This window comes from Martes martes (genome assembly GCF_963455335.1).
Source record: "Martes martes genome assembly, chromosome: 9".
In the NCBI taxonomy this organism is placed as follows: domain Eukaryota; kingdom Metazoa; phylum Chordata; class Mammalia; order Carnivora; family Mustelidae; genus Martes; species Martes martes.
Genome location: NC_137896.1, coordinates 26,686,515 through 26,757,166, shown reverse-complemented (window position 1 = coordinate 26,757,166; position 70,652 = coordinate 26,686,515). Strand labels below are relative to the sequence as shown.

Genomic DNA, 70,652 nt, shown 5'->3' with positions numbered 1-70,652 from the left:
CCATTTTACAGAGGAGACAACTGAGGCACAGAGAGATTCCATCCCTTGCCTGAGGTCACACAGCTCCGGGAGCTTGAGTTTTAACCTGCGCTGTTTAGCAGTCTCTTGTGCTGTCCATTCCGCACTAGGAAGGCCCCTTGCCCCAACTATCTCCCTATCTACCCTGTCACCCTATATCTCTGCCCTTTGCCAGTGGGGTTTCCCATCTTCAAACAGAAGAGCCACTCATCCTGAATCCTGTGGCCACTTGCAAAGACTCTTCATCTCGAATACCTCCTTCATCTCGAATACCTCCTTGTCTTTCCTTCTTAAAGGCCATAAGGGAATTTGGTGGGGGGTGATGAGAATGTCCTATAACTCGTTCCATTTGGTGGTGCCATTGGAGGATTTATTTATCTAGGCTCATCCAACTGTACAGTTAAACTCTTTGTATTTCACTGTATATAAATTACACTTCTGTTAAAAAATTAATGAATTCTAGGATACCTTCTACACTCTCTCTCCATCTGCTCCTGACACTAGAGTGACAGATATTGGGCGCAGCCTACCAAATACCATCCCCCACTTCTGCCTTGCTAACTGAACACAATTTTCTTCTTGGCTTTCCCAGATACTCACTTTCCCAGCCCCCAGTGTAGCCACAAGTGGCCATCTGATACAATTCTGGCCAATGAGGCCTCAGTGGAGGTCTGCTGAAGAGGAAGTAGATGGAACTATTTTTTCCTGCCTCACTTAACTCCTGCCTTAAGTGTAGACGTAATGTCTGGCGCTGCAGCAGCCATCGTATATCCATGAGGTGACAAGTTTGGGGGAAAGACCAAGAGAGTAAAGCTGTCAGCCCTGGCTTTGTTGAACCACTGAAACTTTACCAGTTGCCACTGACCTTCCATCTTCCATTACATGGGGAAAATAAGCCCCTAATTGTTTAAGACTCTGTTAAGTGGGGAATGATTTGACTGTAAGCACTGAAAAACCCAAACTCATAAACGCATCAACAAATAAGCAAGATGAATATGCACGCAGCACACACATGTATGGTCACGCCAATTGTCCAGTGTTTACAAATTATTCCCCTGCAAATAACGGTTTGCTTTTCACACATAATATTAAAGTCTGGAGGTAGGTGGCAGCTAGTGTTGGTTCAGTGATCCAGTTATGTCAGGAATGTGATTCTCTTGAACTTCTCCTCATGGTTGCAAGATGGCTGCCCCTGCGCACACATTCAAGGCAGGAAGAAAGAGGCAACAGCAGAAAGAGGCTACATATGTGCCAAGAAAGCTCTCCCAGAAGACTCCCTGCTCCCTCCCATCTCTCTTGCCCCCCACCCCCACCTCACTCACATAGCAGACTTCTGCTGACATTTCATTATCCAGAACTAATTACCACTCCAGCTGGGAGGTAGCAAGTGGGAATGGGAGTTGGGCTGACCTCCAGGGACAAACACTTTATCCCCTGGTCAGAGACCCAGCTTAAAATGCATGGGCGACTGGGTGGCTCGGTCAGTTAAGTGTCTGACTCTTGATCTCAGCTCAGATCTTTTTTTTTTTTTTTTAGATTTTTTATTTATTTATTTATCAGAGAGAGAGAGAGAGTGAGCACTGGCAGACAGAGGCAGAGGAAGGCAGAGGGAGAAGCAGGCTCCCTGCCGAGCAAGGAGCCCGATGTGGGACTCGATCCCAGGACGCTGGGATCATGACCTGAGCCAAAGGCAGGTGCTCAGCCAACTGAGCCACCCAGGCATCCCTCAGCTCAGATCTTGATCTCAGGGTCATGAGTTCTGGCCCTGTGCTGGGCTCCATGCTGGGATGTGGAGCCTACTTAAAAAAAAAAAAAATGCAGATCCCAACTAGAAGAAATACTGGTAGGAGGAGGGGTGTAAAAATTCACACTAGGGAGTCAATAAAGGACTGATAATAGACCTTTGTTTCTTTTGAGGCAATATCCCTGAACTTGAGAGCATGAGGACTTCCTTTTTGGGTCTGAGCCAGTTTCAAGGGGGCTGCCACCAGACTTTCCCGATAGCCCCTCCTCCTGACCCCCAAATATTCTTCTCCCTCTTCCTCCCCTCATTGTTGCAGATGTCACTGTGCATTGGCTACTTGATACACATCATCTTGAATCATCTCAACCACTTGGGGAGGTTGAGGTTATGGCCCCATTCTTCTAATGAGGAAATTGGCTGCATGTAAGAAGCCCATAGTTGCAGAGTGCGTAAACCATCCCCCAGGGCTCCCCGACCCTGACCATACTCCTCACCTCCTTCACACGGCTGTGCTCCCCACCTGAAGCCCCCTTCTTCTCCTCTTCACCTGGTGAACCCAACCACCTTAGAGGTTTCTGCTCTGACTCTGCCTCCTCCTGGAAGACTTCCTTGACAGCCCCCCAGGCAGGCCAGGTGCCTCTTCCAAGAGCTCTGTGCCAACATGACTGTTGGCCCTGACTCTGTGTGTGTCTCGCCCAGATCAGGGCCCTGTGAGGCCCAGGCCTGGATCTGACTCATCTCTGGGTCTCCAGTGCCCAGTCACACTCTGACACAGGGTGGGACCTAGCCACTGCTGAAGGGATGAATGAATGACCCCAAGGCGAGTCTGGGTGGGAGTGAGATCCGGTGTTACCCGGCAAGCAGCAGCCACTGCCCTCAAGGCCCCAGTAGACAGCCCCCAGTCTGGTCACTGAGCCCCATCCCCCAAACCCTCCTGGTCCTTCAAAGCCTGGCCCTCACTCTCACACTATGAGGGCGGACAAAGGAACCCACACAGCCTCTACCTCTGTGGGGCATTCGGAATAGTCATCATATTTACACACAGATATATGGTTTTCTTAAATATAAGGCTTATTTAAATATAATTTACTACAGTAGAAAAACCCATCCCTCTGAGATGTAAAGCTGATTGTGTTTGACAAATGTATACAGTTGACCTGGAACAACTTGGGGTTTAGGGCACCGAGGCTGGTGCAGTAAAAAAAATCTCCTTAGTTACTAATAGCCTACAGTTGCCTTACAGACAACATAGACAGTGAACACCTACTTTGTATACTATATACAGTATATGGAATATACTGTATTCTTACAATAAAGCTAGAGAAAATAAAATGTAATAACAAAATCATAAGGGAGAGGAAATACATTTATAGGGTTGTACCGTATTTACCCCAAATCCCACATATGTGAGCAGCCTGGGGGAAGCTCCAGCCTGTGTTGTTCAAGGTCAGCTGGAATGTCTGTTGTGTACCCACCCCCACAATCATGCTCTAGATCAATCCATCACACCCTTCTACACTTGGTCTCCCCCATACTCCCACGTGCTCCCAGCGAATACCAACTGGCTTGCTCTCTCTCCAAATGGTTTTGCCTTTTCCAGAAAGTCCTATACATGGAATCCTACAGTATGATGCCTTTTGAGTCTGGCTGCTTTCCTCGCACACCTTTGAGATGTATCTCTGTTTCTGTGTGTATCAATACTTCCTCCCTTTTTATTGTCCTGTTAGTATTCCGCACGTATCCTGTTCGACAACTGTTTATACAGCATTTGGTGATTATGAGAACAGCTATGCTAAGCATCTGCATATGATTTTTGTGTGTGGACACAGTTTTCCTTTCGACTGGGTAAATGCAAGGGTGTGGGATGGCTGGGTCGTGTGGTAAGTACATGTTTAGCTTTCTACGACATCGCCAAAATGTTTCCTAAATTCCCGTTGCTGGGCCTCCTCAGCCAGCGCTGGGTATAATCCCCTGTTTTTCCATTTTGGCCATTCCTGAAGGTGTGCCGCGGCACCTCACTCTGGCTTTTGCTGGTGTTTCTGATACTGTCAAATATCTCTTCCTGTGCTCATGAGCCATATCTGTTTTTTGAGGAAGTGTCTTCTCAAATCTTTCCCTCACTTCTTTTTTTTTTTTTTAAGATTTTATTTATTTATTTGATAGGCAGAGAGAGAAGAAGGGAAGCAGGCTCCCTGCTGAGCAGAGGGGCAGAGAGAGAGAGAGAGAGAGAGAGAGAGAGGAAGGGAAGCAGGCTCCCTGCTGAGCAGAGAGCCTGATGCAGGGCTCCATCCCAGGAGCCTGGGATCATGACCTGAGCCGAAGGCAGAGGCTTTAACGCACTGAGCCACCCAGGTGCCCCTTTCCCTCACTTCTTATTGGACTACTTGTCTTCTAATTGAGTAGTGAAAGCTCTTAAATGTATTCCAGACACGAGTCTTCTATCAGATATGACTTTTGCAAATATCTTCTCCTGATCCGTGGCTTGTCTTGTCATTTTCTTAACGGTGTCATGAGAAAAGAAGAAGTTTTACATTTTGAACAAGTCAAATGTATCATTTGGTTTTTTTCTTTCATGGTCCAGACTTTTTGTGTCTTTCATGGTTCAGGCTTTTTGTGTCTTGTCTAAAATATCTTTGCCTGACCTAAGGTTTTTGTCTGGATGTTATGGATTTCGGTTTGACATTTAGCTGTACGGTCCATTTCGAGTTAATTCTTATGTATGGTGTGCGATAGGAGCTAAAATAATTTTTTTAACATATGGATGTGGAATGCCATTTCACTTCCAGAAAATCATCCTACCTTCTACCCTCCTACAAATGTGCAAAATGGGTATTCCTTGCAACCCTGATCGAAAAAGTAAAATATTGGAAGCGGTCCACATGCCATCACTTGAAGTCTACTGAATTACGCGTGGGCACATCCGCGCAATGCAAGCACTGCGCAGGCGCGGGGCTGGCTCGCGCCACCAGCCCCGGCCACACTTACGCCTGCACCGCCGCTGGGCTCCAACCTGATTGGTCAGTGCCCATGCGGAGCAATTGTCTCATGTTTGGCTCTCCTCGCCTTTGGACGTCAGAAGGTAGGCGGCACTCTTTATAGAATGAAGTAGAAAGATCTCTGAAGTGTATTATCAAATAACAAAAAGAGTACAGAAGAGGGTGTGAAGTTTGCCATCATTGGGTAAAAAATTCCTATGTGTATTTCCAGCATGCACATAAAATATCTCTGGACAGATTCACAAGGAATTAGTGACAGGGTGGGGCGGGTCTGGGTGTCTGGCGGACAGGGGTGGGAGAGAGACTCACTTTTCACTCTGTCCCCTTTTGTACCTTTGAGATTTTGTGCTTTGGCTATGTATTGCAGAGTGTGAAAATAAATAGAAACAGAAAAGTAAAACCAGCTTAAAAAGCCCCACTTTTCCGGGGGTGCCTGGTCTGGGAGATTTGGTCCCATGGGCACAGCCCTCCACAGTTTGGGAAATCTCCTGTTCCTTCTCAGCTTTCCCAGTACACAGCAGCTCTCCGGGCCAGCTTCATGGAGAATGCTGGTTTCTCAGATGGGGAAACTGATGCTCTGAGCAAAGCAGACCTTCCCCAGGTCGCCTGGCCCAAAGCAAGGTACTTTGTCAGGTATCTGCCAGGACCAGAGGGGCTGAGAGCAAGGGAGGAGGGAAACCTGAAGCTCTGCTCTATGGGGAACCAGATGGGATCACTTGAGGGGCCGCTCAGAGCCAGGCCCATCTGGAAGCTATCGCCACCCCTCATCCTGGGCTGCAGAGGAGGGGTGGGCGGGGCCCCGATCTGTGTGCATCTGTTCCTCATCAAGACTGGTGCTATGGCCCCGGCTCCAGCCCTGGAAATCCCATTTCCCAGGCGGGCCAGGCCACCCTCACGCCAGCCACCCTCCCCACTGGGACCTGAACAAGGTCCCAGGAGCAGCAGGCGGTGGGTTTTCAGTTTCAGGCCTCCATGTCCCTTTACCTCTCTGCGCTTCAGGCTTCCCAGCTGGAAGGATTAAATAAGCCAGTTCATGCAAATCACTTGGCACAGTCCGCCCTCCATAAACAATCACTGCGATTATCTTCTCATGCCCCTCTGGGTTTCATTATGATACTACAGGGGCCCAAACAATATCAACAGCTAATGTGCCCAGTGCTGCTCGAAGCACCGAGTGTGTACTAACTCATCCAAACTTCACAACCACCATCTGAGCTAGATCCTTCTATTGGTTGGGTTTCTTTGATAATGCAGCTGAGGCTCAGAGATGTTGAGTAACTTGCCCAAAGTCACACAGCCAGCAAAGGGCATACCAGGATTTGAACCCCTGGGCTATCTGTCTCCAGAACCCCCACTCCAAAACTCTCCCTCTACTGCCTCTGTGGATCCAAAGCTCTTCCCCACTGATCCCCGATTCCTGTGGGTGCCTATGATACAGTCCCCTTGGGTAGAGATGAATGCTGATCTCAACCAGGATTGGCTGACCAAGAGACAAGCAGCAAGAGGATGGCCAGGAGAGGGTGCCCAGTCCTCTGGTTGCCTCCAACGGAACAAGAAAATGAAGGGGGCAAGCAGGCTGGGGACTGCCAGGATGGGGGAGTGGGGCAGTGAATGTGCAGGTGGAGAAGAGCCTCCGGGGACGTGGAATGTGGCGGCACCCCACACATAAAGAGCACATGCCATCTGTCAGCTCACATCCAGGAGTCTGTCTTAGAGACAGTCCCCATGTGGATAAAGAGCTGCAGATTAGGGCTTTCCCTGCAGCCCTGTTAGAAACAGAAGGACCCAGGCCGCAGCCCCGCGATCCATCAGGAGCACTGGCCCCACTGCCGGTGGCCCCACCACACTGAGGCCAACTATGCAGTGATGAAAAAGCCTGACGCAGGGCTGCTCTGCTGACGGGCTCCGCTGGGGTCCCATTGTGCAGCAGACAAAGGGCGCTGGAGGGCAGCATGCGTGGAGGGCGCCTGGGCTGTCTGTGCGCAGTCAGGGAGGGGCGGGAAGGGGCCAGGAGCCACTGGCTGGACAGTTTTAACTCGTGGCTGGACACCCTTTTAGAACCTCTTTCACTGAATCGGTCATTGTTTTATTGGAACAAACAAACAGAGAACACCAGGCATCTCAGAGCCCAGTGCATGGAGGGGGCTTAGCCAACACTGGCAAAGGCATTTTGAGCCCCTGGGTCTGCTGAGTGTTGGGGTAGAGCTGAGAAGAGGACAATCAGAGCTTCCTCCCCTCAGCTGTGGCCTCAAGTGCCCAATTAACAGTGGTCTCCAAGGACGTGGTAGGACAGTGGGGGAAAGCCATGTGAGGGGATAATGGGAGTCTGAAGGCCAACGTCTTACCGAGGATTTATCAAGTGCTTACAGTGGACCAGGCACTGTTCTCAGCATGAACTCTTCCCTTATTGGCCCCATTTTGCAGATGGAGGGATGGAGGCCCAGGGAGGGACCAATGAGCTGCCCACTGCACCCTCCCTTCACACCGCTTCTGGACCTGCACTGGACCAGGAGACTGAAGTCTGGCTTGTGGTCCACTCTGGCTTCTGCTTCCTTGTCTCTAAGTTCTGTTCAGTCTTGGATGAGGGCAGCCAGCAGCCAGAGGCTGCGCAGCCAAGAAGGCTGGGAGCGATTAGGGCCTAGCCACATTTTTTGGACCAAGGCACCTTCTGCATTTTAATCAAGTGGGGCATCAAGAGACTAGGCGGCTGCTCCCCAGTGGCTGAGGCAGGATGGAAGGACAGAAGGACCATCCTCTGGGAGAGGAGAGGGAAGCGGTGGGAGGATGGGACAGGAGCCAGGGTGGGGCGGGGAAGCACCAAGAATGTAGGGGAGGCTGGTTCCTTGGACCCTGATGAAGACCCGGAGTGGCAGCTGGCTCTCGGATCCATCTGTGTCCTCCCTAGCTCCTTCCTGCCCCCTTCCTGCTCTCACTAGGCTCTCAAAAAAATTCTACCTGAGGAGTCATTCAGGTCTCAGGAATGATTTCTGGTCCTGTTTTCTCCTCTTGTGGGAAACCATCCTTTTCAAGGGAGTAAAGGTTGGGTCCCTGCTGAAGGGTGCTGGGCCAGGAGAGCTGCAAGGGAGATAGGGGCTGGGTCCATCCACAAGAGGGACATCAATCCCTGTCCCCACCCCTGCTCCAGGCAGAGCACTGGTGAGGTCGGTGAATGCTGTCCCTTATGCTGGCGGAGGGGGAGAGGTTGAGGCAACAAGCAGGCCACGCTGAAAGCCAGAAAGGGCCTCAGAACAGATCTATCTGTGTTAATGCCAACACAAAAATAACAAAAGCAATAGCATGGCAAAAGAGTAGTAATAATAGGAATTCCTAGCAGTTAGTAGCACCCTGGCCATTGTGCCCTGACTTCTCACCGTAGCCCCAGGGACTGGGCCATCTTCACTGTGCAGATGTGGAAACTGAGGCACAAGGAAGTTAAAGAGCTTGCCCAAGGACAAGGAGCTGGGAAACAGTGGAACCAGACCAGCCCCGTCCTCAAATGGAAGAAGGGAGGCCCAGAGAAGGTCAGTGACCAGCCCTGGGTCACAGGTCACAGCAAATGAGAGGCAGGGGAGGGCCTGTGAGGGTCCTTTCTCTCAACGCTGCCTGTCCCTTCCCTCTGTTCCACATCAGGCTCTCCAGGAGGGCAGGAGTGTGCCCCCATCATTCCAAGGGCCTGTGGATCCAAGCCTGGGCCTCGTTTTCCCAAGGGATGTAGCTTCCACTGTGCCAAGGAAAACACAAAGACAAGTCAAGTCAAGTGGGGCAGGGGAGGTAAATTTGGGCTGAGACCCCTCTCTTCTCTCCTGCTTTCGATCCTCCCTACTGGCACCCTCAGAGCTGACAACCAAACAAATCCCTGTAACGAAGTCCTCTGCCCCTCCCAACACTGCCCACCCAGACTTGTCCTTTGTCTTATCTGGGTCTCCTCTGCAGCCTCATCATGTCCCTCCCCCTATATTCACTCCACTCCAGCCACCCTGCCCACCTCTGTGCCCTGAGGACAAGCTCATTTCAGCCTCGGGTGCCTTTGTACTCATACTTTGCACGTGCTGTTCCCTCTGCCAGGAACACCTTTCCTCATATCTTCATGTGGCTCTCTCCTTTCCCTCTCAACTCTGTGTCAGGGGCGGGGGTGGGGGTTTCCTCTGACATCCAAGTTCACAGCACCCTGTCTTCCCCTGGCCCATTCGCAGCTTCCTGACTTACTGTCTTCGTGTTACTGGTCCTCATCTGAACTCCTCTTGTTTATTTGCCTGTGTGTTTATTGCCTGTTTTCCCCATGAGAATAACAGCATCACGAGGTCGGGGATTTCCATCTGTTTCTTCTGCTGCTGTGTCCTCAGCCCCACGAATAATGCCCGGCACATAGAGGAAGGAGGGCCCAGCCCCAGAAAGGGCAAAGGAGGCTAATGTCAGGGAAATGCCGCTGCTCCAAAGACTCCACCCTTTGGAAAGCTTCCCCAGACAGCTTATGGGGCTCTTCCGAAAAATGGGGCTGACACCAGCAGTGCCTGCCTTTGCTGGGTCATCGTGAGGATTCTGTGAGAGAGATCAGAGTCTGCAGCCATCAGCCCACTGCTGGCAAGTGGTGAGAGCTCTCAAGAAGGGGCAGCAACTCCCATCATTCTTACTGTTGTTCTTGGTCTTCACACTGACTCACTCGAGGCTTGATGTCACGCCTGGGATCTGGCAGTCCTGGGAGGAGGACTCTCCTTGAGAGATGCATCCCCCATCCTCTGAGCCTTTCTAGGTCACCCCCCGGGCAGCGGATAAGTTAGGGTAACCTTAGTAAGCCCAAAGTGTGAATGCACCAAACACCATAGAGGCTTATTTCTTACGCATCAAAAGTCCAACACGGGAACACCCAGTGAGTGAGCAGCTCTCTCAAGCAGTGGTCCCAAGACTCAAGCTCTTTCCATCCCATAGCCCACCATCTTGAACCATGGCTCCGAGGTCTCCAGGCCTGTGTGCATCAAGCCCAGGGAAGGGGAAGGTGTGGCATGGGATGGAACTCAGTCACGTGACCACTCCTACACGCAAGGGAGGCTGTGGACTATGGTTTAGCCATGTGCCTGGGTTTGCTCACCACTGGGTGGTTCGTGCTTCAGGCAGCTGCAGATTTTCTACCTGGGATCTTGGGATCATCAGGAAGGGTTTGCAGGGAAAGTGCTCTAGGCATCGCTGCCGGCCACAGGGCCACCATGGGCCAGACACTTGGTCCACTCTTTCTCATGCTGTCCTCCCCCGTGGAGGGTCTGTCTGCCCCCTGAAGTCCCTGTATTAGAGATGCAGGTACAGAGAGTTAAGATAATATTCTGAAGCTGCCCATCCGCTGACATGACGGAGGTGAGTCTGAACTTGAACCTGTCTGGAGGCAAAGTCTTACAGGAAGGGAGAGGAATGAGAAGGGGAAAGGTTTGCCTTCCTCTTTTTTCAGGGTAGCAAGGATGGAGGTGTGATAGGATGTATTCGGGCAAGGTCACGGCCTGGTCCTGGGGCACAGAAAGGGCACTGTGCACATTGCATTTAAGGCAGACTTTGTGGCTTGTCCTTTATCCCCAGAAAGATCCCCTAGCTGGACAGTTCCCCTATCATCCCCTCCACCTACCCAGTGAAAAGCCTGGAAGGTGAACAAGCCCTATGTTGCAGGAAATGACAGAAGAAATCTTAAGCCAAGAGCAAGGTGTCTACTGTCTCCTCGGATCCTGGGGCGGAGGGAGTGTAGCCAGCATTTCCTCCTCTGCTGGCAGACCCCCACACTTCCCTGGGGATCCATCCCAGCCCATGCCCAGCCTGTGGGGCAAGGGTGCTGGCTGGAGTGGTCGCCGGCATAGCCCATCCCTGGCGGCCATCGTGGTTGGCTCAGCAACGGGAACAGGATGCCATCGAAGCCAATGGGGCACCTCCCCAAGGATTTTATGGGGACTTGACAGAGATGTGTAGCAGCAAGAATGCTTTTAGCTACAAGTAACCGGGAATGTAATGCCTTGGCTTAAACAGTAGAGGTTTATTTTTCTCTCTTAGGAAGAAGTCTGAAGGTAGAAGTCCAGCAGCTTAGCCGTGTCAAGGGTTTCCCACCCTCCCTTCCTCATGGTTGCAGGATGCTCTCTGCTCCAACACCAGGCTTGTGCTCAAGACAAGACAAAGTGGGGAGGGGCTGCTCTGGCCACAGCTTCCCCTGTTATGGGAGCAACACAAACTCTCCTCCTGCCAGCTGACCCTAGTTTGTCTCATCACCTAACACTGTGTCATGAGCCTCCCACCCCAGCTGTAGAAGATACTGGAAAGGTCAGTATTTGTCTATACAGCCTCCATGCTGGGAGGAGGCTGATGGGAATGGGTGCTGGATTAGCCAGCCCCAACGCCTGCAACGAGATGCTCTTTTTCCCTCAAGACTTGGTTCTTTGGGGCTATTCTTTGGGGCTTGTTCTTGGTTCTGAGGGTTGGGAGGGCAGGCATTGAAGGCAGCCATTTTGCCCCCATGACTTGAGAGGTCATCTGGGAATGGAGCCAGTTTGTTGTTTGATGTTGTTTGAGATACTAGAACCAGCTGTGCCTGAAGGCCACTATTCTTGGATATAGCTGTTATATCAATAAATAATAATAATAAATTATTATTTATATTCTAAATTTTTATGTTAATGTAAAATGTTAAATATGAGGATGTATTTGATAAAATACTTAACAGAGTAGTTTATTTACAAAATGCCTATATTTTATATAAAATGGTATATATGGTTTTTTTGTTTGAGCCCCCTTAGGCTGGACTTAACTTCTTTCTCTTGAGCAAGAGGGGCCTTGGTGGTAGAGGAAATAGAACTCAGAGTTTAGTGTCTGGCCATGCAAGTTCCATCCTGGTGCTGCTATGAATTTGATTTTTGCCCCAGTCATTTCACCCTATGATTAATCTGTAGAATGGGCTATTGTGAAAACTGAGTCAGACGTGACATGTGAAAGGTCCTGCCATGGAATAGGCTCTCAGCACACAGTCCTGCCTCCCTCCTTCCTTCCACACACTTATATGAAGCTTGCAGAAGCTGGAAATGGATTCCCCAGCTATGTTTTACTATGGAGTTTGTCAAAAATCCCTTTCCCTTAGACAAAGTGCTCTTTGGGGCCAAGGACTACATCTGATTTATTTCCATATCCACAGCCCATAGAGCATAGGTGCTCAGGAAATGTTCGGGTTAGAGCACACTGTATTTCATCCATCCATTTAACAACTCTTTACTGAGTACCAGCTGTATGCCAGATATGTAGTAGGCCATGGAGATACAGAAGTGAATGGCTTAGAGATGGTCTGTCTCTTCAGGGGTGCACGATCTGATGGGAAAGACGGAGAGCAAACAGACAAATACATTTAAAACACAATGTCAAATAGTAAAAGGGCCATCAAGAAACCACAGTGGGGAAGGGATAGAGTTTGTTTTATAGGGTGCCCATGGAAGACCTCTCTGAAGGCAGATATTTGAGCTTAGCTAGAATGCTAAGATGCCCACAGGGGGAACAGTGATCCAGACGGAAGGAACAGCAAGTACAGAGCCCCCCAGGTTGGTCTTACGTGACCTATGCACGGGGAATGCCTAAATAAATGAATGAACCTAATACAGCGACTCCTAGGCCAAGAACATTCCTCTCACACCAATGTGAAATGAAAAAAATACCCCACTTAGGAAAATAGGCCAGTTTGAGATTTTCTGTCACCCATAGAACTTCATCTTGCTGCCAAACCCTCTGAGAACGGTTTCTGCCAAAGAGATGATATCTGGAGAGAAAAATGTGCCTGCCCTCCAGAGTTTCCAGGCCTGGCCTTGCTTCACCTGCCCCATTAGCCCCACTGTGCGTCAAGTCTCCGGCTCTGTCTTCCCATCCACTCACTCCTTCATCCCCCCACACAGCCCCTACGAGGTAGGGACAATTATCTCATCTTCCAAAGACAGACACTGAACTCAAGCAGGTGAAGTACCTAGCCCGGGATCTCTCAGGGTGAAGGAGGAATGAGCCCAGGATGTCTGAGCCTAGAGACTAGTGAGCCCAGCGCCCTCCAGCGGTCAGTGTGTGCAGGAGCGTGTCCTTGGGGACTCAGAGTCCACTGGGGCATCTTCCATGCAGGGCTGGCTTTGCCGGTCCCAACTGTGGTACCTTGAGCCCATGCCTTAGTTTTGCTGAAACTCAGTTGTCCTATTGTGGTGCCACGACATCCTGTTGGCTTGTGTGATCTTGGAGGCAGTGGTGCAGGCTCTGGACCTAGGGAAGTCCTTGCTGAACGGTCCTTGGAGCCACAACCATAAGAAGAGCTGCAATCCATGACCTGGATTGAGCCCTTGCTCTCATGCTAGGGACAGTGTCATCCCCAGCAACTATGTGAAGTAGGCAGATGCCATATTGAACCCATTTTCCAGGTGAGCACACTGAGACTCAGCATGACCAGATCCAGCTAACCCCAGAGTCTGTTCTCTTAGCCTCTCTAGCTCCTGGCTGCTGCTGTTATTCTTGTCAATGCTGACACTACTTCTTATCAGCAGCAACATCACCCCGGCTTAGTGGCAGTGTGCCTGATGGCAAATGAGGAACAGCGTGGGGAAGGGGGGGGTGGGAGCTACTGCAGAGGGCAGGGATGGGGGTCAGGAATGACCTCCCGGAGGAAGATGAGGGCTGGAAGGATGGGAAGTCCCCCTACTCGCACACCTCCTGGTCAGCTGCGGCCCCTGGCCCCTTGGCCCCCTCCACACAGCTGCCCCCAGCCCGCCTCCCAGGGGCTGCAGCACCACAGGGACAATGGACTTGTGAAAGGCAGGTTTCCAGCCAAGGACAGCTGCCAGGTTCACCTGAGCGGGATGCAGGAAGTTCTGTGTCAGGAAGTACAACATGCTTTGAGCTTGAGGAGGGCCTCAAACAAAAGGGATTCCAACTGGGCTGTTCCCAGGCCTGTACAGATTTCGGAGGGCCCTGGGGGAGTATCAGGTTACAATGCAGGGTGGTCGGGGATGTCAGGGTCTAGGACAGAGAGGTAGGGTAGGGGTTCCCAATGGCCAAGATGACCAAACACCTGGAACTTCCAGTCGCGGTTGGGCTCGCTCTGCCATCATCCCCACCTCCAGGGCGAGGGCCATGGGCGGATAAGCAACTCCTGCATGAAAGGCGAGCAGATTTGTGCTCCTTCTTAGGGCTCCTTCCCTACTCAGGGCCTGTGCTATGCTCTCTGCTGGAAGCTGCCCCCTGAGCCAGTTCCTGAGTAACTCTACACCACCCGAGATCCGACTAAAATGCTCCTTTATCAAGGAAGCATCTTCTGACCCTGATTAGGTTAAGACCAGGGGTCCTTGGAGCCTCCTTCCCAGCATTCGTCACACTGGAATTCATCTTCTGTCTGTTCTTTCCTTGGTATCCTTCTCTATTGCTTTCTTTTTCTTTCTTTCTTTTTTTTTAAGATTTTATTTATTTTTAGAGAGAGAGAACCTATGCGAGGAGGAGCAGAGAAGGGGGGAAAGGGAAAAAATCTTCAGTAGACTTCCCGCTGAGCACAGAGGAGCCCGACATGGGGCTCAGTCTCACAACCCCGAGAACATGACCTGAGCCGAAATCAAGAGTCAGACGCTTAACTGACTGAGTCACCCAGGTGCCCCTGCTTGGTATCATTTTCTTGCCGTAAAATACAAATGGAGGGGACAGCCTTTCTTCTTTGTTGCTGAATCCATAGGATGGATCACAGTGCTCGTTACATAGCAAATGCTCAATAAACAGGTGCTGGGGGCATGGATGGGTGTGTGGCTGGATTCATGATTCTCAGTAGACCGAGAGAGAGGATGCTAAGACCCCTTACGGAACCTTACCCCTCCTATGATTATGAAAGGTAACAATCATTAACTACCATGTACTACAGTCTTTTGGGGTCTTCCCCTGAGTCACCTCTAATGCTCACAAGGGATGGCACGATGTGGTGGGTGATATTTCTTATTTGCTGATGAGGCACAGTGACTTGGAGCTAGTCTTTTTTCTTTTTTTTAAGATTTTATTTATTTATTTGAGAGAGAGTGAGAGAGAGAAAGAGCATGAGAGGGGAGAAGGTCAGAGGGAGAAGCAGACTCCCCACCAAGCGGGAAGCCCAATTCAGGACTCGATTCCAGGACTCCAGGATCATGACCTGAGCTGAAGGCAGCCGCTTAGCCAACTGAGCCACCCAGGCACCCTGGACCTAGTCTTTACAAGCAGGCAGTGGTCAAACACTTTGGCGATCACCGAGTTGACGATTTCCCTAAGACCTGTTACTACTTTAATGAGCTTTGTTAAGGTATCATTTGCGTACGGCAAACTTTACCCATTTTATATTTATAGTTTGTTGCATTTTAACAAATTTGTACACCTGTGCTGCTACCTCTCTGATCCAGAGCGTAAAGAACGCTTTAGAACGTAAAGAAGCGTAAAGAACGCTTCTATCACCCCAGAAACTTCCTGTGTGTCTCTTCCCAGTCAATCCCTGCCCTTCAGCCCCCCGCCCTGGCCCCTGTAACCAGTGATCTGCTTTCTGTCACCATAGATTAGATCTGCCTTTTCTAGGGAATCGCTCAGTAAGAACTCTTTCATAGTTTTGCTTCCTTTGCTGAATATAAGGCTTTTGAGATCCATCTGTGTTGTTCTGTGTATCTGTGGTTCATTCCTTTTCATTGTTGAGTAGGACCCCATTGTGTGGATATACCAAATGGTTTACCCATTCACCTGTTAATGGACATTTGGGTTGTTTCCTGTTTGGTGCAATTATGAATAATGTTGTTCATAAGAATTTTAGCATACATACAAATGGACATACATTTTCATCTCTTTTGGAAAAATGCCTAGGAAGGGAATTAATGAGTTAGATTAAATATATGTTTAATTTTAAAAGAAACCACCAAGCTGTTTTCCAAAATGGCTGTAGCATTCTGCATTCCCACTCGCAATGAATCAGAGATCTACTTGCTTCAAATCTTTACCAAGACTCATCGTCAATCTTTTTGATGATAGTCATTTCTGTGAACGTGTATTGGTGTCTCACTGTGGCTTTTGCATTTTCCAAATGATGGGTGATCCCGAATACCTTTTCATGTGCTTATGTGCCATTTCCGTCTTTCGGTGAGAAATTATTCAAAATTTTTGCCCATGTTTTTCTTGGATTGTTTGTTTTCTTGTTAGAGAATTTTGGGACTTCTTTATGTATCCTGGATAGAAGTCCTTTATTAGGGGTCCCTGGGTGGCTCAGTGGGTTAAGCCGCTGCCTTCGGCTCAGGTCATGATCTCAGGTCCTGGGATTGAGCCCCGCATTGGGCTCTTTGCTCAGCAGGGAGTCTGCTTCTCTCTCTCTCTCTCTGCCTGCCTTTCTGCCTACTTGTGATCTTTCTCTGTCAAATAAATTAAAAAAAATTTTAAAAAAAGAAGTCCTTTATTAGATATAAGTGGTTTTTTTTTTAAGATTTTTATTATTTTTAAGTAATCTCTACACCCAACATGGGGCTCAAACTCACAACCCTGAGATCAAGAGTCACGAACTTCACCCACTGAGCCAGTCAGGTACCCCTGGGTATGTTTTGCAGATATTCTCTCCTAGTCAGTGACTTGCCTTCTCGTTCTTAATCATGCCTTTGGGAGGATAAAAGCCATCCATTTCGATGAAGTTCAATTCACCCGTCTTTTTCTTTTACAATTTCTGGTTTTGTGTCCTATCTAAGAAATCTTGGTTGAAGTGTTTTTTTTAAGTTAACAGTGCATCATAAATCTTTCTCCTACAACTTCATTTTTAATAGCACCTTGGTTTTCTAGCCCATGAACTTGCTACAGTTTCCCATTCCCCTTCTGGAAGAGGAGTCCAGGCAGAGAGCCACCAAATCTTCAAGACTGGACCTGTGGGGTCTCCTTCTGGTCCCTGTCCCAGGGCTACCTCCTCAGTAAAGCCAATCACATACCCACTTAGTCATCCTGTTCAGTGTCTACCCCTCTAGTTGGTCAGCTCTGTGACAGCGAGGGCCGTTTGGTTCCCTGGGCTTCCCCAGTGCCTAGAGAGAAGAGCCAGACACACGGTAGGCACACAGTAAGTAACATAAACAGGTAAACCATAAATAACACAATGAATTAATGGGTACTCATGCTGAGCCCTGAGCATGCGCCTAGTGCACCGAAAGTGTCACTAAGCAGACATGGGGATGCCTGGACTGAAAAAGGCTGCCTTCAATGACTGTTGTATCAGCGGGAGTGTCAGGGTATTCATTTCCTGGGGCCGCTGTAACCAAGTCCAGCAGACTGGGTGGCTGAAAACCACGGAAATGGATTCTCTCAGAGCTCCGGAGGTGGGGCCATGTTCCCTCCCTCTGAGACTCTGGATAGAATGTTCCCTTGCCTCTCCCTGGCTTCTGGTGATCGCCCCAGATCCTTGCAGTTTATTGGCTTGTGGCTGCATCGCTCCGATCTCTGCTTCTGTCCTCACATGGTGTCCTGCCCTCACATCTCCACACCATCTTCTTATATGGACAACAGGCCTATTGGATTAAGGGCAAACCTACTCCAGTATGACCTCATCTTAACCAATTAGCCTTTTCCCCAAATAAGGTCACAGTCTGGGGGGTTAGGATTTCAACATATATTTGGGGGGAACAGAGTTCAACCCAAAATAGGCAGTGCTGCCATGACAAACAGCACAACACAGGAAAGAATGTTATTCTTTCTCATGCTTCTTGTCCAATGGAGATCATCAGGTGAGCTCATTGAAACTTCACAGGGACCAAGATTTCGGCCATTTGGTGCTGCAGCTCTCTTAACACAAGGCTCCCGGAGGGAAGCACGGAGCATCACGCAATGTTTCTTAAATGTTACCTTGCACATTCAGTGGGCAAAACAAGTCATGTGGCCATGCCTGACTTTAAGGGAGAGTGTCTAGAAGGACAGAACACCTGGAAATCCAGTACTAGAGATGTTCCTACAAATGTCATTAAATACTTCAGTCCTCATGGTCACATTTCCATTTATGTATTGGTACCATCCAGAAAACCCGGAGGAATGAGTCCGCTTAAGATAAGGAGGAGCGGGGGCGCCTGGGTGGCTCAGTGGGTTAAGCCTCTGCCTTCCGCTCGGGTCATGATCTCAGGGTCCTGGGATCGAGCCCCGCATCGGGATCTCTGCTCAGCAGGGAGCCTGCTTCTCCCTCTCTCTCTGCCTGCCTCTCTGCCTGCTTGTGATCTCTGTCTGTCAAATAAATAAATAATATCTTTAAAAAAAAAAAAAAGATAAGGAGGAGCGGAGGAAGAACCAAGGGGAAATAAGGTGGGTCACAAGTCCCATCTCAGCCCACCAGGATGTGAAAGAGGATCCCCTTGGATATTGAGTCCTGTCCTATGATACTGACAAATGTCATCTCATTCTATCTTTGCACTGGCTTTGAGGGATAGATAGCCCAATGTCCACAGCAATTAGCTGAGCGAAGTAAAGAGCTGATGGAGCTGTATCACCATGGGGTTTGCCTGACAAACCGTTCTCGAACTTCGGTAGCTTCCAACAGCAAACATGTATTATTCCCCCACGTTTCGGTGGGTCAGTTGGACGATTCTTCTCGTCTGGGCCGGGTGGTCTAGGATGGCCTCACTGCCGAACTGGGGTGGGTCCAATGTCAGCTGGGGTGACAGGATGACACGACCACGGGTGTTTCTTCATCGAGCAGACGAGCAAGGCTTGTTCCCACCCTGGTCCCCGTGTCCCGGGGGAGCAAGAGAGCAAGCCCCCTCGCACAGCCGGTCTGGAGCTTCCGGAGCCTCACAAGTGAAACTGTTTCATTGGCCAAAGCAAGTCACATGGGCAAACCCCCATTCGCTTGGATGAAGAAATAGACTCCGCCTCTTCGTGGGAGGAGCTGGGAAGTCACCTTGCAAAGGCGCGTGCTCACAGGGATGGGAGGCATCTGTGGTCAGTTTTGCGATCTACCGAGAAAACAAGCCTAGTGTCCAACAACAGGGAATCAGTTCAGAAAGTCCTGGCAGGGCTCCAGTGGAGATTTTTGCCGCCATTAAACATGCGCTTATAGAAGAAACGTCTGCAGAGGACAGGAGTTCATAGCATATTGTTAAGTAGGAAAACCAGGGGCGCCTGGGTGGCTCAGTGGGTTAAAGCCTCTGCCTTCAGCTCGGGTCATGATCCCAGGGTCCTGGAATCGAGCCCGGCATCGGCATCGGGCTCTCTGCTCTGCAGGGAGCCTGCTTCCCCCTCTCCGCCCCACTCCCCACCTGCCTCTCTGCCTACTTGTGATCTGTCAAATAAATAAATAAAATCTTTAAAAAAAAAAAAAAAGGTGGGAAAAGCAGGCCGTGAGATACGTGTACTATTTCACAGCCATCGGATTCCACAGAGTAAAGCCTGTGATACCAAAGGATAGCAAAGAACGTGGAGCAAAGAAACCCTTGTGCCCACGGACAGAAGGTAACCAGGCGCAGCAGCTTTGGCAATCTATTCGCGGGCACAAGGGCTCGTGGATAAGATAGCCACAAGAGCCTCGTTAGGAATGAGAGAAGAACTAGATCAACCCCACTGCCCGTCTGCCTGGGGCTGGATAAATCAAGAGTCATGTAATTACACCGTGCAAAGCTGCACAGCAGTGACGAGAAAGTGACCTAGGCTCTCGACCTGTATGTGTCATTTAGGTAGAGCTGGAAAACAGCGCACACACAGAACACTGTTTACGTCTTCATAGTATATACTTGAATTTTGAAAGCACAAAAACAGTATACATTGTTTATGGATACATGTTTAAGGACCTGTGGGTGGGAAGGGAGAGAAAAATGGGACTGGGAAGCAGGATGGGAGAGAGGTCAACCTAATGTGTAATAATATTTTATTTCTTGAAAAACTCCAGAACAGATACACAAAATGCTAGCACGTGCCCATTTACAGTGATGGGTATATAGGATCAAATCCTATGATCCTGTGCACATCTCTGATTTCTTTTTTCAAAAGGTAAATCCAAAAATAAGTAAAATACAATAAAATACCATTTAGAGAATATTCCACTGTGTGTGTGTGTGTGTGTGTGTGTGTGTGTGTGTGTGTGTGTGTGTGTTAGAAAACCCACCCTCAAAATACATGCATCTATACATAGAGGGAAATGATTGGGAGGGGGGAGATCATACTCCAAAAATGTGAGCAATGGTCTTTGCCTCTGGCTGGTGACAATTCAAGCTCCGTTTATTTTTCCCTCATGCTAACATGCATTTTCTGACTTTTCTCTGAAGGACACGCTGTGCTTCTCTAAGAAAAACAAACAAAATATATAGGGCTATGCTGGTTCCCTGGGTCACAGGCTCTTCTGGCCCTCCTCGGGGTCCCAGGTTCAAAAATAGATCTGCCCTCCGACCTGGCAGGCTCATTCTTCACATCCTGGAGTGAGTGCCAGACTCGGGCTCAGAGGCGGGCTCAGAGGCGGCCGAGCTCCCCTGGCTTGGGAAAGGATGGGCAGGCTGGTGACCCAGGCTGAGAGGCACAGCCAAGAGTGTCCTCCACACTGGACCCCACAGCTTCTGGGGTGGCAGAGCCTGGACTCTCCCCCTGTTCAGAAGGGAAACTGAGGCCAGGGTGGTTGCCCCTGGAGAGACAAGTGTTGCTAACCACAGAGGCAGCTGTAAGGGAGCCCATCTTGCTAGGTGTGGATACGCTCGGTGACTATGGACAAATCCCGGAACACTTCTGGGTCAATTTCTCTGGCAGCCCCTATGGAAATAAGCCACTTCCTACTGCACCTTTCACTATCAGAGGGTCTAAAGGATATTTTCACGCCAAGAGATGCTGGATCTTTCCAATAATAGCAAGGATAACAACACTACTGACCCTTGAGCACTTACGTGCTAAATTCTTAAATGACATCTCATCCTAGCCTCTTGTCCAGCTGTGTTTTCTAACGCAAGCAATCTCTCCCACCCCACATGCTCTTTTGAAACCTTACCTCTCCCCACCTAGAGGGAGTCTCTTCCTCCTCCCCTTGAACTTCGGTGGGCCTTTGTTACTGCCTCTATGAATAGCACGGAGAAGACTGACCCTGAGTGACTTGTGAGGCTAGGCCATAAGATCTGGGCCCTGGGAACCCAGCCCCCTAGGCTGCAAGGAAACCCCCCCTGTGTAGCTATTCTCGCTGATGGCCCCAGCTGAGTCACAGATATGTGAATGGATGAGCTTCCAGATGATTCCAGGCCTTCAAGCTGCTCCAGGTGCTGTCTGATGGAGTCGAGTCAAGCCATCCCCAATGAACCTGGCCAAAACTGTGCATATACGAGTAACATCGCGTTGCCATTGTTGAAAACCATTAAGTATTGGAGTGCTTTGCTCCCCAGCACTGGTAACTGGAAGTTACTAGACTTACTAGACAGGAAGTTACTAAATGAGGGGCTGTTATCCCTTCTCAGAGATGAGGAAGCAGCGTCTTACTGACTAAAGGGGTATCAAGGAATCAAGTTTCAGTGCCCGGAGTGAAGGACTCTTAACTGATAGGCCTGGATCATAGGAGTGACCTCAGAACCCAGCCTTGGGTGCCTTCTGATCCATGAACTGTGTGGTGGTTCTGGGTTTGGGGTGGCAGAAAGGGGATGCAGAGAGCAACGGACAGACAAGCGGTGGTTCTGAGCAGAAAGTCTCACCGAGACATCATGATTCTTGCTGCACGAGAGCTGCCCCTCAACCTCCTGGGGACACTGACAGACCATCACCAAGGTGTTCGGGAGCCCCTGAGCCTCATGCCAGGACTTGCCACGCCGCCACAGCGGCCTCCTGAGATGCCCTGGATTATGTCCTCCAGGCCACGCCCAGCGCATACAAGAAGCTTTGGGGGCGCACCATGCTGCTCCACTTGCGACCCTCGGTTATCATCCTGGGTGCTGAAATGCGGGGAGCTGAAAAGGAAGGGGGCCGGGAGAAGTGCTGGGTGGTGGAGATGAGGTCCGGGGTGGGAGACAGGCTTGTGGCTTCATCTCCTTCTTCAGATCCAAATACTCAAGGAGCCCCAAAGCAGCACGTGGTTCTCCAGGAATGATCTCGATTTCCCTGCCTCTGTTCCCAAGAGCAGGAAGATCAGTGCCTCCAAGAAAATAGATTCCAGGGTGGGAATTTGGGCAAGTTGCCTCCCCCTCTGGGTGTGTTTTCTCATAAGCTAAATGGGAGGTAAGGACCCATGGCATCCCTGGTGATGCCCGGGCTCCCCTGGCTGGGGGTGGAAGTGGCAGCAGGGGAGCCAGTGCACCTGGTGAGTGGCCAGGATGGGAAGGCAGGTGGGCAGATGCTTTGCACCCTCAACAACATCTCCCTCTGGTCATCCTATCCCAGGTTTCCTTGAGAACCACCCCACCCTTCCCTCAATCCCTCTTGGTCCCATGAGGTTGACCCTAGTCCAGCGCTCCAGGGCTGGGCAAATGGCCCAGCCTGACCGACCAGAGTACCCCATCCCTCTGGCTACAGTGTTTGGTTCAGGAATGTCCTTGTGACCCGAGCCAGAACTTTCCCAAGAACTTTCAGGAAAGGGGCACTCTGTTTCGGGAGGGGTTGCTAAGTGGATAGATTGGAAGAGTTGCCACCAGTGGTGGAGGGAACGGTGGTGGGAACTCTCAGAGATTTAAGCCAAAAGGAAAACAGGGCCCCAGAAGATTCCTGATATCATTTAAGCATCTGGATCCAGCTATGCCTGAAGCTAGAAACCCCTACACTCTTCAGTTACATCGGCCAACAAGTTCTCTTTTTGCCTAAGCCATTTGAGCAAAAGCCAAATTCTCCAGGTGGATATAAGTATTTTCTCCATGTTCTGGCACCATGGTAACAAGAGGCTAGCAGAGGGAGAATAAACTGGGGGAGGGGGGTTGTTTTACGTGTTTGGGCAGGACAAATAGGAATACCCTGGACAGAAACTTCCTGCTGCCTCTGCCCTAGAAAGGCTTCCTTAGTCTCCACTTTGGGACTACCACTCCAGCTCCCACCCCAGAGTGGTGACTATTCATTCAACAAACACTGGTGAGAATCTACTTGTGAGCCTGACCCTAGCACAGACCACAGACACAGAAATGAAAAGATGGTCAAAGCCCTGGAAGGGTTTTCAGATTAGAGAGGAACAAAGGTCTGCAAACAAGCCTTTATAATGCAGAATGATGCTTTGGTGGGAGAAACACAGGCAAGGAGCATTGGGATCCCAGAGGTAGAGGGTCTATTCCCACTACAGTGGGGAGGCAATGAAGGAAGGCTTCCCGGAGGAGGTGATGTCCGAAATAAGACCCAAAGGACAAGTAGTAGGAAACCAAGGAATACCAGTGGAAAGGATTTATCCACATAGAGGTAACTATAAAAGCAAAGTCCCAGAGGCTGGAGAGAGCAGAGAGGGTGCTGGAAAGGAAAACCAGCTCCTCGTCATGAGGGGCAAAGACTTGGGCAAAGACTTAGGGAAAGAGCGATGAAGCTGGAGGCCAGATTCTGCAGGGATCTGTAAACCACTAAAAAGTTTGGCATTTAAAACTGAAGGGTTTAAGCAAAGAGGTCAGGGGCTGGATTTGTGTCTTGGAAGAATCACTCTGGCTGCAGGAGCAAAGATGGATTAACAAGAGTTTAGTTCTGAGGCTCTTGTTCTCCCCTCGGCAAGAGATGAATCAGCCTGGCCTCGGAGAGTGACAACAGGGAGGAATGATGACATTATTGGGCTGTCATTTATTGAGCCCTTAGTGTGTGCCAGGCTCTATGTTAAGCCTTTTACAGCAATCAGCTGTAAAAGGTTGTTCATCCTTTGAACAACCCTTCAGGTCATCACCAGCATCAACCCCATTCGACAGAAGTGGAAACTCAGCTCCAAGCAGATGAAGCATACGTCTGGAAGCGAGAAAGCCAGAACTACCCCCCCCACCCCCCCCGCCCCGTGACAGGCCAGCTCTGGCATGTCCAGAATAGCGAACACGGGGCAGGGACAGAAAGAATTACAGGAGCTTGCTGGAAGAACAGGTCTGATTGGGGTCGGGATGGGGTCGGATGGGGGTGGGGGAGGCTCCACACTCCCTGGCAGGAGCGGCTACATAATTCGTGGGGCCCAGTGCAGAAAGAAAGTGCGGGACCCTTTGTTCAGAATTGACTAAGACTCTCCAGACAGTGGCTTACACCTGTATGCAGTCCTTGGAAACGTGGTCTCTGTATGAATGCAGGGGTCGCACACCCTTGAAGCCAGCCCTGCTCCCTGGTTTCTGTCCCAGGTGCCTGGAGAAGGTTGGGCAGTTACTAGTGATGGACGAATCCAGAAGTTTGCTTAGGGCAGAGTGGGGGAATAGAAAGTGGGGAGTTCTGTTTGAGACCCTGAGGTCTGTGTCTGGGAGGATGGCTCCGGGTCCGGCACTCAGAGTGAGGTCGGGGCCGCAAGTCCGTGCAGAGCACCAGGTTACCAAGTTCAGTGTCGAGTTCAGCACCAGCACACGTGCTCCCTGACATTGCCGACTGATGCCTCTCAGGTTCCTTCTCTGAGATCTGCCGCCAGCCTGTCCCTACTACCACCTGGGTTCCTGCTGCTCCTCCCGGGACTGGCTGGTTCCCATTTCCCTGAGGGCAGGGAGGTTTTTTGCAAACCCTCTGCCTCTGGGCTAGATTTTGCCCCCAACTACCTTGGACACTGGCCTTAAGGACCCATATTTGAAGATCCTCACCAGCCTGAGAGTTTGTAAACTGTCCCTAGAACTCACCTCTGAGAGATCTCCTGGAGGCATGCATAGAGTCTGTTTGATGCTCTCTTTGACTGAGGAGGAGGAATCTGCAGGCCAAAGATGTCAGCCATCTGCCCAAGGCCACTGTCATGTCTGTGTCAGCTGGTCCTGCTCTTTTGGTGCCACCCCCACCTCATGCTCCACAGCAGCCCAACTGGAAGAGCCTGGCTCAAGCACTGCATTCACTCACTCATTCATCCACTCACTCATTCATCCATTCATCTGCTCACTCATTTACTCATTCATTCATGCACTCACTCTTTCACTCATTCATTCACTCATTGGCAGATATGAGAACATACTACATATCAAATGCTGGGGCCAAAGAGAGAAAACTGAGTAATTACACAAATAATTCATCTCTTAACACCTTGAGAAGGGTTGCGATAAAGGGTGAGACTATGAGAGGGGATTCTGATCTACGACAGGAACAGGGCTCAAGGCCCAGGCTGAGCATGCGTTAGTTCCCTTGCCTGTAGCATTTCCCAGAGATGGCTACATCAATGTACCTCCCATCCTATGTGCTCTTCTTGGGACAATGACCTCCATCAAAAGGTGGGGTCCGTGTTCCCAGCCTTGAACTGGGCAGACCCTGTTGAACAGACAGAGGCAGAAGTTCCAAGCTTGGGTCATGAAGTACTGTGTCACTTCCACCCGGCTCTCTGGGGACAAGCACCTTTGTAGCCCTCAGAAACCTTGTAAAAACTGAAGCTGGCGTGCTAGAGACACCATCTGAGGAGACCATGAGGGAGCCAGGGCAGGGGTGGAAGGCTGAGGTGCTGACAGGTGATGGAAGAAGCCTTCAGGATGCCTGTCACTCAGCCACCGTCCAACTGCAACCTCTTGATGGCCAGGCTGAGCTACTCCTGAATTCCTGACCCACAGAAACCCTGAGAGATAAGAAATGGTTATTTTCGTTTTAAGCCACCAAGTGTTGGGGTAATTGGTTGACAGCCCCAGTAACAGGAACACTTCTGAAAGGTGGGGATGGGCGGACAGCAGTGCTCTGGACAGAGCGAGAAGCATGTGCACAGGCCCTCAGGTGAGAAAGAGGTGCTGAAATGAAGGTGTAGAGGCTGCCAGGGTCATCATCTCCCAAGCTTTCCAGAACTCTTCTTTTGGTCCTACCCACATTTCTCCTGTGAACAGGTAATCCCATTTCCTCTTCTGTACAGAGAGCCATTCACATAATAATGGGACCTTGGGAAGAAAATTACATTCATTCTTTAGGTCAGTAAGATTAAATGCATGGCCTGGGTGTGTGGGGGTGGGGGAAAAGGGGAGAGCTCCAATGCTCCCAGAGGTGGTATAGATGCTCCTTCCTGTGCACAGAGGAGGGGACTGGGGCTGGGGTTGGGCGGGGAGCAGGTAGAGGCCAGGCTCCTGCACTGCCCGGAGGGATAAGTGGGAGGAAGTGAGATGGGCTCCAGACCCACTTGGCAGCAGAGCTTGCCTTCCTGCCCCAGCTCCAGGTCAAGCACCTCCAGGCTCTGTGACTTTGGGCAAATCACCCTCCTGCTCTGGGTTTGGGTTTCTCCTCTGTTAATGGGGATAATAATGACATCAGCCTTGTTGGGCTCATACCGTGTGGCTTAACCATTACAATCCTCATGACAGTCGCCCCTTACTCTGGGCTCATCTGTGCCAGGCACCAGGGCAGACACCTGACTTGCGTTAGCACGCTTCTTCCTCACAAGGTCGGGGATGGTATGACCCCATTTACAGTCGAGACAATTGAGGCAGAGGTGGGCAAGCAGGGTCCTGAGCACACAGGAAGTTCAGCGAATGCTGGTGGCTGATAACCAGCTGTCTTTCCTTTTCCTGCCAAAGCCCCACACACCTGGTTTAAAGTTCTCAATGGGCCGGATGAGTCCCCTGGTTCCTGCTGCCCCCAAGCAGGCTGCCCCATTCAAAACTCCATAGGATTTGGGAAAACAAAGGGAAAAAAAACAATACCAAACAGCTGGATGCGCCCCCACCCCCACCCCCCAGCTCTGGGAAAAGCAGTAGAAGACTGAAGGCAGCACACCCAGGAGAGAAGCCAGCACTCCTGGGCACCTCCTGCCCAGTGACCGTGTCCCCCCAAAATAAGTCCTGCCCTCTTGGGGTTTATATTCCCAATAGCTCGGGGAACAGATACACAGTAACTATCACGCTGATCACAGCCGTACAAAGTATTTATTTGGCGCTCACCGGCTGCCATCCCTGCTCCAACTCACTTAATTTTCACACTCTGTGAAGTGGGTGGTATTATTTTCCTCAGTTCGCCAAGAGGAAACAGTGGCGCAGAGAGGTTAAGTGACTTGCCCAAAGTCACACAGCTGGCATCGCCAGGATTTAGACCAGTAAACAGGTAAGCGAGTAAATCAAACATTCCTCAGTTTCCAGGCAGAGGACTCACATACATTCATCCTGTAAGAGACGGGAGTTACCCTGCTGACAAAGCAGAATATAGGGACACAGAGAAATTCAGCTGCCTACCCAAGGGCCAGGGGCTGGGGAGAAGGATTTAGAGGCAGCCCCCTCTGGCTGCAGGGTTGGCAGAGACACTTCTTTACCCCAAGCTCTTCTCTTTGCAATCCATTTCCCCCCGCGGAAGCCAAAGGCAGTTCTAGAACAATCTGCCCCAGGACAGGACAGCCTCTCATTAGTGTCACAGCCGCTGAACCAGAGCCACCCCAGGGCATGACATCTCCCCAGGCCCCGAGGGAGAAGGGAGGGCCAGAGCCAGCTCCCGGCTAGAGCGCCCACTTCCCTGGCCTCGAAAGGATCTTCTCGGTCTCTAGGAATGGTTTGGACTCACTACCTCCTCCCCAGCCTCACCCCTCTGCCCCCGCCTTGCTCTCTCTGGGGTCACTTCGCTTGTGTTCCAAGCACTAACATGGAATCAGAGAGGGGGAAGGTGGGGGGGGAGCGGGAAGGGGAAGGGGAACTGAAACTTGAGATCCCAGCCTTGGTGGGGGGAGTTTGGAGAGAGACAGAGAGAGAGAGAGAGACAGAGACAGGAAGAGAGGGTTCAGTTGGGCTTGGTTTTCTGAAGCCGCGGCAGCTTTGGGGGTTTGGCGCGTGTGAGTGTGTGTGTGTGTGTGTGTGTGTTGTTTTCTTTCTCACAGGGAGTCCAAGCCTCCACTGGATAATAAAAGAACTCAGGGGCCAGGCCAAGCTGGGGGAGCAGGGCCGGTGGGGGGACAGGGCAGCCGTGGGCAGGAGCGAGGAGGAAGGAAGGGAGAGGGGGAAGATTCAAGGTGAGGGGGTGTCTGCGGGCGGGAGCACGGGCGGTGGGAGGAAGCCGAGCAGCTGTGGTATTTGGAGCAAGTATAAATAGCCGCCTGGACAGAGATCGGCCAAGCAGGGTTTTGCTGCTGCGGGGCTCGGGGGGCAGGCCTGTCCGCCACATCCGGGGCGCAGAGCCGGGTGGGGAGCAGGCGGAGCGCCGGGGGGGTGGGGGGGGGCTCTGAGCCCGCAGCTCTCGCCCTTGCCACTTCTCCGGATGCTCTCCCGGCTGGCCATGCTGCTGGGCGGCCTCCTCCTCGTCGTGGCCTCCGTGACCGTGGCCCAGCGGAGGGGGCAGGAGGCGGGCGGGCGCCGCCGGGCACACCGTGTCCAGCACGGCCAGTGCAGCTACACCTTCGTGCTGCCCGAGCCAGACCCCTGCCCGCCGGAGCCGGAGCCCTTCGGGGGCTCCAACAGCCTCCAGAGGGACTCGCCAGCTGCCGCCCTGAACCTAGGGGACTGGCCTGCGCAGCGAGTGCAACAGCTGGAAAAGGTGCTGGAGAACAACACTCAGTGGCTGCAGAAGGTAAGGGCTGGGCCTGCAGGGGGATGGTGTGGGGAGGCACAGGGGCATGTCCGGATGGATAGGTGAGGGGTCCTCCCCAGAAGCCTTCCCCAGCGCAAAGGCCAGGCTGATCGAACCCGAGTCTCTGATTTGTACAGACTGGGCTAATGGGGAACAGAGAGGGACAGGGATGGCCCTGATGCCACACAGAAGAACGAGGCAGGCTCAGAGCTGGAAACCTGGCTCCCTCACAGCCATTCATTCCCTTATCTGAGCAAAATCCACTGAGCTCTGATCCGGGGCCTGGCCCATCCTAGGTACCAGGGATATAACCGTACACAGAACAATATGACCCCTGCTGGCCTGGTGGGGGCCATAAAGAGATGAGCAACAAATATACGCTATGTCAGATGGTGAAGCAAGATGAGGCGGGAAGAGGGTGAGCGGTGACGGGGTGGCTATTTGAGGTCAGATAATCTGAGAGGACTTCTCGGAGGAGGTGATGTTTAAACCCAGAGAACAAGTAAGGTAATGTAGCAGCCCATGCGGATACCTGCTGGGAAGGCGTTCTCTACAAAGGGGCCAGCAAGTGCAAAGACTGCGAGGTGGGAATGCAGTCAGGGTGCCTGGGGAACATGGAGCAAAGGAGGGAAGAGAGGGGTGCGTGCTCGAGCTGATCTGAGAGGCAAGGGGAGGCAGGCCATGTCGTGCCTTGGGGGGGCCACTGGGAGGACTCTGGCTCTTGCTCTGAACTTTGCAGGAGCCAGTGCAGACCTTGGAACAGGGGAGACACAGCTGATTTGTTCTGAACAAAATACCCTGCAGGGAGCAGGGTGCATTCTGGGAGCCCGAGGAGGGGGCTGCTCAGCTGCCAGGCAAGCGGAGATGGAGGCCTGGATGGAGCGGGACGGGGCTGGGGAGATCCTGCTTTATTCTGCAGGGGGGGCCACTCAGCCCTGTTGGTGAGGAGCTGAGGACACCCCCGGCTGCTCTGGCCCAAGGCCAGAACCGCTCCAGAGTCCTCTGTCCTCATTCCTTCAGCAAACAGTGAGCACCCGCTGTGTGCCGGGCCCGCGACAAGGCACTGAGCACAGAGATGAACAAAGCTGGCGTGGCCCCGCACAGGCCTGCGGGCAGGAAGGGTGTCCTGTGAGTTCCCAGACGGGGTGCCAGGAGGCCCTAAGTAGGAGCAATGGAGGGAGAGAGTGAGACCCAGGCCGCAGGTGCAGAGGACGGCCTGAGCAGCGACATACGATGGAGGGAAGTGACCCGACTCCTAGAGCCTTCAGGTGTATTACACAGTACAGAGCAACCGACAGGGAGCGTCTCCAAGGAGCAGTGCCTTCTCACTCCTTGCTTTCCAAACTGTTCAGATCGTGCACCCAATCACCAAACAGCGTCCATGCGTATTTATTTAATATTTTTTGCACATGTACCCATATTAATGCAAGTACAGGGAATAAAATGAAAAGGAACCCTCCATTTTCAAAAAGGTGACCTACAAAATCATCATGTCAATTGAAGTTCTGATGGTTTCCTCTATTTTCCAAAGAATTGCCTTGAGCACACCTGGGTTGATCCGTCCCCAAGGTGGGGAGACTGCCCTACGAGAGACTAACCAACCCGCTTTGCACACACTTGCATATCACTTACGGGCACACTTAACTGCCTGTCTTACTCCTGCCCTGATCTCAGCGCCCCCCCCCCCATTCACCATCTCCCCATAGTCCCTTGCCTATCTGCCCTCCCATCCCCCTGCTCTGCCACACTGCCAGCCTGCCGCAACCACACCCCAAGGTCCCCTCGAGAAGGTTCTTGCCCTCCCATGCTGGAGTGGGGGCTCCATGCAGCCTTGAAGTCTGTGTGTTTCCTGCTCCGTGAGGGTCATTCTAAACCTTGCCTCCTCCTCAAGCCTCCATCTTTACTGTCCCCCATCCTCTCACCAGACCAATGACCCCCTGCTTCAGTGAAAAATGGGAACAAAGGGAGAGCCACCCTTCAGCTGCCTCTCCCATACCTGCAGGTTCACCCACGCATCCACTAGTCCCCAGGAGTTTTCTTCAGCTCAGAAGGAAGAGGTTCCTTCAGGGGCCAAGCCTGCTGTTCCTTCCTAGGATACAGATCCCATCCCCAACCCCTACAGCCCCTGAACTTCCCCAAGCCGACTATCCCCTCCTGTGCTCCCTCTCTGCTGATTCTTCCTCTCAGGGTTTGATCCCATCTAAGTATCTTCCATTTAAATAAAAAAAAGAAGGAAAAAAAAAAGAAGTAGAAGTAGAAGAAGGAGGAGTAGAGGAAACACACCTCCTCTCCAGCCCACAACCTCTCCGACTTCTGGCCTGGTTCTCAGAAGTCCACACAACCTGCCTCCATTGCTCACCTCCCATGTACTCCTTCCCCATAAGTCTCCTCCCACATACCACCTCCCACATCCCAAGGCCACAACTCAGTCTTCATCATACTTGATCTCATGACAAATTTAATGTTGCTGGCCAGTACTATCCTTCCAGAAACAGTCTCCATCAGCAGGTCCTCAGCCACAAAACACGCCTCCCCTGACCTACCTCCTAACCGCTTTCCCTCCCTCTGCAGCCGCCCTGGGCTCCCTATTTCCACCCTGACCCCCACAGTCCATTCTCTTAGCAGACAGAGGGACCCTAGGTTAGATCCTGTCCGTCCTCCGCATAAAACCCTCCTGAGGCTCCCATTTCTTTGGAATAAAAGCAAAAATCCTTAGTCCCTAGAACATCCCTTCTCCCAGATGCCCACATGACTCACCCAGCCCCCCTCAGGTCTCTGCTTAAATGTCACCTCCATAGGGAGGCTCTCCCTGTCCGCTCCATTTAAAACAGCCACCCTCCCTCCGTTTCTGCATCCCCTCAACCTGACTTTGGTTTTCTCTCTTTGCACGTCCCACTACCCATTCTTAAAGCACTTCTGTGGGTCTTTGTGCTCCAGGAGAGCAAGGATCATAGCTGCTTTGTTCATGACTGAGTGCCCAGAGCCTGGCACAGCGCCTGGCAGAGCAGGTGCTCCTTACATGTCTGCGGAGTGAACGAATGCACGGATGCGTGAACATCCCTGAGTCCCTCCAGTTGCTATAGGCCTCCTCCCCCAACCCCTGAAATGCTAGTGTTGCCCAGGATTCTGTCCCCGCTCTTCCTTCCCTCTCACACTTTATGACACTGTCCCCAGGGCCTCCCCCAGCGCTCCTGTGGCACTGTCTCTCACCTGCCCCCGATGACACCGAATCGGCATCTGAGAGTTTCCCGAGCCCCAAATCCATGACCGTGACCCCGCAGGTGTCTCCCCTCTGAGAGATCATGGTGCCTCAACCCCAAAGCTGCCCGACTCTCAGCTCTTCCCTCCCTGCCTACCTGTCTCTGTTAAGGCCTTCTGCAGCTCTGGGCTGTCCTCCATGCCCACCTGTCCCCAGGCAGCAGGTCCCACCCACCTTGTGGCGTTGGCCTCTCTCCTTGTGGTTCATCGTCCTGTCTCCCCAGCTGCCACCCCACATAGGCCTTGTCACCTTCCCACTGGCTTCTCTACTCCGAGCATCACCCACTCATCCCTCTTTGATTCCCCTGGGTGCCTGGTGCTCGGGCAACATGAACTGAGCCAAAGGATGGATTTAGACCAGAAGCTCTTAGGTCAGATCCCCTCGGGCCACCTCTTCAGCCTGAAGTGCAATGTCCTCTCTAGATGTCCATGGGGCAGAGAATGCCAGTGTTGGAGTCAAGCCGACCTGAGTTCACATCCCAGTCTGACACTTGCCACGTGGTTGTGGATGAGCAAGTCTCAGTTTCCCCATCTGCAAAATGGAGCAAATGGCAACATGCTGGGGGATGGCCAGGAGGACCACTGAGATGGCTCCCACACCACTCTCAGCCTGCTGCCCCAGGCAGAGCGTGTGCTCCATGAAGACCCAGCCAGATGGAGAGGATCAATGGGCTCTTACTTCATTCAGCCGCATCACTAGTTTGAGCCTGGCACTGCTGGGTGAGGGCGGCTCAGCCCCGGACAAATCAGTCCAAGGGCCCCAGCCCAATCACCTGGGGGCTGGCAATGTCGCTTGTCCCTGCTGGTGTCCTCTAGGGCTTCCCGGTCCCGCCTGATCTCTGCTGGGGTCCAAGCAGGTGTTTGCTCTTGGTTGAATGCCCCCTTCATGCCCTTTGGGCTGGGCCTATCTCAGAGTCTTTGAAACCCAAAGGCCTCTTTTTGGTTTCTGTGGTAACATCTCAGAGGAGGAAAAAAAATGAGATTCACAATATGCTGATGTAGAAACATCATCATCACCACCATCGCCATTAGGGATTACTGGGGATGAGTGGAGAGGTCTGGCCTCCCCAGATCGAGCTCTCGGGAAGATTCCAATCATCAGAGCTCCTGGGTGGCTCAGTGGGTTAAGCCTCTGCCTTCGGCTCAGGTCATGATCTCAGGGTCCTGAGATCGAGTTCCGCATTGGGGTCTCTGCTTAGCGGGGAGCCTGCTTTCTCCTCTCTCTCTCTCTGCCTGCCTCTCTGCCTACTTATGATCTCTCTCTGTCAAATGAATAAATAAAATCTTAAAAAAAAAATTCCAATCATCAGGGTGGACGTAGAAGAGACCCTCCCTGCTGCCAGCCGCCAGTGGCCAGCACCTGCTCGGCCCATGCCCCCCGACTCCAGCCCCTGTCCCCTGCCCACCCCCCAACCCACCCAGTACACAGGTGAGGAAACAGGGGAAGGGGACTTTCGGGAGTCACCTGCAGTGACAGCAAGCCTGGAGTCTCACTCCAAACTCCAGGTCCTTTCTCCTGACTCTAGAGGGTGCCAGGGAGGTGGCTGAGGCAAGATCCGAAAGATGGTTGGGGAGGGGGGTGTTCCCTAGTGCCTCAGAATTCCCAAATCCCTGACACTCACTCCCTTGTCCCAGCATGGAGTCGGCCAGCTGGCTGGTGTCCTCCTGCCTGTGTTTGGGGAGCATGGGGTGGGGGGCTACTCCCTCTCCCCTTTCCTCACTCCCCTCCGCTTCTTCATTCTACTCTTCTCCTCCTCCTCCCCCTGGGCTGCCTCTGCCCTAATGACTCACGTCTGGAGTCTTCTCTCGGTGGTCTGGGTCGGTTGCGCATCAGCTCCTGGCTCTGCTCCACCCTCTCATCTGGATGGAAAGCTGCAGCCAGGAATGTTGAGGGGGTGAGCGGACAGAGCCAGAGGGGGCGGGGGTGGGCAGGCTTCCCCAGCAGGCTGTGCAGCATGGTGGGGCCTCCTGGGTCCACTGCCTGGGCAACCTCGCGCTGGCCCTGCGTTCAGTGCCTAGTCCCTGCGATAAGAGAGTTTGATGTGGGCCAAAGAGAAGCAGAACTGGAAAGGCATCTGCCTGCAACAGGTGCTCAGGGAAGGGTCCCTCCTGTTACTGTCATTCCCTGAGTTGACCTGAGTCTCTGCCAGAAAGTGCCCTACTCTGCCTTCTCCTGTTGCAGGATCCATTCTACAGATGAGGAGAGCAGGGAAACCCAGGCCACAAGGGCAGCCCAACTTCCTCTGAGTTGCTGGAGTCCCAGAGGCAGGGCAGATGTCAGACCCCAAAACCATGGGGCCTTCTGCTCTCTCCCCGGTCCCAGTGACAGTGGTCCCTCTCTGCTCACCTCTTCACGTATCTCTGCCTCTCCCTTTTTTTTTTTTAAGATTTTATTTATTTATTTGACAGACAGATCACAAGTAGGCAGAGAGACAGGCAGAGAGAGAAGGGAGGAAGCAGGCTCCCTGTTGAGCAGAGAGCCCGATGCGGGGCTCAATCCCAGGACGCTGGGATCATGACCTGAGCCGAAGGCAGAGGCTTTAACCCACTGAGCCACCCAGGCGCCCCTGCCTCTCCCTTTTTATCTCTGTGTCTCTTTGCCTCTCGTGGGTCTCTCTCCTGGGACCTTCACCTTGGCCCTGACATTGCCTCTATCTCTGTGTGTGTCTCTGCCACTGGTCTCTCCCTGTCTCTCTCTCAGACCCTCCTTCCCTCCCCCCACTGGATGGGCCAGCCCTCCCATCTCTACCTTCCTGGGTGTCCACAAGCTCTGTCCACCCCAGAACACCCAGGACCCACAAGCCAATGACCAGTGCCCACCCCTCAGCCAGGGTGCTCATCTGAGGCCTCTTTCTCTTCCCTCTCTGCACCCCAAAGCCAAGTGGGGAGGGAAGAGGGGCTGGACAGCAGCCTCCCAACCTGGCACTGCCCCCAGCCTCTGCTACTCACTCCAGATCCCTGACGCCAAACCTCAGAAGAGCTCCAGACCTCAGTTCGGCGCTTGCAAGGCCCTGCCCGGCTGGATGTGGGTCAAAAGCACATCCAGCAGAGCGCAGCGTGGGTTCCTGGCCCAGCCCAAGACCCTCCCAAACTGGCCCCGGACTCCCAGCTGCCCCAGCCTCCCCAGGCTGCCCGTAAATTCTTGGCATTTTCGGCCTTCGGTTATCCAAACAAGAAATGAATCTCAGTTGCCGAACAGAATGTCTTGGGGTTTGGTTTCCTAACCTCACCGCTGGCTGCTTTCTAAGCAGTTTGGGACTGGGGGGCAGGGAGAGAGAACAGCATCTGCTTCTTGGAGAAATGGGGTTATTTTTCCAAGAGGGGAACCTAGAAATGGCTGGCACAGATGCCCTTGGCCTAGGGATGACCGAGGGCTCCACAGGGGCAGCGGGCCCCCAAGCAGCTTCCCCCCAGCGAGGGACAGGTTTATTTGTTCAAGCTCCTGGGCCAGGCCATCCCATGGGTGCAGGGCCGTGCGTTTCTGGCTCTCTCCCCCTGGGCTCAACAGCTCAGCTGGGCTGGGATGCACCCAGACCCTCTCCCCCATTGTCAACTAGGGCAGGAAATGTGAGAAAACAGGCCCCAGGTCAGCCCCCTATGTCTGCACCTCTGGCCTTGGAGCGTTTGCTTAACCTCAGAGTCAGCTCTGAAATGTCTGGAATGGACCCAGAGCCGGGGGTGGGGGTGGGGGTGGTCATGTCCCAGTGGGGCCACTGACCAGCTGTGGGACCCTGGGGAAGCCACCAGCATCACTTGGTCCCTGTAAAGTGGAAATCAAAATACTCACTGCCTCCTGGAGAGCACACAGGACAAAAGAAAGGGAACAGAATTCAAGCCCAGGGTTCACTGAGCATTTACCGTGCGCCACACACCGTCCTACGTGCCTCGTGAGAGTTCCTGCATTGGAGTCTCACAGCGAGCCTCTGAAACAAGACTGTTTGCCCCTTTACAGATGAGGAAACTGAGGCACCCAGGGGTTCGGGGGCTTGCCCCAGGTCACATGGCCAGAAAGGGAGAGGTCAGATCTAACCCTCGGACTGTCTGCTGCCTGAACCCACACTCTGGGCACTAAGACCAGTTTCCTGGCTAATAAATCAAATGTGTCTGTTGCAACCTGGTCCCCAGATACCCAGCTGGGGCCTGCAGAACGGAGAGAACCCTGGTCACCCGAGAGAAACTCACCGATGCTAGTTTTTTCCCTTCCCCACGAGCCCCTCAACCACTGAGGGCTTCTGGAAGGCTCTGTGCCAGAGAAGATTTGGTAAGCATCTCAGCAAGCCTCAGCGGCTCTTGAAAGCCAAGGGGACCCAGAACACCATGGTATCCCCCATCCTTGGCCAGAGCCCAGACTAAATCCCACAGAGGCAAACAGAGTGTGGAACTTGGAGCCTCCTCCCCTCCCACCGACGCAGTTTGAACCCCAGCTGCTCCACTGCCTGTTGGCTGTGTGTTCTCAATCACTTTGCCCCTTCTGTGCCTCAGTTTCCTGATCTGTGAATTGGGGGAGCTAATAGAAGCCATTTTGCAGGGTATCGTGATTACATGAGTTAACACATGTGCAGGGCCAGGTAGGACACAAAGGGAAAAAAATCACCTGTCATCCCAATTCCCTGGTCACCTCCCAGTTAATTCCCTTTCAGTGTATTCTCCACTTGTGAAATGTCCACAGAAATGTTTTAGAAGTACAAAAAGATAGAAAAATCAGATAAAGCTCTCGTTCCCACAACCCAGTTTAAGAAGCAAAAGCTTCCCAATGCCTCTCAGCTCCTGCCCCTGTCCCTCTTCCTTCATGGTCAGAGAGAGCCACTGTGAATTCGGTGTCAGTCATCTCTTACCCCATGGCTCACCCTCCCTAACCAATGTATAATATTTGTTTCCTCTATAAACGGTGTCGCATGATCTAGATGTTTCTACAACTCACTTTTGTCCACTCGACCTCACAGCTGTGAGATGTGTAACTCTGCAAATGTGGGAAAGGCCTGAGCTTCAGTCTTTCCAGCTGTAAACTGGGATCGGTGTTACAATCCTGTCTGGGTTTACCATGAGGCCCAGATGCCCAGCGCATTCCAAGGTCTGGGCACGAACCTGATGCGACTTCAGCTGTCAGGGACGTTTCTCTTCCTTTCCGGGGTGCGTGACTTCCTCTGTGCCAGGCACTGCCTGCCTATTCTGTGACACAAACATCGATCCATTAAACATCAAAACATCCTCAACGCTGAGGATGGTTACTATCCCCTTTGATTTTTTAAAAAATATTTTTATACTTTTAAAATTTGTTTTTAGGATTTTATTTTTTTGACAGAGAGAGACACAGCGAAAGAGGGAACACAAGCAGGGGGATTGGGAAAGGGAGAGCAGGCTTCCTGCTGAGCAGGGAGCCCGACTGGGCGCTTGATCTTAGGACCCTGGGATCATGACCTGAGCCAAAGTCAGACACTTAATGACTGAGCCACCCAGGCGCCCATGATCCACTTTAATTAAGGGGACACTGAGGTCCAGGGAGTTCACATAGCTAGGAAGGGAAAGAGGTGGATTTGAACCCAAGCAGGGACTGGGTCCAGACCTCACATGCAAACACCATGCGGATGGCCTCTCTAGGCCCCCCATCTTACAGATGGGGACACTGCCCTTGGGCATGGGGAGTAACTCAACTATCCTCACCCCAAGGTCAGTGGCTGGGGTTAGATCAGAACTCAGGGCTCCTGACACCCAGCCGAGGGCACCTTGTCCTAGACGCTGCCCCTGGGCATGAGGAGTGACTCAACTATCCTCACCCCAAGGTCAGTGGCAGAGGTTAGATCAGAACTCAGGGCTCCTGACACCCAGCCGAGGGCACCTTGTCCCTCCTTCCCTGTAGCAACATGACACACTGCATGTCATGAACCTCATGAAAAATTAATACGTCCTTACAGTTACTAAGTTCTGGGCTTGCATATAGGCACACATGCACACAGGTGAGAATGTTCTTTCTCCATCCACTCAATCGCCCCTTCCACGGAGGTTTATTCAGAGCTTGCGTTGTTAGGTGCTGTGCCGGGGATGCAGATCCCACAGTAAGCAAGGGAGACTCAATCCCTCCCCTCTGGGGCAGCAGGAGAGACACCAACCTAGAAATTTCTCACGTGTAATGATCAGCCATGATACACGCTGTGAGGAAGACCTCGCCTGTTCTAGGAGTAGTTAACGGGGGACCCGACCTTGATGGAGGAAGGGCTCCAGGAGGAAGGACAGAGCTAAGCTCTAAAAGGAAGAGAAAGGAAAAGCATTCCAGGCACAGGGAATAGCCAGTGCAAAGGCCCTAAGGCGGAATGAACAAGTGATTTGGAGGAAATGAAAAGCACTCCTTGTGGCTAAAGCATAGAGAACCAGGAGAAGTGTGGTCAGGCTGAGACTGGAGTGCTCACCAGGGGCCAGACCATACCTCCCGGGGCCCGATCCTGCTTTCAGGGATCTTGGGTGCTGGGCACTTTTCTGCCTTGTGCCTAGTGAGGGTTGCTCTGCAAAGTTGCTTTGTATGGGCTATGGACTTCTGGACCTGCTCCTCCCTTTCTTGCCTAACCCTGATCCCTCCTCCATCACCCTGTTTTCAGGGTCAGCCTCAGACACTAAAGTTGCAAGATGGGTGAGTGGCAAGAGCTCAGCTATTGGAGTCAGATCTGAACCTACCAGTTGTGGGTACTGCTCGGCCTCTCGAGGCCTCTGCTTATTCCTTTGTCGAGTGGGGAGCAATCCCTCTTTTCCTCCAGGCTGCTGGGAATCAGACAAGAACAGTCACACACCAGAGTTTTGCTGCAGGAAAGCCCGGGGCCACATGGCAATGTACCCCAGCAAGGCCTCCCTCTTTCTAGAACCTGCTTGGCTCGATTCCCCAAGGTAGAGCTGGGTTGGGAGGCAGGTGGGGGGTGCTGCCAAATGATCACCTCAGTCAAGGAGACTTTGCAGAAGTGTGACCTGGTCGATCTGCTCCTAGACAGCCTGGGTTTGCCCATGACAAGCTGCCTGACCTTGGATAAGTTGCTTAACCACTCCAGGGATCATCCATAAAAAGGGCTGATAGCACAGAGAGTGGGGACAAAGATCTAATAAGCACAGTGGCTAGAACAGTGCCCAGCACATACGATGTGCTGAGCGCACATTTGCCAAGCGAAATGGACACACTACCCCGTCCTATGTAGAGGCTGGTCCCAAGGTGGCAGCGAGGTGAGCAATTAGGAGAAATGTGCTTCTTCACTTTCTCCCCATTAAATTCTCAATCTCTGCACAAGAGAGAATAAGGAGGACTTATCTAATGGGCCCCATTTTAGACAAACCTTCCAAGATCAAGGTTGAGACTCAGACAACTACAAAAGGAGAGTGGAGCCTTGGAAGGTCCATGGCCCCGGCAGCCTGTTTCCATCTTCTGAGAAGCACCCCAACCTCAGGCAACAAATGCAGGCCTAGCCTCCCCTCCCCCTGCCCTCCCTTCCCCACTCCCCTTTTCTTCTCCCTGTGGCTTCTTTGACTTGAACAGACACTGGGCAGCCCAAAGGCACACACACACACAGAGAGACACACAGACACACATCTCATACGACGTGAGGCTCCAAGAGCGGGACAGCCACGAATATTCGACAGATATTGGTAAACCCCTCCACGTGCCAGGCTCCGCACTAGGCCCTGGACGACACCAGTGAACAAGACGAAAGAAACCCAGCCCCTGTTGGGCGCAGATTCCAGCACTGGCCGCCTTTATTCCACTGGCCCCTCTGCCAAGTGGAAACAAGGAGCCTCATTTTCTGACAAGGCCACTGAGGCCCAGAGAAGCTCCATCACTGGCACGGAAAGGAAATGGCAAAGCTGAGACTGGACCAGTGCCCGACTCGGTGCTCCGGGTCCCCACTAGACTCAGGGCTGCAGCGCGAAGTTTGGAGAAGGCCGGCCTGTGCCGGGAATCGTGGGCCGGGCTTTACAGCGCCTCCCTCCACAACAGCCTGCCGGTCCCTGACATACTCCACCTCTGGCCCCCTGCCCACTTGCTCTGCACTCTCTGAGCCCTGGCCCAGAAGAAGAGCAGCAGAGGGGAAAGCAGCCAGGAGGGCTGGTCCTGGCGGCTCAAAACCGCAGGGTCAGAGCCTGTGTGGGCCCCAAGGGGAAATGGAGGGGCTGGAGCAAAGCAGAGGAGGAAGGGCCAACCCTTGGCCATCAGGCTCAGAGCCACAAAGTCAGCCTTGTTGCACAAATGAGGAAACTGAGTCATAGTGACCATGGGGCAGGGGTGCGGTGCACCCAGCCTGGTAGGGGCAGCACCTGGGAACAAGGGGGCCTGACTCTGGTGACCACGGCAAAAGTAGCGCTTTCCTTCACTACTGTGGCTCAACACATTCCCCCAAACATGTCGCAGCTTAAAAGAACCACACACAGTTACCATCCTTCGGTCTCTGAGAGTCCGGAATTCAGGTGCAGCTTGACAAAGTAGCTCTGACACAGTTTTTCTTCATGCGCTGTACTCATGCCAGCCAGGGCTGGGGTCCTCTGGAGGCACTCCCGGGGCTGGAGGACCAGGCTCCGGGCGGCCCACTCCCAGGGCTTGTAGGTGGGTGCTGGCCCGCGGGGTGGGGGTGGGGGCTCCACTCCTGCAGACGGCTGCTGGCGGGTCCTCAGGACAAGGCGGCCAGTACCCCCCCAAACCAGAGACCCAAAAGGGTGCAAAGCAGAAAGCCTCACTCAGACATTTCTACAAGGTGCCATGGTCATCGCGGCCAGTCCTGGCCCAGTGAGGGACTCACGGTGCCTGGCGCACATACCAGGAGGTGGGACCCCTGGAGCCTAGAGTCTTGGAGTCTGACTGCCTCCAGGTGCCCCCTGAGTGGTGAAGGTTGTGCTCTCCACAGCTGCAGGCCCGAGTTCTGAGTCACCTCTGCCGCTCAGAGGCTGTGTGACATGGGCGATGGGCTCATCATCTCGTGCTTCTTTTCCTCACCGATAAAATGGGGATGATGAGAGAGCCAAGGATGAGAGACCTCTATGTGTCAGGCCCTCGAGGCCAGGCCCACACACACCTAGCACTTTGGAGACCTGACGGCCTTCCGAGGTGTCTAGCTGCAGGGCAGAGCCTGGCCCACCCCTCAAGCGGGAACAAGGCCTGCTCCGGTCTCTGCGCTCTCCCCAGCGTCCCTGCACCGGCCCCGGTACATCTGAGCAAATCTGTTGAATAGATGAATGAGTGTCACGTCATTTCTAGAACATGTCCCCTGAAGGCAACTCTGGCTGGCTCCCTGCCTTGCTGGGGACCTCTCCGAGCTCCAGCTGTTGAGGAGCCCACAGCAGCCGTGCCAGCGTATCTGCCCCTGTCCATCCGCCTCTCTCCAGGTGTCTCCAAACTGATTTCCAGCAGCCAATTATTCCGTGGAAATCTGCCACTCCTGACATAACACCGACTATTCGTCCTTTCAACAAATATTTACTAAGTGCCTCTCAGGGGCCTGGGACCGGTTGAGCCCAGAGGATGTGGCCGTGACCATGGCAGTCCTGCCTGCCTGGGGCTGGTATTCCTGGGGAGAAAACGGACAGCTAGGAGATCCCGGCCGTGATCTCAGATGTGTGGAGTGCCGTGAAGAAACCAGGCAGCTGGAATGGGAGGAGGAGGGAGAGGGAGCTCCGTGTTTTCCTTTGATGGGGTAGCCAGGGAACCCGTCTCAGGAGTGGTGACATTTGGGGGGAGACCCGAGAGTTAGAAGGAGGCTGACAAGGTGCTCCTGAGCTCGGGGCTGTGGATGTGTGTCCGGAGGACTCGATCGGGCAACACTCTAGCTCCCGTGGCCCCTTCTGCAGCCCCAGGGCCCCTCCTCCTCCAAAACAAGTGTGGAAACCGCAGACAGGACCTCTGCCAAGGGCCGTTTGTTCACGTCACAAGTGTCCATGCCCTTGAACTTGGTAGTTCTGCATCAAAGACCTCATGCCTGACACAGCAGCACAGGAGAGCTAGGTGACCTTGGGCAAGGATGTTCCCAGCAGCCCCGGCGTGGTGGCAAAAGCCTGGAGATGACCGCAGCTGTTGGGGACCGGTTGCACAAATAGGGGTGACCGTGGACAGAGGGCCGTGCAGCTGTTAAAGCCGTGAGGCAGGGCTGTCTGGATGGCTCTGGATGCAGGCTCCACACCGTGTTCTCAGAGAGAAGCGGCAGGTGCAGAAGGGGGTGCAGAAGCTTTACGAGCCCGAAGTGCAGGAGATGTGCGCGCACTCGCTGGGGGCACCGGCATGGACATGGAGTCTCCCTGGAAGTGAGCCCCGCACGTCCTTCAGTGGCCTCTGGGAGGGGAACCAGGGCAGGGCTGCGAGAGGCGTTAGACTTCCACGTCCTTTGAGTCCTTGGACTTCTGACAATGTGCTCATATCACCCATTCCCGCCCCCAAAAAAGAAAAAAATTAAAATTATAAAAATTCACATTTAAATTAAAACACACACACACACACACACACACAGAGATATCAAAGTTCTGTTCTTCCAGATTTTCATGGGTCTGGCTACCTTGCGCCGTTAGCCTCCTATAAAGTACTTTCCTGATCAGGGCTTCGGCTTCCCCATATGGAAAATAGAGCTGGCTGTGTGGTCCCTGCAGGTCTTTCAAATTCCCATATCCCTCCTGCCTGGGCTGGGATCTCTGGCTGGTGGGGGGGTGGGAGAGGGTGCTGCTTTCCTCTTTATCATCAGGCCAGACTCTCATCTCCCCTACCCTGTACCTTGGACCTGGGTTCAGCCTAGCTGACTTGACCCTAATCACCCCCCCTCACCCCCCCCCCGAAGACTTTTGAGCAGAAGGTGCTATGACCTGGCTTAGGTGTACTGTGCTCTCTCTGGCTGCTGGGTGGGGCATAGACTGGGGGCTGGGGAGCACGAACAGCAGTTTGGGGTGGCGAGGCTGGGAAGCCACACAGGAGGTGATGGAGGCCTGGTGCAGGTAGAGGTGGTGGGGCTGGGGAAAGTAGTCCGCTTCTGCACATGATTGCAGAGTAGGGACAACAGATCGGATGTGGGCTTGGGGGAGGAGGAGTGAAGAAGGGCTCAAAGAGTTTGGGCCCGAGCCATGGGAAGGATGCCATTGCTCAGAGATGAAATCATTTGACCAAAGTAGCTCAGAGCTAGGGAGCTGAGACGAGAAACTGTGCTCCCCACTGCCTCCCTGAAGTTTCACAGGGGTTGTTTTGGGGCTAATCCCCGGCCTTCCTGTACCTTAACAGACACCCCAGCTCTTGGAAGCCCCTGGTTCTCTTTTGATCTGATTCAGGCATAAGACTGAGCAGGGGACCCAGAAACTCAGGCAACAGGCAGAAGCCAACATCAGGGCTCACCTGGCTCACTTGTCCTTGGTGCTCCCTGGCAGGAGGGCTACACCCCACTCCTGCACCAGGTGAGGGGGACACGGCTTCCACCTGCTTAGCTCCTGCCCCAAACTTCCTGTGCCCACTGGACCTGACCTCCCGGCTTCCAGAATCAGCAGATCTGGGTATGACTCCAGGATCTGCTAGCTTGATAGGGGACCTCACGGAAGTGAGCCTTCATTTGCTCATCCATAAAATGGGGTCAATAGCTGAGGCCCCACACAGGGGGACGAGAGGTGATTTCTAAGGTGCCCAAGCACAACCGGCAATCATGGGATGCCATAATGAGTTACCAGGACAACTATCATCCCCCAAGGGCCCCCAACTCCTGTCCCCACTCTCACTCCTGGCAAAGTCCCACCAGCAAAGACAGAAGGACCAGAGGCTGAGATATATGTTCTCCATAAGGACAGAGGCTCCAGCCTTCCTGGGGTGCTGCAGGTGGAGGGGTTCCAAGCCCCCACGATGACAACAACAGTAACAGTTAAAGTCACTGTGCACCCGGCACGCGCCAGGCACGGGCTTGCTGAACCCCTCCCCCCCAGTCTCATGTGATAGGCTCCACTACTGTGTCTATTTTACAGCTGGGGAAACTGAGACTCTGAGAGACCACACAGCCAGGAGGCCTCAAAGCTAGATATAAACAGAGGCTGTCTCCAGGCCTGTGGAAAAGAAGTCCGGTTAATGGAAGTTGAAGGTACCAGAGTCTCCTAAGGGGAGATGCAGGGAGCATCTGCTATGGGACAGACACCTCCGGGTTCTTTGTCCAGGGGTCTTGTTTAGCCTTCACGCTAATCCCAAAAGGGGGTTTCTTGGTTCCTCCGTTTCCCATCTGACAGATAAGGAAATCGAGACTTAGAGAAAGATACTCCACTCAGTTCCTATCGCCAGCGTGTGGAGCCGTTGGGATTCACACCCAGAGCCTAGAGTTCTGACGCTAGAAGCCTCGCCTGGAGGGGTTGCTACAAGGCCTCATTCTTCTCCAGTGTCCTTCCCACCCCAGGGGGCCAGTCCCACACCCTCCTACGAGATCCTGCCCATAGTGACTCAGAGCTAGACACCGTACAGAGATGGCCTTGACTTCCAAAGGGTCCCACAAAGGTTGTGGGAGACCCCAGCCACCCATTCCAGAGCAGCTCTGGCCAGTGGGGGTCATGATGGTGGGCTCTCCCTTACTGGCTTCCTGGCACAAAGGCCAGAAGGGACAAGCCATGAGGCAGCTCGGGCAGGGATTTAATTTAATTTTAATTTTTAATTTTTTTAAAAGTGCGATTCCATCCTTACCCATTGTTCTGTTTCCCAGCGGCTGCCCCACAGAGCCACGCAGTGGTATTTCTTTCAAAGCCAATTCTTCCAGGAGGGGAGGTGTCCAATCCATTCATTCATTTAACCAAACAAGCATCCATGGAGTTACGCATTGCCAGACACCCCCTGAGGCTCCAGAAGCCAAAGGTGGCCGAGCCCCACCCGCACTCTGGGGCACATGCTCCACTGAGGGGGCACCAGTGAGGACATCTGCGTTCACCTTCCCCATGCCCTGGGCCTCTCTGGCATCTGGAAAAGCTCTGGACCCTCTCTCTGAAGCAGATTTTTTCAAATGTAAAATTAAATGCATAGATTGACAGAGGAAACACATTGCCTTGAGAGACAGGTATCCCAATACTTTTTAAAGAGATTTGCAATACCGACCCTTATGGCTCCTGTGTTAATACAGTAAATAACAAAATCTGACAATCTAGTACTTTCCATCATTTTGCTGTCATGATGCGTGTAAACAGGATGCCCTGTATGTCCGCAGTCACTGTGGTGAGACACGGGGACGTCTGGGATGTCTCCTGGTGACAAAGTCATGGGCATCGGTACCAATCTGTGGTAGCAATCTGTGGCCCATAGTCCTCGCCATGGGTGGAGCTCGGTTCAGTTAGAGATTAGCGGGCCCACTGTGGGGAATGTTCTGCATCTTGCTCATTTCACTCAAGAGTGTAACTGGGACCTCTTTTTGGACCAGCCTCCGGTGAAGGTCAGCCTCCTTCTTTTTAACAGCTGGCTGGTCATCCATGACACAGCCATACTGGAATTTGTCCTGTGCTGGTTATATAACCACACCCCAGGCCCTTTAGGTAGGTCGTGTCAGGAATCCTCCTCCTCCCCACAACCCAGAGATAGGAGCCATGATTACCCTCATTCTAGAGAAGAGGCCCAGCCAGGTAGAGACACCTGCCCAAGGTCACACCGCCTCCAAGTTGAGAGCTTTGGTTCGAACCCAAGGTCATCAGATACAAAGAACTAACTACTCTTTCCTCATAGGATTTTATCTGTCATTGACAAAACGCTTTCCCCAAATATGAACCTCAGGCATAGTTTTCCAAGGAAGAGATAGGCAGGGCAGGTCACCATCATTGACCTTCTTTCTGATTCTCAACCATGCGAGACGCACTCACACCTCAGGGCTTGTGCCTTTGCCTTTCCCTCTGTCTACAACTCCCTTCCTCCTGAAACTGGCACAGTGGGCAAGCCTCTCAGCTCCGGTGAGGGGTTTCCTGCCACTCCGGCCAAGCTCTCCCCTGACCCTACTCACCGCCCTGTCTCATCTCCTTCAGCGCACTGGTCACTATTGGAATTTAACCGATGACTTAGGGACCATGGGCAGGAATCAGAATTTTGTTGCCAATTTTGTTCACTCCTGATTTCCTAGTCCCTAGCACAGGGCAGAGCACACAATAGGTGCTCCAGAAGTTCCTGAGTGAATACATAAATGGCACTCAGAGGGATTCGTTTGAAAAACTGTATTTATCGTTGTGATACGTACTTTCATATGGGACATTTTCTAGAATCTTGTTTCAGTGGGTTTGTTTTTTACCGAGGTGTAGTCACAAGGTGAAGCACACCCGTCTAACATACAGTTTCATGAGTATGACGAAGGTATACAGACATGCAACCACAACCACAATGATGACACAGAACACTGCCGACACCCAGAAAGTTCTATGACCTTTTGCAGTCAATTCCCAACCCCAGACTCCGGTCCCTGGCAACACCATGGATTCCGACTTTTCCAGAAGTCACATCAATATCAGTATGTAGGCTTTTGAGTCTGGCTTACTTCACGCTGTGTAGTTCATCCTTCTTGTTTGTGCACATCGCTAGCTCCCTGGATGGACTCAGGAACGGTTACTTATCCGTAGACGGTTGCTTCTCCGTTCTCTAGTTGTAGACTTTTTTTGTACAAAATAACGTGGGAGAAAAGCAGGCTTGAGGGGATGCCCATCTGTGGTCTGTCCAAAATATCTTCCTTCCTTACCCAGCCCCTGGAGTCTAAACTCCTTTCCTTTCCTTCAAGGCCCTTTTCAGCTGCCCCCTACCCAACAAGGAGCAAGGGCTCCTGTCCCCGTGTCACAGATCAATAAATTGAGGCTCAGAGAATTGTAGCCCTCAATTACCAGAGGCCCACAGTTGGAATTTCATAGAGCCAAACTAAAACCCATGGCGAAGGGGGAGGGTTGGTAGCCCCAAGGCCAGAGATCAGCCTCTCTGTAGGCTGGAGAGATGGAGGACAGGGACCTGTCATCATCGCAGGTCAAGGCCCCTGTCCTCCATCTCAACCCTGAGAATCTGCCAGCATGACAGTGACAGGGAAGGGGCAGGTCCAATCCTAAGGTTGGGGGTGGGGGTGGGGAGGGGACTTTGGCAGATCTCATCCTGGGCTGGCTCCTTCATTAGAACCCTTCCCCCATCCTTCCAGCCTGTGCCTGAACCCTGGACCAGACCCAATCCCCACCATGCAGGCCAGCATTACTCACCAGAGCCCAGCAGGGCCAAAATGGGCCCATCTGGCCCAAATTACCCATCCCAGGACCCATGCTGGTGGGCGGGTGTGGCAAATTGGGTGATGGGCCCCAGCTGCGGGTGGCCTGGGTCCCACCCAGCCACTCATAGCCACAGGACAAGTGGGGGACTAATGAGGGTACTTAGGGAACTCCTGTCACTTGAGATGACCCTTAAGCTACCCTGAGTCCCCAACCCAGCTCTGCAGACCTGAAAAAAACCCTGGGCAAGAAGTTGGGGAACCTAGCCCACCAGGCAGTGACCTTGGGCAAGTCTTCTGGGCCTCAGTTTGTCCATCTGCAAATGAGAGGCTTGGGGGAGATGCGTGAGAGTCTCATCTTCTGAACACACTTGCTACTTGTCTGCCTAGGGCCTGGGAGTCTGCATTTTCTGCATTTTAAGCCAGGCTCCAGGAGGTCTGTGACTCCTGGGAGTGAGCGAGAGCAGCCTCCTTATAGCTCTGCCTCCCCTATCCCCCCTGGGCGCCCAGGCAGCCACACATTAGCAGTCCCAGGGAGCTGACAGAGGCGTGGTGGCGAGCGCACCTGAAGCCAACCCCGGGGGACAGCAGTAGCCTGGGCCAGGGCCCAGGGAAGAGAGCAGATTCAAAACTGGCATTGGGATCATAGTGGTCGGAACTCCCTAGGGGATGGTGCGCAGCAGATGAGAAAAAGAAAAGCATTAAGGATAAGGTCTCAGTTTGAGGCCAGTTGCCAAGATGGGAAAGATGGGGGGAGTGAGGGAGAGTCGGTGGGGATGCAGAGACAGGGCAGTGGGCGCTGAGGAACCAAGGGGTCCACGTTGGATATTTTTGCCTGAGATGCTTGTTGGAAGCCCACGTGAGAATGTCAGGTTGGCGGCATGTGGAGGGGAGAAGGGTGGTGGGAGGCAGAGGTGGCACCGTCCGCACTTGACAGTCGTAGGACCAACAGGACCACCTGCAGCGCGGGGCCTGATACATTTGGGGCCCCGAACACTTTGGCATCTGGTCCTAGGTGAAGCTAGTAGATCAGTTTTCAGAGCAACGCTTTTAAATGAGTAAAATAAAAACCCAAGACCACCCAGCGATGTTGTCACTGTCATCAAAACAGCAAATAGTAAGTCTGCGCTCTAGTGGGAAAGCTGTCCAGGGGTGGGTTTGAGAAGGTCCATCGTTCTCAGGTCACGAAGAGTAAAACCGGTATTTAAGATGCTGTAACGGGGGCACCTGGGTGGCTCTGTCGGTTAAGCATCTGCCTTCAGCTCAGGTCATGATCTCTGATGGAGTCCTGCATCGGGCTCCCTGCTTAGCAGAGAGCCTGCTTCTTCCTCTCCCTCTGGCCTCCCCCGCCACCGCTTATGCTCACTCACTCTCTCTCTCAAATAAATAAATAAAAGATTTTTTTTTAAATGTTCTATAACACTTGCACTATGGTATGGAAATATTGGTGATTTCTATTGGTAATGAAGTTGCAGGATCTGCTAATAGTGCTATGTGTGGCCTACACTCATAATGGAAGGCAATGCCAAACTTTCCTTACAGGTTAGCAAACAAAAGAGTTTTTTCTCACCCAAGGTCATGGACCCCCCGAATTCTCTCTGCAGACCCTGTGGTCCCCACTAAGGACCTCTGACCTAGGGAGAGAACGTACAGAGAGACAAGGGCACAGAACTGGGCCAAGAGCCCCCTGACATGTAGGAGCCTGGTAAAGGAGGAGGCAGAGAGGGGGTGACCACGGGTAGGAGGACAAATAGGAGAAGGAGCATCTGGGAAGTGCTTCCAGAACTCGGGAGTGGCCATCAGCCCTGAGTGCTGCTGAGGGGACGAGTAAGAGGACATGGAAGTGTCCCTGGGCCTCCCTTGTTCAAGAGAAGATGACGAGGCAAGTTAAGAAGAGAAGGGGCTCCCAGGGCTGGGGAGGCGGGCTGGACACAGGCTTCAACAGTATGGTTTTTATATTTATATTTATATTTTATATATATATAATATATAATATATTTATATTTATATAAATATATTTATATATATAAATTTTTATAAATATATATAAATATTTTTATATAATTTATATATAAATATATGTAATATAAATATATATATAAATTAATTGATTGATTTGAGAGAGTGAGCAGGGAGAGGGAGAGAAGCAGACTTCCTGCTGAGTGCAGAGCCTGATGCAGGGGTTGGGGGTGTCTCACAACCCAAGACCACACCCTGAGCTGAAACCAAAAGTCAGGTCAGATGCTCAGCCCACTGAGCCGCCCAAGTGCTTCAGTATGGGTTATACTTTTTTCTTGAACGGGGTAAATACATGGACCTCATTATATCGTTCCTTATGCTTTTTTGTATGTGCGCCATACACCAAATAATGCTGTTAATGTTTTTAGAGGCAAAGGTGGGGATATGGGTGAGAAACTGGAGGCAACCTGAAGAAGTTTCGCCCTTGAAGGGACCAAGGAAATTGCAGCACAGCTGGAGGGACTGCAGTGTCAAGAATTTGTTCTTAGATGGGAGTGGCTGGGACACCGGGGCGGGGAGCTAATGGTGCAGGGGAGGACTGAGGTGCCCACATGATAAAGACTTGAGAAACTCCAATGGGCCAGTCTTCCTAGTCCTCGGTCCCTTTTGTGACTGCCTCCCTGGGAGTTCTCACCCTTGAGCAAGCATCAGATTCACCTGCATGGCTGGGCACCACCCCAGAATTTGTGTTTCAGGAGGTCTACGGCGGGAGGTAGAAATCTGCATTTTTAACAAACTCCCGGGACGCTGCGGCACGGTACCCACTTCGAGAACCACCGCTGTAGTCAATATGGCACGACCCGCATGCGCCCCCTCCAGGATCTGACGTTGCACTACAAGGGAATGCCCTCCTTCAAAAGCAGGGGTGGGAAGAAGGGACGGGAACAGACTGTTAAGACAGAAGAAGGGAGGGGTTCCAGGGTAGCACAATCCATTAAACTCTGACTATCGGTTTTGGCTCAGATCGTGATGTCAGGGTCCTGAAATGGAACCCCACTTTAAGCCCCATGTCAGGCTCCGCAGTGAGCACAGAATCTCCACTTGAGATGCTCTCTCCTCTGCCTCTACCCCACCCGCTCTTGTTCTCTCTCTCTCTAAAATAAATAAATCTTTTAAAAAGGAAAAAAAAAAAAAAAGGATGGCAAAGGTGAGAAGAGACCAAGGAGGAAACAGCCAGAGCCTACTCCATCGCCCTCCCCCGCTGCCAAGGTCACCACCTCTCCCTGGGGAGCGCCGGTCTTCCCAGGGACCCTGGGAGCTGCCTTGTCTGTCAGACCTCCTGGAAGACAGAGCAAGAGGGCAAGGGAAGGAGCCAGGGCTGGGGGGGCGGGGGGGGGGGTGTGATGGCTGGAGGCCAGTGTGTGTGCAGAATGGAGAGGGAGTGGAGGAGGGGCACCGGCTCTCTGCCTGTAGGCGCAGATCCCTGAGAACACTCTGTTCACCTTTGCAACTTGATCCTGGTCTCATGCCAGACAAGTTTCAACTGCCCTTGGGAAAGAGAGCAGCCCTGTCAAAGATATGAATGTTAGCTCGTGGGATCCCAGAACATCCACGCTGAGAGAACCCTTGGAGACTGTCCGGTTTAGTCTGTTTGGCAGATGGAGGGGGCCAGAAAATAGAAAGTCCAGCTGGGTGGACAGACCTACAAACTCTTATAATGGGAATGACACTGGGGGCTATTCTCTGCTCCTTTTCCTTGCTGCTCCCCCTTTTCCATCGATTCATTGAACACATATGTGTTGAGTATCCACTGAGCACTATGCATTGTGCTAGATACAGAGATAAAGGGGTAAGACCCAGTCTCTGTCTTCATGGAATTGACATTCCAGTGGTAAAACGGACAATAAATATGTAATATAAACTCGAGGAGTGAAAAGTGGTAGGAAGAGACCTGAAATGGCATGAGGGAGTGAGCCATTTAGATGGAGGTGGGAAGGAGGGAGTTTCCAGGCAGAGGAAACAGCATGTGCAAAGGCCCTGAGTTAAGTGTATGCTTGCTGTGTTGGAGGGATATGGCAGACGCAAAGTGCATCTGGAGCAGAGTGTGGGAGAGGACTGGGAGAAGAAATCAGAGTGGGAGCAGAAGGCCAGGTCATGGAGGGAAGAATTTGGCTTTTCCTCTAAGATAGGAATCCTGGGAGGGTTTCTTTCTAGCAGAGGAGGAATTTGATTTGACTTAAGTTTAACAAGATCCCTCTGGCTGCGGAGTAGAGGATGGATTGTGCATGGGACAAGGATGGAGGCAGAGAAGCCAGGGAGGAAGCTACTGGAATAGTCCAGGTGAGAGGTAATGGTGGCCTGGCCTGACAGGAAGGCCTGTGCTCATTGCTCTATGTCCTTCATGAAGACACAGGAAGGGATGGGAACCTTCCTCCAGCCCCTACACATGACCCCAGCCCACGGTCTCCCCACAGCTAGAAAGGTACATCCAGATGAACTTGAGGTCAGAGCTGGCCCAGGTCCAACAGCACATGGTCCAGAACCAGACGGCCACCATGCTGGAGCTAGGCACCAGCCTCTTGAACCAGACCACCGCCCAGACCCGCAAGCTGACCGACGTGGAGGCTCAGGTACGGAGGCCAAGTCTGTGGCATTGGGGCGGGGGGGAAGTCTGTGGCCAGACTGGCTGACTTACAGCCTGGACCATCTGGCCTTGACCTCTGTCCCTGGATAAAGTCTGGGCCTCCTCTGGGCCTGTAGCACCCTGGGGCCCCTCCCCGATGACCCCCATCACGAACCACTCTGACCACCAGGCCGTACCCCTGGGGGCAGGCCCTGGGCTTGGGTCTTCTGCCTCTGTGACTCCAGTGACTCGGCATCTGTGCTGGGCACTGGCGTGAGAGGGGGTAGCAGCACTCAGGGGCCTCCAAGAGCTCCAGGGAAAGACGGATCATGAAGAATTCATTCAACCTCATGGGGCCAACAGCTCTGAGGTGGGAGGCAGCGGGAGTGACAGAAGGGGAGGGAGGGAACAAACGTGTAAAGAGGAAGGTGAGTAAAGGAATGGATGAAAAGACTGAATGACAAATAGGCACATGTCTGTTGAAACCCTACTGTGTGCCAGGCACGGTGGGAGGTGCCTGGTTCTAGTTTAGAGCAGTAAATGAAACAGGCATGCATCCCTACCCTCGAGCATCTTCCTTTCTAATGACCCCCAGAAGAATGAACATGACAACCCGCCTGTATATGGGAGAGGGTGAGAGTCTCAGGAGAAACCGGCATGGACAGAAGGGAGGGAGTGTGTGCTAGGAGTGGTAAAGGGAGGGCCTGCAAGTTTAGGCAGGGAGGCCGGGAAGGCTCTGCCGAGGAGGCAGGATCAGAGCCAGGCTCACCAGGAGGGCCTTTCGGGAACAGGGAGAACAGCATATGCAAAGGTCCAGCAGCAGGACCATGCTGGCAAGCTCCAGGAACATCGAGGAGGTCAGTGTAGCTGGAGCAACCAGGGGGAGAGGGTGGGCAAGGGTTCACAGAGCCACTGGGGCAGAGGACATCGCAGGACGTTGCAGGCCATAGGAGGACTGGGACTTTTCCACTACGTGCTGTGGGAGCCACAGGAAGATTCTGAGCAGATGGGCCACATTTTAAAAGGATGCCTGGGGCTGCTCAGCAGAGGAAGGAGTGTAGGGGACAAGGGTGGGGACAGGGAGCCCTTGAGGAGGGTGGCACAGGACACAGGGCAAGAGACGACAGAGGCCAAGAGCAGGGTATGGGCCATGGGAGGGGAGTGGGAGCTGGATCTGACAAGATCAGATGGGGCAGGAGTGGGGTGGTCAAGGGGGACTCCTCCTGGAGCCTGAGTATCAGGAAAAATGGAACTGCTGTCAGGAAACAGACCATCAACTCAGCAAGGGCCTGTGAGTGAGTGAAGAAAGGAGGGGATAAATGAATGAACGACTATAGGATCTAACTGCTAGGAGGAGGGAAATAGATCAGCACCTTGCTAGAATGGCAGAGCCCCCTGATTGGCGGCTGCCAATCAGGGCTCCTGCAGGGTCTGCGTCGTCGCCCCCTTCCCCTTCCTGTTTGCTGGGACAGGTCCTGAATCAGACATCCCGAATGGAGATCCAGCTGCTGGAGACCTCACTGTCCACCAACAAGCTGGAGAAACAGCTACTCTTGCAGGGCCACGAGCTCCACAGGCTGCACGGCCGCAACAGGTGGGCGCTAGTGCCCTGGGACCGGGCCTGGCCTGGGGGCGAGGGCCAGCCTGGGACCCAAGTTGGCTGACACTCAGGATGGGGTGGGGGGACACCAGAGCCAGGGCTGGGCTAAGGCCAGGGCCAGGGTTGGAAACTGGACTGGGGGCTAGTGCCTGGGCCCAGGGCTGGGATCAGAGCTGGGGGCCCGGGGTTAGGACTAAAGTGAAGGGGGTGTCAGGCTGGAACCAGAGCCAGGGTAAGGACTGAAACCAGGGCTAGAGTCCAGACTCAAGCTGGGAGTGAAGGTGGGCTCTGGGGCGGGGCTGGGGACCAGACAGTCACCCCTGGGTGGAGACAGGAGACAGACATTTCCCCCGGAGGTTCGGGACACCCTGATTCTTTCTCCATTCTTTTTTTTTCTCCTTTCCTTCTTTGTTCCTTTATTTTATAAATTTTTAACAGTTTTTTTGAGCTACAGTTTATATGCTGTGCAGTTCACCCTGTAAATTTTTATTTGATTTACTTGCTTGTAAATAAGTAAATCTGATCTTATCCACTGGTTGCCTTTCCCAGAAGCAACCACATTGCCGGCCTCTCGCCTACACAGGCAGAGAAGAGAGAGTCTCAGCATTTGTAAGCAAATACACTTGAGGGGAACACCCTGCAAATTACAAAGAATAAAAAAGTCATGGGGTACAGATAAAGCAGAGAAATGGACTTCTGAGGCTGATTTAATCTTGGTTTCGAGCTGAGTGGAGAAAAACTGTCAAGGTCAAGGTGTTAGAGGAGGAAAAACCCATGCTCTGAAGCAGCCACCTGCCTGTGTGCAAGGGGAGATGTCATTGTCGCTCACGTGCTGGGTCAAGATCAGGCCATCAGGCCCACCCAGCTCCCTCTGATCTGTGTGCAGCTAATGATAGTTTGTCCACTTCCTTATTCTTGTGCCCCCACCCCGAGGTGGGGGAGAGCAGGGACTGGGACAGTCTGAATTGTCACCAGGTGCCTAGAAGTCACAGAAGACAGACGATGTCATCAATAAGCACTTGGCCCATGGAGAGAGCTTAAATTCTAGAACCCGAGTGTGCCCCCAGCTTTTTCTTTTCCTGCCGCAGAATTCAGGGCTCAGGGGAAATTCCTTGTGCCCTGGCTAGACTCATTGTTCTTGTCTGGAGAATGGGTCAGCATAACCTCATAAATAGGAGGACATCTCCCTCCCATCCTAACCCTTGGCCACACACCTGCCCACAGCAGAGGTAACCCCTCTTCCTAGTGTCTTGTCCTCTTCCATTCATTCAACCAACAATCACTTTTTTGAGCTCTTACCACATGTGAGACATTGTTCTAGACAAAGTGAACACATAGACAAAAATCCCTATCCCACAGCAGACATTATACAAGCTGACATTTGAGGGTTTCCTATGAATATGTAAACAAATACGTGTGCATAGTCCTTTTGTTGCCCTTCTTGAACCCAAATGGAGCGTACCACTCTGCACCTCTTTTTTCCAAGTATCCTGAAAACCGTTCCATAATTGCATGACACACTTGTCCATTCTTCTAATTGTATCATGTTGCACCCTATGGCTGCGCCCACGCTTATATCCCTAGTCCCCAATTTTGGGGATTAAGGTTGTTTCCTGTCTCTCACTCCTGTTCAACACCAAGCCCCTAATTATGTCCCCATACCTCCTCTCTCACACGCAGGAACAAACCAAGATAAAATGCCAAAAGTGGAATTGTTGAGTCAAAAGCTTTTTTTTTGCTTTTTCTAAAACTTTTTTTAAAAACTCATGACAAATATGCTCCATGTTTATTATATCACCAGACCATAAGGACCTATAAAACGAAAGGGAAAGTGGGTTCCCTCCAGCTGCCTCCATCCTCCTCCCTCTCCATCGCTCTCCTTCAGAACCACTTCATCAGGAGGAACAGCACTTAATGAATTGTCCTTCACTTTCTCTGTGCGCTCAGGCACCGCTTTGTCCTTCCACGTGTCTTTCCATGCCTTTTCCTATCAGTTCCCCGGTTTCCCTCTCCATTTCCAAGTAGACCTTTTTTCTTTCTCTTGTTTTGTCTTCCCATACGTGGGACTGCACTAGAGGCACTAATGTGCCGGCACAGTTCCCTCCGCGCTCTGGGCGTCTTTCCAGTTCCGTGCAGATGCGCTCTGCTTCCTTCCTCTTCGCGGCTCCAGAACATTTCCAGGGACACGGAAAGCAAACAGACTCAGCCAGCTCTGGCTGTTGGACATCGAGGCTGTTTAGTTTTTCTCTAGTATAACTAATCCCCCTAGGGGCACTCTCACGCCTGCTCCCTGGAGCTTATCTCCTGAGAGCGGACTGCTGGCTCCAAGGGCAGGCATACTGGGGATCTGGTAACCACTGCCCAGATTACTGGCATGTCCTCCCACCCGCACTTCTTTCTTCTGTGGACCCCAATCTATCTTCTTCCAGGGCGGGGTCTGTCTTTCCTCCCTTCCTAACTCTCTGCCCCCGGTGCACTTCCTCCCCGCCATCCCCGGCGCTGTGTAACCCAGGGCAGCACGCTCTGCCTCTCTGGGCCTCCGTGCGGATCTGTTCCGCGGAGTGCCCCCCAAGCCCCAGAGGCAAGCGCGCGAATGTGGCCGTGTGTGGGGACCCGCGGGATGACCCGCGTGCGCCCCCGCCCCGCAGCGCGCTGGAGACGCGGGTGCAGGCCCTGGAGACGCAGCAGCAGGCGGAGCTGGCTTCCCTCCGTGGCGAGAAGGAGCGGCTGCGGCGTCTGCTGGGCCGCCAGAGCGGCGCCCTCGCGGGCCTGGAGCGCAGCCTGCGCGCCGCCAGCGGCAACTCCAGTCTCCTGCAGCGGCAGCAGCGCCAGCTGCTGGAGTCGGTGCAGCGCCTGGTGCGCGTCGTGGCCCAGGGCCCGGGTGAGCGAGCGGGGCGCCTGCGCGGTGTGGGAGGAGGGCAGGAGAGGAGAGGGAGACCCTGCTTACCCTGCCGGCTCGCTTGCGAGGTGGGGGTAGGGGGCGCCTAGAAGCCACTGTGGGGCGGGGAAAGGCCCGGCCCCTCTCCCAGCACCTGTGAAACAGAAAAAACAGGAGGAACCAATCCAGACTCTACCTCTTGACTCCATGAGTGACCTTGGGCAGGCCCCCGTCCCTCTCTTGGCCTCAGTTTCCCCATCTGTTTAAAGGAAGTGAAGCTAATAAGGATACCACCAGCCCAGACTGACAAGTTTGGGTTCCAGGATCCACGCGTTCCATCCTCGCTTGCTCAGACTTGCCCCACCCCTCCCCTGTCCTCAGTTTCCCTCTCTATAGAATGGAGAGGTTAGACTCACTGTTCCCCAAAGACTTCTGTCACCCTGTTGCCCTTGTCCCTAAGCCCAGGAGAGCCAAACAGAAGTGAGGAGGTGACTCTGGCCCTAGCTTCTGAGAAGGGAGAACAATGCCTGGTCCTGCCCCCCCCCCATCACAACCAACTCTCACTGACTCCTCCTGATGGGGTCCATTTAGGGTGGCCAAGGCATTGCTGACTTCAGCTTCACTCAGTTAGCAAAGCCCTTACTGAGCACCCACTGTGTGCCGGGCCCAATGCCGAGTGCTGGGAATGCAGCAGTGAACAGCCTAGTCTTGCAAAAATACCCACCTGCCCATCTCTGGGTCTCTAAGTCAAGAGAATCTTTTTCAGTACCTAGTATGTGGCACTATGTGCTAGCTTTGTGTTTGAAATTTCCAAGCCACCAAAGGCCTAAAAGGCTGTGCTGAGGAGAGAGAACATGAACTTGAAGACAGCCAAAAGCCACATGAGGGTTTTGCATCAAGTGGGACTATATTTTGGGAAGCCTAATTGGAACTGGGCAGTGGAGAATGTCTGGGTGAGAGAAAGATATAGGAAGGGATTTCTAGGATTGCCATAGCAGAGGCTGGGAAGCCTTTAAGGCACAAGGAATCAAGCAATAGTGATGGGTTCCAGGTATGATGGCTGGCAGGGATTTGGGGCCAGAGGATGGCACCAGGGACCTGTCTAAGTCGGGCAGGCCCTGCTGGGTTAAGGAATTTGAGGCCCCAAGGAAGCCACAGGCAGGAGAAGTGGATACCTTCCAAACCATGATATGGAGTGACCCGAACCCATCACTGGCTTGTGCGTAGCCCTGGCAGGGAAGCCGCCTAAATGAGTCCCATGTGTGGGGTATTGTAGCTCAGCTCCTGATGCAGGCCCCAGCCCAAGAGGCCCCAAGGCCTCTCCCCACAGGCTCACCGCTAGCCCGGTCTCCAGCTGTGACCCAGTGTCTGTTCCCCAGTCTGGAGAGCAGGTTGCTTTGGGCACCTCGCCTCAGGCACACTTTGCCCAAACACCCTATCCCCCTGCCCCACTGTCACCAAAGAAGGGCATTGTGGATTTGTGCCTCCAGCCCAAGGCTCTAAAGACTCCTTCGTATGACCTAGAGAGAGGGGAGGCTTTGCCTGTGCCCCCAGCTATATGCCCTTGAGTCAGTGACCTTACTCTTGGGCCTTGGATTCCTGGTCTATGAAAGGGGGAAGGATCTCCTTGGAGTTCAGACCCCAGTTACCTCTCCTGGAAGTCCTGGAAGACTCTGGAAGCCTGGTCCGTGGCCGCCCTGCTTTGAGTCTCATCCCCTCCAGTCCCTGTTCCACACTCGAGCCAGAGTGCTCCTCCTTGGCACAGCCCAGGCTCCTCATCCTGGCTCACAAGGGGCTGACTTGGCCCCTTGCTGAAACTCAGCCTCATCTCTCCTTCTTTGGTGACCATGCCTGTGCCAGGTTTGCCCTACTCCCGTCAAGTTCATCGGACAGCCAGAGTTCTCTCTGGCCTCAGCTCTGCTCTCATGGTGGTGGATCTTTTCCTTCCTTGGCCTCCACCACTTCCCATCACTGCACACACCAGGACTGTTCCCACCTTAGAGCCCTTGAACTTGCTGTTCCCTCTGCTTGGAACATTTTCCCCTTCTCCGAGGTCACTTCTGCCCTTTATCCACGTCCCAGCTCATGGTCACCTCCCCTAGGAAGTTTTCCCAGGTCTGATACCTCTCCCTGTCCCTGGCACCTCCCAACCCAGAAGCTGGCAGGAAGTAGTGCCCACCTGGTCCCTTCCCTCTCTCCTTAGCTTACCTCCAATTGCTTCTGCTTTATCCCATCGCAGCCTCTGTGAGGGCCGCTGAGCACGTGTTCCAGGATTGTGCAGAGATCCAGCGCTTCGGGGCCAATGCCAGCGGCATCTACACCATCCATGTGGCCAATATGACAGAGCCCAGGAAGGTTAGGGGACTCCCTGGGGGCTGAGAATATCCGAGGGTTTGAGTCAAGGGCATCCCTGGCAGGCCATCCCCCATCAGCTTCAGGCTTTCTACAACATCTGACATGTCAGAGAAGGTGGGCTGACCCTACCTTCTGGAGCCCCAATCAGAAATCAGAATGTGGAGGTAGAGAAGTTCCCAGAGATGCTTTCAGTTGGAAGGGCAGAAAATAGTCCTGTGTTGCTTAAAGTAATGTTAGCTGATTCAGTAAATCAACCCTGAAAATCCAGAGGCTTAACACAAAGATCTTTCTTTCTTTCTTTCTTTCTTTCTTTCTTTCTTTCTTTCTTTCAGATTTTATTTATTTGTCAGAGAGAGAGAGAGAGAGAGAGAGCACAAGCAGGGTGAGCAGCAGGCAAAGGGAGAAGCAGGCTTCCCCCTGAGCAGGGATCCCAATGTGGGACTCTACCCCAGGACCCTAGGATCAGACACCTAACCAACTACCCCACCCAGGCATCTCAAAAGAAGTTTATTTCTAATTTACATATAGTCCAGTTGAATGCAGGTGTGGGGGCTCTGCTCCACATGGGAAATTAGGGACCAGGACCAACAGAGACCCCAGTGAATGTTTCCAAGTTTGCCCTGGGCTTTGAGCTCCAGTTAGCGGGTGGATGAGGGGTCAAGGGAAAGGGGTGCTATCAGGAGAGAGGGTTTGGGGATGAGGCCCAGAAATGAAAGACTATGGGGAACAACTAACCAGTCTTTGCTCTTCCTAATTCTGTTTGAGTTCCTTTGAATTCCATATCAGTTTGTCTCCAGACTGTCTTTAACACTTCACGCACACCTGCTCAACTCTTCTTTTGACACAGAGATCAAGCCCTTGATTTCTAGCTAGAATTACACGTTTTTGTTTAATTTATTTTTATAATTATCTGAATAAAAACAAGGGTTACTAGTTTTCAATTTATGGTACTGTAAGATTTCCTTTCAAAATACAGTTAATCTAAGTATTTAAGTTTTTTTTTTTTAAGAGACATGACTTTTTAAGTAAATATTCTACAGGAAACTAAGTAAGTTCAGCTATCGTAGAATTCTGGGAGACCCAAGTTCTGGGCTCACACCTCAGCTTTTCTTTCTTTTCGTTTCTTTTCTTTTCTTTTCTTTTTAAGATTTTATTTATTTATTTGACAGAGAGAGAGAGATCCAAATAGGGAGAGAAGCAGGCAGAAAGAGAGGGGGAAGCAGGCTCCTCACTGAGCAGAGAGCCCGATGCGGGGCTTGATCCCAGGACCCTGAGACCATGACCTGAGCTGAAGGCAGAGGCTTAACCCACTGAGCCACCCAAGCGCCCCTCAGCTTTTCTTGTCTCACTTGCCTTGAGCAAGTCCCTTCTTTCTGGACCTCAGTTTCCCTTCTTGCACCTTCTGCTACTTCCACAACAGAAGCCACTGTCTTCTCTCCCTGAGCTGGCCTCTACCTTGTCAGAGCTGCTCCCTCCCCTGGAGGGGCCATTCCCCTTGTCTGCCTGTCAGGCACATGCCAAGGCCCTGTTCTAATGCTACCTCCTCTGAGAAGCCTTCCAGGGTTACCCAGTGACTCCTTAGAAGCTCCCCTTATAGCTACCCAAATGTTCATAATCCATAGTCTGCCTACCCATCATGGCCTCCTCCAGACCAAGCCAGCCCTGAGGGTTGATTTATCTCTCACTGAACACCTAACTAATACTGAACTGGCTGGAAAAGGGATATGGGAACAAAGATTAGGCTGAAAGAGGAGATTATGATATGGCAGATGGTGAGCCCTTTGAGAGTAAGACTTTTTCTGTCTTATCCATACTGTCAACCCTTCTTGTCCTGAATAGAGCTTGGTATGAAGCAGTGCTCAGAAAACATTTGTCTGCCGAATGTAAGAGCAATTCCTAAGTCTGCACTGTGGGCCTAGCGCTCTATGCCTCTCGGCATTTAATCCTTACAACAGCCTCACAATAACAACAAGAGAAAGTCTCCACTTACTGAGTGCCCAGTACGCCAGGCTCTGTGCTTTAGATGGCTCAGCTTACATAGTTCTCACATCAAGCCTATTTGCAGATGAGAAACTGAGGCATAAAGAGGTTAAGGTCTTAATACTTGCATTTTATGAATGAGGAAAGGAAGGCTCTGAGGGGAGCATCACTTGCCCACGACTTCAGAAAAATGATGACGATAAGTGGGAAATGTGAACCTGGATATTTCTGATGTCCTCAAGCACCAGGCTCACTTGTTGTTCTGTGAGAATGTCAGCCAAATCGAAATCGGGCTGGCCCAGACCTGCCTCTGACAGCTCCCGGGGGCTTCCGAATCCCTCCCCCAGCACCATCCAACTCATTCCAGGTGTTCTGTGACATGGAGGCCAATGGAGGCGGGTGGACTCTCATCCAGCGCCGTGAGAACGGCAGCGTGAATTTCCAGCGGAACTGGAGAGATTACAAACAGGTAACACGACTGCCCTGGGAAGGGGCTTCTCCACTCTGAAGCCTGGTGGAGGTGGATCAGAGGCAGGACACTGGTTTACCCTCAGCCCTTCCCAGAAAAAAAAAAAAAAAACCAGAAACCCACCTAAGGACAACTATCCTCAAACAGATTTTCCGAGTGCACATTTGCTGTCAGGGACTCCGTCATCGAAAATCAAACCTTCTTTTTGCAAGTTCTAAGACAGACCCTAAGAATAAAAGTTTAACTTTATTTCTTTATTTGTAGAAAGATCATATATACATGTTGCTTAGAAAATTTTTTTAAGAATACAAAAAAAAAAAAAAAGGAACAGAAGAAAATAATCTCCCCTGCCCACCCCTGGCTGCATTGCTTAAGTCAACGTCCTTGTCTTTGCACACACTAATATCATCATATCTGCAGGAGAGATTCTTTAACATAGAATTATTGGCTCAAAAAAACCCCATGCATTTTACAAGATGAGACATAGTGTCGGATTGTCTTCCAATTTTTTAATTAAATTTTGAATAACGGAACTTTGGCAAGCTGACTTAAAAGCTCTTAAAGTTTCCACGAGCAAAAGAAATAGAAAAGGATACGTGGAAATGCAACAGTATCATTAGTTGTGTCTGCTTACTGTTAGTTTGATAAATACTTAAAAAAGAAATACCAAATTAAGATAGGGAGTGTTCTTGAGCCATTTGGGTTTTAAACAATTTTTGAAACGACAAAAAGGAATAGGATACTCAGACGCAGAAACACACAAGGGCAGTGATTATTAATCATTAGGCTGATCAGCAGCGCCGCGTGACTAAAATGGGGAGTGGGGCTTAGGTGTGTCCCTGTCCTTGGTGCTGAATTGTGGCTCTGCCCAGGGCATTGGTTTCTCCTCACCCAGGGACACTGGTAACCGCTAACATGCTTAGCTTTGCATTTCTATGTTGCTGAAATTTTGCAGCAACTGCCATGTCACTGAACAAAATTTTCTCTACAGTGTATGCAGCTGATTAAAATCTTTAATTTTTTGCCGCTAAGGGCACAGATCTTAGGTGTAAGATATTCAGTGGATTTTTACATACATATTCACCCGTGTGACCACCATTCAAAGCTAGGTATACAACACTCCTGGCACCACGGAAGCCCTCCCTGTGTTCCCTTCTGCCTCCATGTGTCCCGGTCAAGAAGCTATTCTGACTTCTATCACCACAGATTCATTTTGTTTGTTCTCAAACTCTGTAGAAATGTGATTTCAATTATTTTGAACAGAAATTTACATTTACAAAAATCTTAGTCCTTTTGCTCCAGGAGGTGGGGAACTCCCATCCCTAGGCCTGCCCACACTGTACTTTATGGACTTGATCATCAGGCAAAGTGGTTTTGGATTAAGTGGCCCTGGAACCTGGCCCAGCCCAGCTCCTTAGCCAGCGGGGCAGCCTCCCGTCACAGCATGAAACCCACCCCTACCCTTCCTTCTCCACAGGGCTTCGGTGACCTGGCAGGGGAGCACTGGCTGGGCAATGAGGTGGTGCACCAGCTCACCAGCAGGGCAGCCTACTCTCTGCGTGTGGAGCTGCAAGACTGGGAGGGCAATGAGGCCTATGCCCAGTATGAGCATTTCCAGCTGGGCAGCGAGGGGCAGCTGTACAGGTGGGCTCGGGGCCCAGGCTGGTGGGCGGGCCGGGGTCCCGGGCTAGTGGCTGTAGAGTCTGCACCACGGGTCAGTCCCTGGGCGTCTCCTGTTCCTACCATCTGTCCCCCATTTGGGCACACGTCACGGGTTCTGGAGGCGGCTGGTTAACACTCAGCACGTCCTAGCCACTGGGTGGGGTGGAGAGCATGTCGCTGACGTTGCCGGCCTAGGAGCAGGAAAGGGCCTTCTAAGGTCAGTCACCCTGAGTCAGCCGTATTACTGAGGCCCAGAGCAGGGAGTCCAGGCTGTCCATGCTGTGGGGTGAGGTGGAAAGGTCCCTGGGCAGGGAATCAGGGGACCTGAGCTCATTCTGGCTCTGTTTCATCTCACTTTGTGAACTTGGGCAAGTCAACATTCTGGCTTCTCTGTACCTCTGCTTGTTAACTGCAGGATGGGCTTAAATAGAAGTATAATGTAAAACCAGCAAGGTCTCCCACACCTCCCTTGGCTTGGTTCTTAGCTCTGTTTAGGAAAAGAAAAGAGCATCTATTGAGCACCTACTATGTTCCCAAAGCATATTATTCCATTTAGTCTTCCTACAACACTCTGAGGTAAGCATTGCTCTACCTGCTCTAGGGATGTGGGAGCAGGCACAGAGCTTAAGTTCCCTGCCCAAAGTTACAAGTTAGGTAGAGCTTGGACTTGAACTCAGATCTCACTGTTACCAAAACTCGGGGTGTTTCCACTATGTGATATTGCCTCTCTGAGAAACTCAAGGTTATCTTTGAACAGGACAGGATTGAAATCATAGACTCACGCTCACAGGTCTGCAAAGGACCTCACTGTGTCATCTGGGTCTTCCCATGATGCTAGAATCTCCTCCACAGCCGTAGTCATCAGCAACCCAGGAATCCCTCCACTGAAAGGAAGGTCACTTCCTCCAAAGGAATCTCTAGAGGCTCTCTGTCCTCCTACACTTTATGTCTAATTCCAACTTGAGGAGCTTTTCAATGAGTGCCCTGTCCTTCTCTGGTCTTTTTAAATGCTCCTGGATCCTCCAGCTACATTGTCCTGACATCCTCTTTATGAGGACCCACCCCAACCTGATAGTAGTCCTCCTTAAACTGTAAGCTTCAGAGCTGAATGGACCATGCCCTGGGTTCGGGCTAGGCAGGGCAAAGCTGGATGCCCTTCTACTCCTCAAGATGACCAGTGAGTCACCGCAACAACCTGCCGACTCCCCTTTAAGCCACCAAAGCCAAGGCTTAAGTCCTGACTCCCTGAGTGACCTTAGCAACCTCCCTGAGCAACCCTAAAGGACTATCTCCACCTTCTCATCTGTAAAATGGGTGCCCTGCATACATCTGCTTCATTCAACATGTTATGAAGCTCAAATGAGATACTGCCCATAGAGCATTAACACAGTGCCCAGCACTTAGTAAGTGCTCAGCAAATAATGTTGTAATTGCTGTCCCCAAGGCAGCCTTAACACACTCAGCAGGCCTGCTCTGTGTGAGTTCACTGCTGTTCTTATCCCCAGTGCCTGGTTCACAGTCCAGTGTGTCCTGTGTGTCTGGGGGTGAGCAGGTCCACAGGCAGTCCCACACTCCCAGGAAGACAGTAGCTGCCTATGGGGATAGTGCAGGGGCACAGAGATGCTCATGCAAACAGGAAGGACTCCCTGGAGGAGGTAAGGCCTATAAATGGTAGGTATCCTCCAGACAAAGAGAGACTAGGAAGGGCATCCCAGGCAGAGGGGATAAGTTACATCCAACTGGTGACAGATACCCCAAACCTGAGCAAGTCTCTATCAAGATCATAAGGAAGAATCCCCACTCATTCAGGAAAAGCTTGGGAGCTGGGGCAGGGGGCGGGGGGGTAGAGATCCTAGAAGACACAGACCTGGAAACTGCCAGAGAAGAGCCAAGGAGACGGTGACAGAACAGAGGCCAGCCTCCATGCCCCCACCATAGAGTCAGCTGGTTGGTGAGATGGGGAGCATCCCCGCAGGGAAGCTGAGTCAGCCCTGGGGCCTGGGGGTCAGGGGCAGGAGGGGCGCCTCTAGGTATCAGACACAATAATGGGAGCCTTCTGGAGCCTGGCTGAAGCACACACATTAGCCCGCAAGAGGAAGTGGCCCACAGAGCAAGGGAGAAGAGGCACAGACAGGCACGCACACAGATACCAGGTGTATGCCCCCCAGAGGTGCCCACACAGCCAGATTTGCTTACAAAGGCAGGATCCACACAGAGACCCACACAGAGGTACCCAGGGGCGTGCAGAGACATACATGCCCATGTGGAGGGTGATGGGAGGGGGCACTGGGCCTACAGAGTGCCCGGGCTACAAGTGCACAGCTACATAAACAGACACACACACCATCAGACATAGGGACAGATTCCAGGGCACACACCGGGACCCACCATAGCTCTTGCTGCATAAACTTCAAACACACACACACACACACACACACACACACACGTGCAGGCATGAAGAACTGTACCCAAATGCTCACACCAGTAGACACACAGACCCCACCCACAGATCCACAGACATGTGGAAACATACCTTGTGTGTCTAATAACTTGGGAATACCCAGAGACTTGTGTGTTTGAGGTCCCTGGGCTTGAGCTGTGAACATGTTCAAAGTGCCTCTGAACGATAGGTCACATGGGGCTTCCTGGTCCCCGACTTGAGAATTTTCCAGAGGTCACAAGATTCCCCATGCTAGTTCCCACAGGAGAGGGGAAGAGAGGCAGAGCCCAAGCTGAGGACTTGGAGACATTTAGGGAGGCCAGTGCTGCTGGAATGATCTCGTGAGACCATTGGCTTTGTCCAGCCATGATTCCACGCACCTCAGACTGAAAGTGACCCCCAAACCTCAGCCTGAGCTCCAAGACTGACCTTGAACTGACATCACTGAAACATCAAGGGGAGCCTCTAATGGCCACGGAGAGAAGCCAGGCCAACCTGCCATCCCCACCCGTGGGAGCTCCTGGCCAGATGGGCCCCTTTACAGGGAGGTTGAGACACCCATCCCATAAGTCCCAGGCTGCACGTTTAAGGGCACAGTTAGGGTTTCCCAGTTGGGCCACCTGGACCCTTGACGGCCATGCCACTGCCTCACTGCAGACAGGCAGAGCCCACGGTGGGAGGCGCAGGGACTGAGCTAGTCCCCACACCCAGGTCCCACATTCCCTCTTGATCCCACCAGCGGCATCTCCCAGGCCCTGCCCTGGGGGAACCAGAGCTGTCCCGAGCTGCTCTGGGTGCATCTGGTGTCCATTTTTCTCCACCCCTAGGACCCTCAACCCCCAGGGCTGCAAGAACACAGTACCCTCTCCCATCAGGCTGAGCAGGAGCCCGTGGTGGCTGTGTGTCCTGGGCGGGACCACAGGGACAACGGCTAACAAGCACTAATGTGCTGCTCTGCCCTCCTCAACCCCGGGGGGCCTTGGATCACAATAATGCAATGATGTCGTCACGGGTAACAGGACTGTCGTTACCATTTCACAGAAGGAGAAATTGAAGCTGACAGGCGACGTAGTCTGCCCACGGTCATACTGCTGGCGAGTGGCAGAGCTCAATTCGAATCCAGGCATTCTATCCCCAGAGTTCATGGTTGTAATTGCCACACAGCCTTGGCTGTGCCCACCAGGGTCTCATAGCCTGGCAGAGAAAGAGAAACCCCCAGCTGGCTGCAGATGTGCAAATCACAGGACTGGGGGTGCTGCAGATCCATGTGGGCTGGTGTGGTCAGGGGAGGCTTCCTGGAGGTGGCAGGCTGGGGTCGCAGGGTGGTCAGCTGGGGAGCAAAATGCACACAGCTCCCCAGACAGGCCACCCTAGGCTGGGACCTGGCTCTCACTGTCTTTCATTCCGAGGCCTAGGGCAGTCTCCCTTGGTTCTTGGGATCTCTGTTTCTTCATCTGTAAGATGGAAATAAGAGGGTGTTGTGAGGATGCCAGGAGCAGGAGCTAAGCCACAGAATGCCTAGCACATAGAAGGTGTTCAAAAAAATGTTGGGCATTGCTCTCATTATTAGTATTATTATTTTGATCCTTTTCACTCCTGTCCAAGACTCAGGGTCAGTGAGATGGGGGAGGCCTGGCACACAGCGGGTGCTCTGTCCCTGGGAGGCAGCAGGCAGGGAGGGCAATCCAGGGGCCCGGACAACCCAAGCAGCCTAGACTGGGGCTTCCCCTCCCAGAACAACTGGAGGGGGAGCCCCAGTCTCAGCAAAGCCTCTTGGGCGGGGGGAGACCTTCTTTAACCAGTCCCGACCTAACTCTGGACCCATCTCCCATCACCACCTCCGGGTGGCCTCCAGGCTTTCTCTGAGCGGGTACAGCGGGTCAGCAGGGCGCCAGAGCAGCCTGGTCCTGCAGGGCACCAACTTCAGCACCCGTGATGCAGACAATGACAACTGCCTCTGCAAGTGTGCCCAGATGTTATCTGGAGGTGGGTGTGGGGGGCCGAAGCCCCATGTGTCCCCAGGCTCACCTGGCGGGACACCCCCATTACCTCCCCATCCAGGTCCCGGGTGGCCAGGTGTTGTCGGGAAAAGTGTGCAGGTGGGGTCTCACCCACCTGCATGCTGGCCTGGCCACACTCCTCCATCCCTTCCCCTTCCAAGTCCTTGAGGTTCCCTCGGGGTTTCCCCTCATTCTGACACAGGCACCACTGATCTTCCTCTGAGACTGAGCTAGGGGAACACTGAGGGTGGGGTGCGATGCCTGATCAGTCCCAGCCACAAGCCTAAGAATCTGCTTCCCAGACTGAGCGGGACCAGGATGGGGAGACCTGGACAGGGGAACAAGGGGCAGCTCTCCACCAACCCTGATTCTAGTGGTGTTCCTTGGGAAGGACAGAGGTCAGAGAGAGGAACAGCAGGGGACATGGAGCAGTGGACACAGAGAGCTCTGTGGGGACAGAAGTCCAGAGGGGGAGATAGAGAAAGACAGATGGACACAGTATGTGAGAGACAGACCAGGAAAGGCAAGGAAACACAGACCAAAGAGAGAGACAGAGACATCAGAGGGAGCCCCAAAGAGACACTGTCACAAGCTGGGGGCTATCGAGGTGCTGCCTTCAGTGGCTGCAGGCTGAGCAGAGGGTCTGGGAGTCTCCCTGCTGCCCCCATGCCCTTGACACTCGGCCCCATCCCCTGAGAGCTGGCTTCCCAGAGGAGGCAGCAGCCCTGAGGAGTCCCTGGGGTGGGGGACTGCCCTCAGCCCACTGACTGGCCCCCGCCTCCCTAAGCACATCCCTCTCCCTCTCCCAGGATGGTGGTTTGACGCCTGCGGCCTCTCGAATCTCAATGGCATCTACTACCCAGCTCGTCACCACGTGCGCAAGCTCAACGGCATCCGCTGGCACTACTTCCAGGGCCCTAGCTACTCGCTGCGGGCCACTCGCATGATGCTGCGCCCCGTGGGCATCTGAGAAGCAGACGCGCCTGGAGGTTGGACCCAGAGGAAGAGCCGGGACTGGGCATCCCCTGGAAAAGCTGGACTCCAAACATGGGACAGAGTGCTGGGCATTGTCCTGGGTCCCCTGGGTCCCCTGAGCCCAGCCCTCCTTGCCCAAAGTCAGAGGGTCCACTGCCTCCCTGTTCCCCTCCAGTTGTGAAATGGTGGGTCATGGGGAGATCGTGCCTCTATAGTGCCCCTCTGTCCTCTTCCTTTCTATCTCCTACACGGGTCCCTGCCAGCTTGAGGGTCACAACACACTGAATGAGCTGAGAACAGAATTCTTTTAGGTGTTCGAAGAAATACATGACTAACAGTCCACCCCTCCTAGGCCCCAGCATCTGGAGCTCTGACCTGGTCTCTTGGGGGCTCCAGAAGATCTAACAAGAATTTCTTTACCCCCAGCATGTCCTAGAATATGATCTGGAGAGAATAACTCAGGCTCCCCTCGAAAAGTACCTATGGTCAAGTGAGGGAGGGAAACACCTGGTTAAATCAATATGAACAGGCATTCTTAGCTGCAGGACTTGTCAGAGACTTTAGAGAGGTCATATGCCTTTGTTTAAAGTGGGCAGCTTTCTCCAAGTGTCCTTATTTGAAAACAGGTCCTCTTTATCCCAGAACATCTAAGATGCCCCTGGAAAAAATTGGTCAAGTGTGATGAGAAGGAGCCCCTTCTCCCCACCCCCATCTGCACTCACCCTTTCTAACTACAAGAGACACAGTGACGGTCTCAAACAGCCTCTAAAAACAACTGGAAGAAGCTTTGGTTTAGAGAAGACACATGCCACCCCTGAAGAAGGGTCTAGAACTAAGTTTCCAGTCTGTGCTTTGGGCTGGGGTCCTGCTAGGTTCCTTCTGGCCCTAAGAAGCCAGATCTCTGCCTGGAGGCTACCCTCTCAGCACTCCCTGCGATCCTAGCTCACCTCAGCTCAAGTTCAGGAACTGTTACGGACTGTCCACTCTACCTTGGGCAGGATGCCAGTCTTAACGTCCAGAACCTCCAGCCTCCAAGCCAGGACACTAGCCCTCTCCTCCCACCTGATCCAACAGTGATGCTACAGCTGGGGGTTCGAGGGAGGTGGGAGTGGGGAGGCAGAGCCGGCCTTGGCCTGGGTCTGGAAGACCAGGGGCTCCCCATGAGCTTCCATCAGAGGACAGGGTCAGAGAGGGGCCACAGCCACTCTGCCACCCACCCCCATCACGGTCACCCTCCTCGGGCCTGATGAGACCAGCACTGCCCTGCCATCTTCAGCCAAGACCTAGACCAGCTGAGACAAGCCTGCTCTCCCACTAGGGTACGCCTCTGTCTTCGGGAGGTTTTCTCCTGGATAAGGCTGGAGTGATGGAAATGGGCCACCTTTTCCCACCTGTCCTTGAGTCCCACCTCAGACAGTCCCCCAAGCAAAGCCAGCACAGATTAATGCTGATCTCTTTGAAAAAAAACAAAGAAGTGGTTGCCAATGGTGGCCTTGCGGGCATGAGGGGGAAAGTACCGAGGGACAGGGTGCTGCCCAGAAGGCCCACGTGGCCTCACACACCATTTGCTAGCCAGGCCTTTATTTAGCATCTACTGTGTGCCCGGTCGTGCTGTGGGTGGGGCTCTGGAATTGGACAGACCTGCTCCAGCTCCTGGACTTGAGGCCCGTGGCTCAGCCTCTCAAGGCCTCAGTTGCCTTGTCTGTGAAATGGAAATGACGCTCCCTCCTGGCTGGGCCGTGGCAGGAGGCAATGAAACTGTGTATGTCAGCTTTGTAACAGGGCTCAGCACGAGCAGGTGCCTAATAAAGTTTAGTTCCCACAGAGGAAAGTGGGGTGAGGAAATTCACCCCTAAGTGAATTCACCCCCTTCTTCCAAACCCAAGTAAGGTGAGCATTTGTTTTTGAATCCATGGCATTTATGTTTGCACTGTGGAGTGTACAGGCCAGGTGTGTGCCGGAGAGGAGGTGAAGGCAGAGCTGGGAGCCCCAGAGACAGACCCCTCTGGGTGGGATGAGTCCCAAATCCTGGTCTGTGCTCATTTTTTACAAAAGGCTGAGAAGCTGATTTGGGTTATCCTCAGATGCCTGTTGTTAAATATTCATCCTTCCTTCCTACCTCCCTTCCTCCTCCATGCCAGGACTCTCCAGCACAGGAGACAGAAAGGAACTGGTCCTAAGGAACGGACTGACTCACATACCAGGAAGTCTAGGGGTGGGTTCAGGCACGGTTAGATCCAGGGGCTCAACTCATACCTGTCTTCACCTCTCAGCCCTGCATCCACCATGTTGACTTTACTCTCAATCAGGTTTTCTCCTGACAGGTGGCTCCAGTAGCCCTAGGCTCACATCCTCCCAGGTGAGCATCCCTAAGGCAGAGAGTTCCCCTGTCCCAGTGATTCTGGCAAGGGCATGATATTCTCCAGCTGGGATTGGTCCTCCTGTGCCCATCTCTGCATTTATCACTGGGCATCTGATTGACCAGACCTGGGCCACCTGATCATGCCTGGAACAGGGCTGGGATCAATCCCACCCAAGTCACATGGACTAGCAGTTTGCAGGCACTATTTCCAGGCTGACAATCACTCTTCCTCCTTCCATCTCTCTGCCTCCCATTTCCCTTCTCTCCATCTCTGCACCCTCTCCCATCCTCCTCACCCCAAGCTTCAGCTCATCCCAGGGTTGCCCCAAACTATCAAGGACACAGCTGTGGCCTGTCTAGGGATGTCAGACCCTGGTTCGCTGTCCTGGCTGTGTCCCTGAAACAGAGCCCCTCTCCCTCCTGAGCCTATGTTTCCCATCCATGCAATTAGGACAGAGCAGCTCCTGACCTCTGTAAGCCCCTGACAGTGACGCTGACCCACAGCGGCTGCGGACAGTGGAAGGACTCCGGGCAGCACAACGTCCCTGTGGGGGCATAGCTGGTGTGGCCTTGGCCCTGGCTGGATCTCCTCTGGGCCCCTACACGTGGGACCTGGCTTCTGGGATACGTGACTCTGCAGATTCCTATGCAGAAT

The 70,652-nt window shown here is 52.7% G+C and overlaps 1 protein-coding gene across 1 annotated transcript; it reads left to right on the top strand.

The window, feature by feature from the left end:
* Positions 1-27,810: 27,810 nt before the first annotated feature.
* ANGPT4 (angiopoietin 4) lies at positions 27,811-69,522 on the top strand. The gene is made up of 9 exons (XM_080814014.1): positions 27,811-28,272; positions 51,128-51,283; positions 52,749-52,870; positions 55,525-55,757; positions 57,994-58,109; positions 60,457-60,558; positions 62,036-62,202; positions 66,516-66,646; positions 67,470-69,522. Exons 1-9 carry the CDS (start codon positions 27,964-27,966, stop codon positions 67,628-67,630), a joined length of 1,497 nt encoding a protein of 498 aa, XP_080670140.1. The 5' UTR covers positions 27,811-27,963; the 3' UTR covers positions 67,631-69,522.
* The last annotated feature ends 1,130 nt before the right edge of the window (positions 69,523-70,652 follow it).

Coding starts and splice junctions, on each gene's coding strand:
- ANGPT4 (XM_080814014.1), top strand. CDS start 27,964: ATGCTCTCCCGGCTGGCCATGCTGCTGGGCGGCCTCCTCCTCGTCGTG. Junction 60,559..62,035: donor ACTGGAGAGATTACAAACAG/GTAACACGACTG, acceptor CCTTCTCCACAG/GGCTTCGGTGACCTGGCAGG. Junction 66,647..67,469: donor TGCCCAGATGTTATCTGGAG/GTGGGTGTGGGG, acceptor TCCCTCTCCCAG/GATGGTGGTTTGACGCCTGC.